Source organism: Equus caballus, chromosome X (genome assembly GCF_041296265.1).
Source record: "Equus caballus isolate H_3958 breed thoroughbred chromosome X, TB-T2T, whole genome shotgun sequence".
Taxonomy (NCBI): Eukaryota; Metazoa; Chordata; class Mammalia; order Perissodactyla; family Equidae; genus Equus; species Equus caballus.
This window is the reverse complement of record NC_091715.1, coordinates 137,567,945-137,640,033: the sequence shown is the minus strand read 5'-3', so window position 1 is coordinate 137,640,033 and position 72,089 is coordinate 137,567,945. Positions and strand designations below refer to the sequence as shown.

The 72,089-nt window shown below is 37.0% G+C and overlaps 1 protein-coding gene and 1 long non-coding RNA gene across 2 annotated transcripts; both read right to left on the bottom strand.

Moving 5' to 3' along the window:
* Positions 1-13,649: 13,649 nt before the first annotated feature.
* Positions 13,650-14,694, bottom strand: LOC138921958 (uncharacterized). The gene is made up of 2 exons (XR_011435007.1): positions 14,332-14,694; positions 13,650-13,698 (listed from the first exon to the last, which is right to left on the bottom strand). It is a non-coding gene; the product is annotated as an uncharacterized lncRNA (long non-coding RNA).
* Positions 14,695-53,368: 38,674 nt separating this feature from the next.
* Positions 53,369-64,237, bottom strand: LOC100056183 (RNA polymerase II elongation factor ELL2-like). The gene is made up of 2 exons (XM_023633720.2): positions 64,129-64,237; positions 53,369-55,304 (listed from the first exon to the last, which is right to left on the bottom strand). Exons 1-2 carry the CDS (start codon positions 64,134-64,136, stop codon positions 53,699-53,701), a joined length of 1,614 nt encoding a protein of 537 aa, XP_023489488.1. The 5' UTR covers positions 64,137-64,237; the 3' UTR covers positions 53,369-53,698.
* Positions 64,238-72,089: the final 7,852 nt, after the last annotated feature.

Sequence of the window (72,089 nt, the reverse complement as noted above, 5' to 3'; positions counted from 1 at the left end):
GTGCTTATATTGGGGGACATTTTACTAGATAACTATCCAGTATTCCTCAAGACTGTGAAGGTCATTAAAAAAAAAGGCAATCTATCATAGAGGTTAAAAATAAATACAACATGGTGCCCTGGATTGGATCCTAGAACAGAAAGAAAACATAAATTTAAAAAACTGGTGAATGACGGTGGGGATGCAAACTCGTGCAGCCACTATGGAAAGTAATATGGAGATTTCTCAAAAAAGAAAAATGGAAATACCATGTGATCCAACTATCCCACTACTGGATATTTATCCAAAGAACATGAAGTTAGCAACTCAAAGAGACTTATGCATTCCTACGTGCATCGCAGCATTATTCACAATAGCCAAGATGTAGAAACAACTCAAGTGCCCATCAATGGATGAATGGATGAAGAAAATGTGGTGTATATATATGTACAATGGAATACTACTCAGTCATAAAAAAAAGACAAAATGGTCAGAGAAAATCCAAGATGGCGCCGTGAGTAGTCCTCTTGGTCTCTCCCCCTTCGAGTCTACAATTATTTGGACACTCATTGCTTAACAAAGGATATCCAGATAGCATCTCAGGACGTCTGAGAAACCCACGTGACTATACATTGGAAGGCAGACGGACTTCCCTCCGGGAGGAGGTGGAGATAGGTGAAAACTCTCCGACCCCGACCGAACAGCCTAGTACCTGCAAGCAGCTTTCTTCCAACGGACGCCCCCAGAAGATCAACACACACCTAGGGCAGGAGTGAGCACACACCAGAGGAGTGACGGTGGAAACAGGTGACCAGAACCCTACCTAAACCCCCCACAATTACTCCTAATCGCAGAGGGAAACTCTAGAGTTACACATCTGAGCCCACGGGGAGAGTCTCGCCCCGACATTGGCAGGGAGATTCCGCATGGTGTCCACGGCACCCGGAGGGTCCCAGAGAGAATCACAGAGGGCATGGCGGCCCCCTGGCTGCCGCTGCCTGCACAGCCAGGCAAGGGATTGCTGGAGATCTGGGAGAGGACTGGGGCTGGGTGAAGCTCCAGAGGCCAGCTCCGCGGCCTGGGGGGGAAGCTCCAGAGTGCTGCCCTGGCAGCAGACAAAACTCTCTGCCTGCCATTAGCGGAGGGGCCACACCCAGCATTCACAACTCCGGGAAAGTCCCGGAGAGAATCCCAGAGGGCGAGGTGACCCCCAGCTGCCGTTGCCCACCCCATGGGGCAAGGGACTGCCGGAGATCTCGGAGAGGACTGGGGCTGGGTGGAGCTCCAGAGGCCAGCACCGCGGCCTGGGGGGGAAGCTCCAGAGTTCCGCCTGGGCAGCAGACAAAACTCTCTGTCTGCCATTGGCGGAGGGGCTACGCCCAGCATTCACAACACCAGGAGGGTCCCGGAGAGGAGAATATCAGGCAGGGCAGCAGCTGACCAGCTACCACTGAAATCAGGATCTCTGGCTATCCCCCAGTCAGGGCAAAGGGCTCCCCGAGTTCCTGGGGAACAGGACTGGGGCTGAGTGGAGTTCCAGCGACCCAGCTCCGTAGCCTAGGGGGAAACCCTACAGGCTCACAGCAGCCTCAGCGAAAGCCTCTGCACAGCACTAGTAGAGAGCATCCATCTGGCAGGCACAAGGCTGGAAGACCCCAGGACAAAAGTAGCATAGCTAAGTGAGCTAACCACTGACTGTAGAAGATGCCAATAGCTCTGCTGCAACCCATAGTGGACAAGTGAGATTTTGTGGGTCCTGACAGTGACGGAGCGGCAAATATAAGTGATCCTACCCCTGGCCGCTGGAAAAGCCCATAACACCGTTGCAGATCCCAAGGAGGGAGCACGTCTAGGTGGGCTGCAACAATAGGCACCAGCAGCCTGAAGCCCCCCCGTGACGGCCCCCACCATGGAAGAGGGAATCCAAAGGACCACTGTGACTATGAGGAGGGGCCCAGGCCCAGTTAGCAACTGTGGATAGGGTTCCTGGTTGGTGCAGTATAAACAGCTGCTCCCCCACCACACCAGCAGAAAGAAGTGGAAGGAGCAACTAATCTCTATCTCTATGTGGAGGCACAAATCTACATCATCAAGCAATATGAAAAGATACATTAAATCTCCAGAACAGAAGGAAAATAACAAATACACAGACAACAAACCCAAAGAAAATGAAATATATAACCTAAATGACAATGACTTCAAAACAGCCATCATTAAAATACTCAATGAGTTAAGAGAGAATTCAGATAGACAACTCAACGAGTTCAGGAGCTATGTCACAAAAGAGTTTGATACGATAAAGAAGAACCAAACAGAAATACTGGAAATGAAGAACACAATAGAGGAGATTAAGAAAAATCTAGATGCACTGAACAGTAGGGCCGATAATATGGAGGAAAGAATTAGCAATTTGGAAGATGGGAATATAGAAATGCTGCAGGCAGAGGAGGAGAGAGAAGTAAGACTAAAAAGAAATGAAGAAACTCTCTGAGAATTATCAGACACAATTAGGAGATGCAAGGTAAGGATTATAGGTATACCAGAGGCAGAAGAGAAGGAGAAAGGGGCAGAAAGCCTATTCTGAGAAATAATGGCTGAGAACTTCCCAAATCTGGGGAGAGAGATGGATCTTCAGGTGACAGAAGCCAATAGATCTCCAAACTTTATCAATGCAAGAAGACCAACTCCACGGCATATAGTAGTGATGCTAGCAAAAGTCAACGACAAGGAGAAAATACTAAGGACAGCCAGGCAAAAGAAACTAACCTACAAAGGAACCCCCATCAGGCTATCAGCAGATTTCTCAGCAGAAACTTTACAGGCTAGAAGAGAGTGGAATGATATATTCAAAAATCTGAAGGACAAAAATCTACAGCCGAGAATTCTCTACCCAGCGAAAATATCCTTCATATACGATGGAGAAATAAAAACTTTCCCAGATAAACAAAAATTAAGGGAGTTCATTGCCACAAAACCTCCTCTTCAGAAAATCCTCAGGAAAACCTTCATTCCTGAAAAATCGAAAAAAGGAAAGGGGCTAAAAAACCAAGAGCAGAGGAGATAAGTAGAAGGACAACAACAGAGAGTAGCAGCTCTTCATCAGAACAGATTAAACCATGGGACGAGAAACAAAGGAAATTGAAGAAAACCAGAAAACAAGATATAAAATGGTAGTGGTAGGCCACCACATCTCAATAATCACTCTAAATGTAAATGGATTGAACTCCCCAATCAAAAGACACAGAGTGGCAGGATGGATCAAAGAACAAGATCCAACAATATGCTGCCTCCAGGAAACACACCTCAGCCCCAAAGACAAACACAGACTCAGAGTGAAGGGATGGAGAACAATACTCCAAGCTAATAATGAACAAAAGAAAGCAGGTGTCGCTATACTAATATCAGACAAGGTAGACTTCAAAGCAAAACAGATAAAGAAAGACAAAGAGGGACAGTATATAATGATAAAAGGGACTCTCCACCAAGAAGACATAACACTTATAAATATATACACACCCAACATAGGAGCACCAAAATTTGTAAAGCAACTCTTAACAGAACTAAAAGAAGACATCAACAGCAATGCAATAATAGTAGGGGACCTCAACACACCATTAACACCAATGGACAGAACATCCAGACAGAAAATCAACAAGGAAATAATAGAATTAAATGAAAAATTAGACCAGATGGACTTAATAGATATATATAGAACACTTCATCCAAAAACAGCAGGTTACACATTCTTCTCAAGTGCACATGGAACATTCTCAAGGATTGACCATATTTTGGGAACCAAAGCAAACATCAATAAATACAAGAGAGTTGAAATAATATCAAGCATCTTTTCTGATCATAATGCTATGAAACTAGAAATCAACTACAAGAAAAAATCAGAGAAAGGTGCAAAAATGTGGAGGCTAATCAACACGCTTCTGAACAAACAATGGATTGTTGAAGAAATTAAAGAAGAAATCAAATATTATCTGGAGACAAATGAAAATGAGAACACGACATACCAAATCATTTGGGATGCAGCAAAAGCAGTCCTAAGAGGGAAATTCATCGCAATACAGGCTCAACTCACTAAACAAGAAAAAGCTCACATAAGCAATTTCAAATGACACCTAACAGAACTAGAAAAAGAAGAACAAACAAAGCCCAGAGTCAGTAGAAGGAGGGAAATAATAAAAATAAGAGCAGAAATAAACGATATTGAAACAAAAAAGACAGTAGAAAGGATCAATGAAACAAAGAGTTGGTTCTTTGAAAAAATTAACAAAATCGACAAACCTTTAGCCAGACTCACCAAGAAAAGAAGAGAGAAATCTCAAATAAATAAAATTAGGAATGAGAGAGGAGAAATCACAACAGATACCAATGAAATACAAGGGATCATAAGAGAATACTATGAAAAACTATATGCCAACAAATTGAACAACCTGGAAGAAATGGACAACTTCCTAGACTCCTACAACCTCCCCAAACTGAATCAGGAAGAAACGGAGAATCTGAATAGGCCAATCACAAGTAAGGAAATAGAAACGGTAATCAAAAACCTCCCCAAAAATAAGAGTCCATGACCAGACGGTTTCTCTGGAGAATTCTACCAAACATTCAAAGAAAATTTAATACCTATTCTTCTCAAACTATTCCAGAAAATTGAGGAAGATTGAGTACTCCCTAACACATTCTATGAAGCCAACATCACTCTGATCCCCAAATCTGACAAGGACAACACAAAGAAGGAGAACTACAGGCTGATATCACTGATGAACATAGATGCAAAAATCCTCAACATAATTCTGGCAAACCGAATACAGCAATACATCAAAAAGATTATACACCATGATCAAGTGGGATTTATACCAGGGACACAGGGATGGTTCAACATCCGCAAGTCAATCAACGTGATACACTACATCAACAAAATGAAAAACAAAAACCACATGATCATCTCAATAGATGCAGAGAAAGCATTCGGCAAGATCCAACACCCATTTATGATAAAAACCCTCAATAAAATGGGTATAGAAGGAAAGTACCTCAACATAATAAAGGCCATATATGACAAACCCACAGCCAACATCATACTCAATGGACCAAAACTGAAAGCCATCCCTCTGAGGACGGGAACAAGACAAGGGTGCCCACTTTCACCACTCCTATTCAACATAGTACTGGAGGTGTTGGCCAGAGCAATTCGGCAGGAAAAAGAAATAAAAGGAATCCAAATAGGTAATGAAGACGTAAAACTCTCACTGTTTGCAGACGACATGATCTTATATATAGAAAACCCCAAAGAATCCATAGAAAAACTATTAGAAATAATCAACAACTACAGCAAAGTAGCAGGGTATAAAATCAACATACATAAATCAGTACACCAACAATGAACTAACAGAAAAAGAACTCAAGAACTCAATCCCATTCACAATCGCAATGAAAAGAATAAAATACCTTGGGATAAACTTAACCAAGGAAGTGAAGGATCTGTACAATGAAAACTACAAGACTTTCTTGAAAGAAATTGACTACGACATAAAGAGATGGAAAGACATTCCATGCACATGGATTGGAAGAATAAACATAGTTAAAATGTCCATACTACCTAAAGCAATCTACAGATTCAATGCTATCACAATCAGAATCCCAAGAACATTCTTCACAGATATTGAACAAACAATCCTAAAATTCTTATGGGGCAACAAAAGACCGCGAATTGATAAAGCAATCCTGAGCAAGAAAAACAAAGCCGGCGGAATCACAATCCCCGATCTCAAAACATACTACAAAGCTACAGTGATCAAAACAGCATGGTACTGGTACAAAAACAGGTCCACAGATCAATGGAACAGAATTGAAAGCCCAGAGATAAAACCACACATCTATGGACAGCTAATCTTCGACAAAGGAGCAGAGGGCCTACAATGGAGAAAAGAAAGTCTCTTCAACAAATGGTGCTGGGAAAACTGGACAGCCACATGCAAAAGATTGAAAATTGACCATTCTTTTTCACCACACACCAAAATAAACTCAAAATGGATCAAAGACCTAAAGATTAGGCCTGAAACAATAAGTCTTCTAGAAGAGAATATAGGCAGTACACTCTTTGACATCAGTTTCAAAAGAATCTTTTCGGACACTATAACTCCTCAGTTGAGGGAAACAATAGAAAGAATAAACAAATGGGACTTCATCTGACTAAAGAGCTTCTTCAAGGCAAGGGAAAACAGGATTGAAACAAAAAAAACAGCTCACTAATTGGGAAAAAATATTTACAAGCCACTTATCCGACAAAGGGTTAATCTCCATAATATACAAAGAACTCGCATGGCTTAACAACAAAAAAACAAACAACAAACAAACTGGCTGTCCAGTTTTCCCAGCACCATTTGTTGAAGAGACTTTCTTTTCTCCATTGTAGGCCCTCTGCTCCTTTGTCGAAGATTAGCTGTCCATAGATGTGTGGTTTTATCTCTGGGCTTTCAATTCTGTTCCATTGATCTGTGGACCTGTTTTTGTACCAGTACCATGCTGTTTTGATCACTGTTTGTTTGTTGGGCAGAGGACATGAACAGACATTTCTCAAAAGAAGATATAAATATGGCCAATAGACACATGAAAAGATGTTCATCATCGCTAATCATCAGGGAAATGCAAATCAAAACTACACTAAGATATCACCTTACACCCGTTAGATTGGCAAAAACATCCAAAACCAAGAGCGACGAATGTTGGAGAGGTTGTGGAGAAAAAGGGACCCTCATACACTGTTGGTGGGAATGCAAACTGGTACAGCCACTATGGAAAACAGTATGGAGATTTCTCAAAAAGTTAAAAATAGAAATACCCTATGACCCAGCCATCCCATTACTGGGTATCTATCCTAAGAACCTGAAATCAGAAATCCCAAGAGTCCCTTGCACCCCATGTTCATCGCAGCATTATTTACAATAGCCAAGACGTGGAACCAACCTACATGCCCAGAAACTGATGATTGGATAAAGAAGATATGGTATATATACACAATGGAATACTACTCAGCCATAAAAAAAGACAAAATTGGCCCATTCGCAGCAACGTGGATGGACCTTGAGGGTATTATGTTAAGCGAAATAAGACAGTCAGAGAAAGACGAACTCTATATGACTCCACTCATAGGTGGAAGTTAACATATTGACAAGGAGATCTGATCCGTGGTTACCAGGGAAAGGGGGGGTGGGGGGAGGGCACAAAGGGGGAAGAGGTGTACCCACAACATGACTAACAATAACGTACAACTGAAATCTCACAAGGTTGTAATCTATCATAACATTAATAATAAAAAAAAAAGACAAAATGGTGTCATTTGTGACAACCTGGATGGATCTTGAGGGTATTATGCTAAATGAAATATGCCAGACAGAGAAAAGCAAACACTGTATGATTTCACTCACACGTGGAAGACAACACATTGATAAGGAGAACAGATTAGTGGTTACCAGAGGGTAAGGGTGTGGGGGGGTGTCAATGGAGTAAAGGGGCACATGTGTATGGTGACAGACAAAAACTAGACTGATGGTGGTGAACACAATGCAATCTATACATAAACTGATATATAATAATGTACAACTGAAATTTACACGATGTTATAAGCCAATATAACATTAATAAAATAATTAAATAAAAAACTGGTGAAATCTAAACAAAGTCTGGAGTTTAGTTAATAGTAATGTGCCAACGTTAGTTTTTTAGTTTTGATAAATGTACCACAATAATGTAAGATATTAACAAAAGAAAAAAACTGGATGAGAGGTTACAGGAACTCTTTGTACTATGTAACGTTTCTGTAAACACAAAAATATTCTAAAATTTAAAAATTTCATACTTCTGATATATTGAAAATACAGTGATGGCAAGGATGCATAGAATCTGGAACACGTGTACATTGCTGAAGGGAATGCAAAATTGTACAACCACTTTGGAAACAGTTTAGCAGTTTCTAACAAAATTAAACATACACTTACCATATGGAATAGCTGTCCTATTTCTATATATTACACAAGAAAAATGATCATTTATGTTCATTCAAAAACATCTAAGGGAAAGTTTAAGACAGCTCTATACATCATCATAAAAAAACTGCAAACAACTCAAGTGTCCTAAAATAGGTGAATGGATAAAAGAACTATGATACATCCTTACAATGGAATATAACCCAGCAATAAACAGGAATCAACTATCAATACACAGAACAATATGGATAAATATCAAATGCATTATTATAAGTGAAAGATGCCAGACTCAAAATGATATATGCTATATGATTCTATTTATATGACTTTCTAGAAAAGGCAAAATTGTAGACTTAGATAGTAGACTAGTGGGTCCCCCTGGAGGAGTGTAGGGGTGGGTTAGCTACAAAAGAGCAGCATGTGGCAATTTTAGAGAGTGATGGAACTGTCCTGTATCATAGTTGTGGTAGTAATTACATGAGTGTATGCATTTGTCAAAACTCATATAACTGTACACCAAAAGGTGTGAATATTACTCTATGTAATTTTAAGTATATAGATGACAAAAATAAATATTGAAAGAAAATGGATGGGATAAGATATAGTGTAAATTCTAACCAAAAAAAACTGGATAATATTGGTATTAGATAAGACTAAAGCCAAAACAAAAGTTACAGTATAAATTAAATATATTTTGGGCCTTAAAGCAAATCTCAATAAATTTACAGAGAATGAAAGCATACAGATAATATTCTCTGACCAAAATGCATTTAGGCTACAAACTAATAACAAGAGTAACTATAAAATTTCCATATGTTTTAAAATTTAAGTGGTGCACATCTAAATAACTCATTAATAAAAAGGAATAATAGCATTTACATAATATTTTACCATAAACGATAGTGTAAATCTGACACATCAAAACTTCTAGAATGCAGCTAAATCAGTAATTAAAGGAAAACTTATAGCTTATATCAGAAAGAAAAAGATGAAAATCAACAATATTATCTAAATATTCATCTTAAAAAATTAGAAAAGAATAGCAAAATAAACCTAGTGAGAATAGAAGAGAAATAATAAAGAAACAGATATCAATGAAAGCAACAGCAAACTTAGATAGAGAAGATCAAACCAAAAGATCCTACTTGGAAATTGCTAAAATGACCAACCTTTGGAAAGACCTACTGGAGAAAAAAAGAAGAGGTACAAATAAATGTTAGGAGTGAAGACAGACTATCATGGTGTGGAAGACATAATATTGGAAAGATACTGCTTCTCCCCCACTTCATCTATGAATACAACCTCACACCATTTAAAGCCTCAGAAGGATTTATCAGTTGAGTTTATCATCAAAAGTCCCATTTAAGAAATATCCGAAAGGTGTAGTTCAAGAATGGAAAAATATAATTCCAAAACTTAATTTTAAGATGAAAGAGGAATAGTGATCAAAGACAATGTTAACCATGTGTGTAAATCTAAACAGAAATTGTTAGTATAAAAAAATGCCCTATTTGGGAGATATAAAAATGGTAGAGCTAAAATATTAAACTTTTTTTATTGTGAAAATGGAAATTTTCACAGAACTTTGACCATGTGCATGTGGATTTGGTTTCCCTGCACCTGGAGAGTGTATGATGGCAAACAATTAACGACTCAGAAAAAAGAATCAGAGCAATTGCTTTTCAGAAAATTACCCACAATCAGCAGAAAAACAGCCAAACAGTGACCATATAACTGTAGTACATAGACTCTGTAAATAGATGCAGGACTCATTGATAGTCTTGTCCCTGAGCTCCACTAAATCTAGCGCATCATGAACTGGCTAGATAAAGCCTTGTTTCAACTAGACAGCCACTTTGCCTTGTGAAATTATGTTGTTTTATTTTTTGCCTTTTGTCGTGCAAGGAGTTCATGACATACACACCTAGCACCACTTGGAACAGAAAGAACATAGAGCCTATGGGGAAAAACTTATAAGTAGATAAATGGTACACAGCATGCAGTACTCCAAACCCTCATTATTCTGTATCTAGAGGGCAGAGAGATGTTGTGTTTGCACCGGGTCTGAAGATCCCAGAGAGAGGGGCCTAGTTAGTTAAAAATTTATTTATTAATCTTTTTTTTTATCTTTTGACTTTTCACCCATTTCTCCCAACCCCAAACCCCCACATCTGGCAACCACCAATCTGTTCTCTGTATCTATGAGCTTGGTTTTGGCTTATTCTTTTTAGATTCCACATGTAAGAGAGATCATATAGTATTTTTCTTTCTCTATATGACTTATTTCACTCAGCATAATGCCCTCAAGTTCCATCCATGTAGTTACAAATGGCAAGATGTCATTCTTTTTTACGGCCGAATAGTATTCCATTGTGTATGTGTGTGCATATATGTATCACAATTTGTTTATCCATTCATCCATCAATGGACACTTAGGTTGTTTCAATATCTTGGCTATTAAAAATAATGCTGCGGGGGCCATCCCCATGGCCGAGGGGTTAAGTTTGCGTGCTCTGCTTCGGAGGCCCAGGTTTTCACTGGTTCAGATCCTGGGCGCAGACATGGCACCGCTCACTCATCAGGCCATCCTGAGGCGGCATCCCACATGCCACAACTAGAAGAACGCACAACTAAAATACACAACTATGTGCAGGGGGAATTTGGGGAGAAAAAGCAGAAAAAACAAAGGATTGGCAACAGTTGTTAGGTTAGGTGCCAATCTTAAAAAAAAAAAGAAAAAAAGTAATGCTGCAATGAACATGGGGATTCATATGTCTTTTCCAGTTAGTTTTTTGTTTTCTTTGGATAAATACTTAGAAGTGGAATTCGAGTATCACATGGTAGTTCTACTTTTTAATTTTTTGAGGAACCTCCATACTGTTTTCCATAGTGGCTGCACAAGTTTACATTCCTACCAACAGTGCACAAGGGTTCCCTTTTCTCCACATCCTCATCAACACTTGTTTCTTGTCTTTCTGATAATAGCCATTCTAACAGGTGTGAGGTGATATCCCATTGTGGTTTAGATTTGTATTTGCCTGATGATTAATGATGTTGAGCATTTTTCCGTGTACCTATTGGCTATTTGTATGTCTTCTTTGGAAAAATGAATATTCAGATCTCCTGCCCATTTTTTTTAATGGGATTCGTTTTTTGTCTTTTTTTATTTTGCTATCGAGTTGCACGGGTTCTTTATATATTTTGGATATTAGCTCCTTATCAGATATACAATTTGAAAATATTTTATTACAGTCAGTAGGTTGCCTTTTCATTTTGTTGATGGTTTCCTTTGCAGTAGAGAAGAGAGAGGGCTATTTTGGATAGCGGGACATGCAGCTGAGCATACTCCAAGAGAGAAAGTAACCCCACTCCCACAGGCTTCATAGTTGTAGGTTGGCCAAACAAAGGCTAGGGAATATCTAAATTCTTTAAGCAATAAGAAATACATCACTGGGTCCACAGGCCCAGCAACAATGCAAGGAAATGTGCATACCAAAGGGTAAAGTCTGCACACTGTGGGCCCTGGGAAGAACCTTGCAGCTGTGAATGCTGACACCAAAGAAGGGCCAAGTTCTAGATCCAGCTGAGCTACTTCCCCATGAGCTTCCAGGACCATTAGAATTTGTATCTCTTCACCTTTCTAAGCCCCACCATTGCCTTTGTTCTGGGAGAAAGTCTTCCCAAGGGCTGCTCCCCCTCCTTCATCCCTAGATGTAAATCCCCAGTGCCTGAACTGTCTTGGAGATACTCTTCAACAGTTAATCTGAAAACCCCATCCCATAGCCTGACCCCTTCGTGTTGTATCAGATTTTCTATGCCTTGCCCTGCAGTCAATGCAGCTTGAAACTCACTATGTCTTAGAGTCTATTATTCTTTTACCACAGCAAGCCAAGATGGGTGATGAACAGAGGTAAAGCATTTGAGGTCCTTATATTGTATTGTTGAGAAGGATGGTAAAGATAATGACTAACTTTAGAACTCAATTGAAGTAGGGCATGTTAAAAATTACAGGTGTAACAATTTATAGAAATATATTGTGTATTTTTGGAACCAGTAGATAGGGAGAAAAAGTGAAATATAGAGAAAAGCAAAATAAAACAACAATTCAAATAAAGAAAGGAAAACAATCAAGGAAACGTAAGATGATAAGACAGAAAATAAAATAGAAAATCCAAATATATTAGTCATCACAATAAGAACAAATGGGAGGATAATGATTTGAACAACAAATTTTGCAAGCTTACTCCTGTACTCCCAAATTAGGAAATTCATTCTTTTCAAGCATACATGAAACATTTATAAAAGTTAACCTCACATTAGGTCATCAACCCCATCAACAAGTTTCAAAGTATTTAGCGTCATGCAGACTATATTTTCTGACTATGATGTATTCCAATCAGAGATGTTATTACAAGATGACATTAAAACATACCCTTGGAAATTTAAAAACACATTCATGTCAAAAATAAATTAGGATGGAAATTAGAAAATAAAAAGATAAAACTGAAAAGACCAAATACAAAATAGCAAAACCTAGTAGATGTAGCTGAAGTGGTTCTTTTATTAAAAATAAAAGTGGCAAGTGAATAAGCTGAAGAAGTTAGAAAAAGAAACATATAATAAATGTAAATCAGAATAATAGAAATATTAAAAAATATACAAAAACTAACATCTGAAAAAGAATAAAGCCAGGAGATCAGTGTGACTGAAGTGAAGAGAAGCGGGAGTGTCATAGAAGATGAAGTGAGACTAGATGATGACCAGGCCTTTTAGGTCATAGCGAAGACTCTGGCTTAAACCTCTGACTGAGCTGGGAAGTCATGTGAGGGTTTCGAACAGCGTAGTGACATGATCTTATTGACATTTTACGTTAAGACTCCTCTAAAGAGAGGCAAAAATATAGTCAGGAAGACCAGTTAAGAGGTTACTACACTAATCTTGGAAGAGTAGGTGGTTTTGGACCAAGTTAATGGCAGTGGGAATAGTTAGAAAGACTCAAATCTGGACTATATTTTAGGGATAGAGCTGGTAAGATTTATTGACAAACAATATATGGGATGTGGCAATGAGGTCAAGAAAGACAGCAAGATATTTTGACCTGAAGACTGAAGTTGTCATTAATTAAGATGGGAAACACTGTAGGAGTGGTTGACATGGAGTGTCAAATGAAGAGCTTGGTTGGGTACATATTAAGTTCAGTTTGTCATCAGATATTAAAATGAAAATATCAAGCAGGCAGTTGAAAATATGGATTAGGATTCAGAAATATATTCTTTCTAACATGGTGAAGCCTTTGCATATAACTTGAGTACAAAGATTAGTGACTTAAAGGGCAAGTTAATTTATAACAACACTTCAGTTATCCTCATCCTATTCTATTTTAGTATACATATTCCAGGATCACAGTGGATCCTCAAACTGAGGGAATATATAGCTTTTGACTCTTGTGACACAGGAGTCAAGAATTAACTTGAGCAGGATAATCAAACATGTTCCCAAAACTGTCTTAAAGCAGTATCTTAAAATTTTACCAATGGAAATATTCTGTGTCCAATTAAGTAGTTTTAATTGATGGTTGAAATGGCACTTCCCAAGCTGGTAATTATTTTTTCAAAATCTGAAATCTTTAAACACATTTTTAAACCAATTTAGCACTCAATGAACTGGTCCAAGTTATAGTTTCATCATAACTTCTTTTTATTTAGATTCCATAGTTGTTTTCCTGCAAGAGAAGATTAAATATGACAGTTTTAAAACAGTTTTTCAAGTTAAAAAACAAAAACAAACACCATTAACCAGTACAGGGCCTAACTTTTCAATGTTTTCTAATATTTACTCTTAATCATCTTCCTCTCTTTAACCACTTTTCTAGGGATAGTCAATGAAAAGCTGCCCTGCCCATTATCACCCCCTCCCATCTTGAAAAGATTTAGCCTTAACAATTTTTCTCTTTTGGAGCCTGGTGGTACAACTTCAAAATATTATCAGAACTTGCCCTTAAGGCTTGGCTGTCCTTGCAGCACTAAAAATCCTCCTAATTTTCTCCACTTTCCCTTGAGGGTGGAATTACTTGTAAAAGGGTCAGGATATATTTGTAGACATCCTAAACTTTCCATGTGACTTTAAATGCAAGTTTTTAATTACCTGAAGCTTCCTCCAACTCTGCACCCAGTCCATTTTCTTTCTTAGATTCTGACTTCCCCCCATAATTCAACTAAAGCCAGGTGGTAAAATCTGTTTCCTTATTCCTTTCATGAAGATAATCCTACTTCTATCCATCTGGGCACTGCCTCCCTGTAACCTCTGTGAAATATAATACTTTCTTGGCTCATTAATAACACAAGTAGATACTGACCTCTGCGCTTTGCCCCTTGGAAAGATTTCATCCAATTTTGTCTATATTTGGCATTTTCCAATGCGGTCACATTCTCTTTACTGAAAGCTAGGAAGGCTTGGTCTTCTATGAAAACAGGAAAGAATAACACAGTTTTAGGAAGTAGACTAACAGAAACAGGAACAAGAGAATCCAACTGATCATAATAATGATAAGCAGTCGTTCTGCTGTGTCATAATCCATACTCTTCGCAGTGAGTAGAACTGTAACTAGAAGTTCCACTTGAATTTCACTCTGGTTTTTACCCTTAGTGAAAGCTTACAAGAAATGTCTAGGGCTTCATACCACATTACCACTTATCACAGGCCCACAGCTTTGTCCATTATCATGTCATAAACATAAAGGGCAACAGTAACCAGGGCAACCTGGGGTGGCACATGCAGAGTTTATCCGTGATCAAAACCTCTTTTCTGCTTAGTCTCCAACCATGATCCTTGTGCACTTAACTTCTATGGTCACATAAATATGGAACTATAAAGTATCTTCTTCCTTGTCTTGCCTGCCTCTTCATACCTTGCTGACCAAGATATGTATTTTTTAGTAAAGTCCTAGTTGCCTCGTTCCACTGATTTGGTATATTTTTTTTTACTAACACACAGAACATATTCAAGCATATTCAACCTCATGATTATACCACTCTACTACCAACAAGATCTTCTCACTACATGTAATGCATATAATTACTGAATCTATTCATTTTCCTTTCCTAGTAAAATAATTTTCCCTTCTCTTCAATACTATAGACAGGGACTAGGGTTAGGCAATATATATTGTGCTACATTTTACAGCAACAACATTAACTGGTCAGTCTGTATATTCATTTAATCAGTAGCCAACCCACATAAGTGTATTCCAATACAGCCCAAATTTAGCCATATTTTTCAAATCAATATGAAAAACTTGAGTAAACTTCTCCCTAAAATTCAGATCCAGTATATTTCTATTAAGAGTTATGAGGGGAGATACAGACCCTTATTCATTGGTCTTTGGGCAAAGAAAAACAATAATTATCATAGAGGCTTGATGAGTGACCAAATTAAAGTAAGAGCCATGAGAGATTAGAGAAGGAGGAAGATGAAAGCTATTTTGGTGAAAGAATCAACAAGCCTAGAAGTATGGGTGATTTGCATGTGAGGGGGAGAAGAGAAAGAAGAGTTAAATGTGATATCCAGGTTTCTGTCTGGTGTCATGAGGTACACTGGGGACTATGATCTCTCAGTCCCCAAACAGTTCTCAAAACCAATTATGATCAGTATGCTTCCCTGGCCCCAAATTCTGATTTTCAGCAGTCTAATGTCTATTTGTGTTGACTAAGTAATCTACTGAAATCCTGTTGCCATGCATGTCTCAGCCTGCTTGATCACAAAATGGATCCCCATCTATAGGTAAGCTCAGAACCTCAACACTGCCAATAATCTGCCTGCTCTCTAACTTCCTGTTTCTGGTGATGTCACTTACTTAAGACATTCTCATACTCCAGACACTTCTGGTCAACCATAAAATGCCTTGGACTCAAGTACTGAGTAACTTGTTATTAATGGCCAGCCTCAGAAAACACGAAAGGGGGGAAAAATGACATATCCAGGATCTCCATCTTCAGGAGTTTGTGACTACTAATAGGGCTTTGTGTAACTACCAAATTAAAAAAAATGATAATAACAACAACACTTCCCAGTAAGTTATGTCCCTTGTCAGTGCAGCTATAAGTAAGCAGGTCGGCCTTGGCTCAACTAAACAAGGAAGAAAATCACCTCTTCAAGACAGCCTGTCTTTTATCACTATGTCAGGAAACATTTAAGTGTTGAGCAACAAAAAAATAACTACTTTTATATTCAAATCATCTACCCAGTAGTTCACTGCAAAAAATTGCTATGTTAAACCACTTCTCACATACTCTCTAGACATGCTTTATCCAATTCCACAGCTACATGCTGACCAAAGAAGCATATAGAATTATCAGTGTTAAATGGGATGATGTTCTATTGTATGTAGCTTGTAAAACAATCTAACCCTTTGCTGTTAATACAGTAGCTGCTAGTGACATAACTAACTATTGAGCGCTTGAATTGTGGCCAGTCTATATTGAGATGTGCCATAATGTAAAATACACAACATATTTTGAAGATAAATTATGAAAAAAGCATGTAAAATATCTCATATTTTTTATACTGAGTACATGTTTTAAATGACACTATTTTGGATATGTTGGTTTAGGTAAAATATATTATTAAATAATTTCACTCATTTCCTTGTACTTTTTTAAATGTAGTTTCTAGAAAATTTAGAATTACAAATGAGGCTCACATTATATTTCTATCGGACATTCCTGCTCTATACTAGTTTAGAGCATATGTCAGATAACAGTTTTGAAATGTCCTTTAACTGTCCGTTGTCTCCTTCAATATCATTTTTTTCAAACTACATTACCGTGAAATATAGTTGGCCAATTTCAGTATGTTCTAAGTAAGTCCTCATTTAACTAGGGTATTTGTTTGAACTTAAACAAAATTTTGTTATATTTTCTCAAATTTCAAAACATGATATAGGTAACTTTTATTAGATTCCAGTTGGCCTCATTAGTGATTATCAACAGGCAAGAAGATAGGTAACTGGTGGAAACACCAGAGGCGATTCTCCATCTTTTCATTCAGTGCTTTGTTTTTCCTCCTTTTCAATTAGCACAGGCAATCTTCTTGATATAGTACCAGTGCAACATGGCTACATATCCTAAGTGATGTTGTGAATTCAGACTGTGAGATTTCTCTTGAAGATTAAATTACCTTTGAAATTCTCCAGCTGAAGCAGCACGATTTGACCTGTTCTTGGATTTGAATCCTTAGTGATGTCATTTCTTCTCAGGAAAAATACATCTAAATGGTTCTGTGGTACTCTCTGAGCTCTGCTTAAGCCCAATATCAACAAAGATGATGAATGAATTTTTTTTAACCTGCCCTGCCATTCATCCAGCTGGTTTGAGGAACTACAGACAGAAAGGGATTAGAATTGCTGGTGGCCTCTTCCTTGATATCAGGCAGAGCAAATTGTCTCAGAGCCTGGAGTTCTTTTTTTAATCTGGGATTTTCCTTCAATTTGTTAAAGTTTTTGGTTAAAGATCTTCTATCAGATTCACAAAATTTATAGATACCTTGGCTAGGTCCATCACTCCTATACATTCCTCTCCTCTGATTTCCTCTGATGCATCCCAATCTGCTAGGTGAAGACTGGATCTGCAATATACTGAGTAGCTTGAGGAAAATGAAAAGTCCCACTAATTATCTAGCCATTTGATTCACTTAACTATTACTAGTTACTCATCCATCTAGAAACTCATAGACAAAGGATAAAAAATGTTCAGTTTTCATGTATTCATTTGGCTTCATCTAGATCCAGTCATTGCGTAAGCTCTAACTTATCATAAGGTTATTATGAATTTACCCCTTTTTAATAGAAGGAAAATTAAAACAGTAACAGCATTTATATCTTCTAACTTAACACAATTCCATATCAGTATTAGAATTTGCATGTCCAACTGAAAGCGAAACATACACTTTGGAATCAGATTAGGTAGCCCTAAATGCCCCGTGGAGTTATTCCAGGAGAATCTGGTACATGTAGTTTCTGAATAATGCATATTAAATATGAATAGTTACAAGACTTTGGGCAGTATGTAGTATGCTTGGGGATAAATGCAAGTAAGATAATATTTGGAAGACATGGTGGTTATACCTAAGATTAGAATAAAGCAAAAATGGATTTGACGTCAAAACATTCCAATAATAGACACTTGGAAATCTTAGTCTCTCTGGTTTTCATCCAAAATCATGGACATGTTTTTTTCTTATATGTTTGCAATGATTGAGGTCCCTTTACTTCAGTAGTTCTCAAATTTATTATAACCACAGGATCTTTTACTCCAGGGTCAGCAAACTTTTTCTGTAAACGGCAGACTGTAATGGATAAATATTTTTGACTTCGTTGGCCACATGATCTCTATTGCAACTACTCACCTCTGCCGTTGTAGTAGGAAAGCAATCATAGTCAATATGTAAGCTAATGGGTATGACTGTGCTCCAGTGAAACATTATTTACAAAAACAGGTGATGGGCTGAATGTAGACTGTAGGTGATAGTTTTTCAACCCCTGTTTTGTTCCAGTGAAATCTCAGATCAAATCTCAATAGATTGTAATAGTTATGAATTGATGTTCAAAAACACACGTAGATAAGAAATGACACATTATTTTCCTCTAATCATCTTCCATGTAAAAACTTCTATAACATCATTTGGCAGCAAATGTTATCTGGGTAATTCTTAGAGCCCATCCCTCCGCTAACCTAGAATCATATGTAGCAGCAAGACAAGGCAGAGGGTTGGGATAAGTGGGCCCCATGGTTCCTATGTTATTAGTTTATACTTGTTACCACTACAACCTCCACTCACAGGCCTCTTCAGTTCTGACTCTGTGCTACTTGCTGCCATGCTTGAAGCACAGATATTGGTCGACATACTGGAACCTCCATAGGAGCATGATGCAGACATTACTTACAGTATTTGGGGTGCTTCAAGGGTTCTTTTTAATGCATTTTTAAGCCACTTTATTGAGTTACTCACCTGTAAAAGGCTGTACATATTTAATGCATGCAACTCAATGAATTTGGGGATAAGTATACACCCATAAAACATCACTGACATAATGGTCACAAACATACCCATCCCCTCCCAAAGTTTCCTCCTGCCCCTTTTATTGGTGTTATGTGTGTGTGTGTGTGTGTGTGTGTGTGTGTGTGTGTGGTAAGAACGCAACATAAGATCTACCCTCTTAGCAAATTTTAAGTACACAATACAGTTTTGTTAGCTATAGACACTATGCCGTATAGTAGATCTCCAGAACTTATTTATCTTGCATAACTGAAACTTTGTACCATTTGACCATCCCTCCCCACTTCCCCTTTCCCCTAGCCCTGCCTTCAAGGGTTCTGAGCCTAGAGTTTGACTGCATGCAGGACAAACAGACCTTTGTGCTTTCTCCAACTTGTAGGAATCTTTCCTTTCTGCTATGTTATTTTCAATATCATTCTCTTCAGTGTACCTTCTTTTCCCCAGGAAAGTTCTGCAGATGGATCAAGGTTGTAGTTGAGCAAAGAACCAGGGCTTCAGCTTGTTTCTGCTTAAATCCTTGTGGAAACCTGCTTGAAAAGAAAATCCAATATGTAGGAGAGACAAAATAATGTAATTTTTTAAAGACTTAATTTTTTTAAGAGCAGTTTTAGGTTCACAATAATATTGAGAGGGAGTTACGGAGATTTCCCATATACTCCATGTCCCACGCATAGCCTCCCCCATTATCAACACCACTTACTAGAATTGTACATTTGTTTTACCAAAGATGAACCAACACTGATACACCATAATTACCCAAAGTCCATGGTTATCTTAGGGTTTATTGTTGGTATTGTGCATTCTATGGGTTAGAACAAATGTGTAATGACATGTATCCACCATCATAATATCATAAGAGCATTTTCACTGCTCTAAAAATCCTCTGTGCTCTATCTTGAAATCACTGATCTTTTATTGTTTCCATAATTTTGCCGTTTCCAGAATGTCATATAGTTGGAATCATATGGTATATAGCTGTTTCAAATTGGCTTCTTTCACTTCATAATATGCATTTAAGGTTCCTCTGTGTCTTTTCATGGCTTGGTAGCTCATTTTGTTTTAGTGCTGAATAATATTCCATTATCCGGACATAGCATAGTTTATTTATCCGTTTACCTGCTGAAGGACATCTTGGTTGTTTCCAAGTTTTGGCAAATAAGAATAAAGCTGCTATAAACATCCACGTGCAGGTTTTTGTTAAATAACTCCTCTGAGTAAATACCAAGGAGCACGATTGCTGGATTGTATGGTAAGAATATGTTTAGTTTTGCAAGAAACTGCCAAACTGTCTTTAAAGCGGCTATACCTTTTTTTTAAATTTTTAAAACTTCCACTGTTTATTAGTTTGTCACTTAAAGAGTAATGCCTATTCATTGTCAAAAAAAATCTTGAACAGTGCAGAAAGATGTGGAATGAAAATTGAACACCCTTTGTCCCCTCATTTTCTCATTTCCTCACTACTTGTAACCCCCCTTTTTTTATAGTGCAGTAACATTGGTTTATAACATTATATAAATTTCAGGTGTACATCATTATATATTTTGATTTCTGTGTAGATTATGTCATGTTCACCACCAAAAGACTAATTACAATTAATTACCACACACACGTGCCTATTCACCCCTTTTGCCCTCCTCCCTCCCCCCTTCCCCTCCGGTAACCACTAATCCAATCTCTGTTTCTGTGTGTTTGTCTGTCATTGTGGAAAGTGGATGGTGATTCAGGCCTACCTCAACAAACAAGAAAAATCCAAAATAAACAATCTAACAGTGCACCTAAAGGAACTGGAAAAAGAAGAACAAACCCCAAAATAAGATAGAAGGAAGGAAATAATAAAAATCAGAGCAGAAATAAATGAAATAGAGACTGAAAAATCAATAGAAAAATTCAATGAAACCAAGAGCTGATTCTTTGAAAAGATAAACAAAATTGACAAACCTTTAGCTAGACTCACCAAGAAAAAAGAGAGAAGGCTCAAATAAATAAAACCAGAAATGAAAGACGAGAAATTGCAACGGACACCTCAGAAATACAGAAGATTATAAGAGTGTACTATGAAAAGCTATATGCCAACAAATTGGATAATCTAGAAGAAATGGACAAATTCTTAGAATCATACAGCCTTCCAAAACAGAATCAAGAAGAAACAGAGAATTTACATAGACCAATCACCAGTAAGGAAATAGAAACGGTAATCAAAAACCTCCCCAAAAATAAGAGTCCAGGACCAGACGGCTTCTCTGGTGAATTCTACCAAACATTCAAAGAAGACTTAAGACCTATCCTTCTCAAACTCCTCCAAAAAATTGAAGAGGAGGGGAGGCTTCCTAACTCCTTCTATGAAGCCAACATTACGCTGATTCCAAAACCAGACAAGGACATTACGAAAAAAGAGAATTACAGGCCAATATCACTGATGAACATCGATGCAAATATCCTCAACAAAATACTAGCGAATGGAATACAATAATACATTAAAAGGATAATACACCATGGCTGTGCCATTTTGCATTCCTACCAGCAGTGAATGGGAGTTCCTGTTGCTCTACAATCCCGCCCCCATTTGGCATTGTGAGTAATTTGGATTTTGGCCATTCTAATAGGTATGTAGTGGTGTCTCATGGTTGTTTCAATGTTTTAATAAGTTATCTTGTACAATATACAATATGGAAATGGAGTTGCGGCAGTTGAAGTGTCCAGAAGATGTTTAGAACACTGATCTCTCAGCCAGTGCTGTTCACACAGAGGTTCCCAGATGTATTATCAATTGGTGCATATCAAATTACCGCAAACTTAGTGGTCTAAAACAGCACCCGTTTCTTAGTTCACAGTTCTGTAGGTCAGATGTCCAGGTACAGAATGGCTGGGTTCTCCACTCAGGGTCTCACAAGGCTATAATGAAGGTATCGGCAAGGTTGCATTTCTTTTTGGATGCTCTGCTGAAGAATTCACTTCCAAACTTTTTCAGGTTGTTGGAAGAATTTAGTTCCTTGCAACTGTAGGGCTAAAGTCCCTGTTTTCTTGCTGGGTATAAGCTGGAGGCTTCTCTTAACATCTGGAGGCTGCCTGTGGTTTCTTGCCATGTGTTCCCCATAGGCAGTTCACAATAACACTGTTGCTTTCGTCCAGGCCAGCAACAGCATGTGCCTCTGACAGCTGGCCTTCTGATCTCTGAGACCCAGATATAAGGGGCTAATGTAATTAGGTGAGGCCCACGCAGACTACCTCCTTTTCTTAAAGTTAACTGCGCCATATAACATAACCTAAATACAGGAGTGGTATCCTATCATATTCAAAGCCCCAGGGATTACACAGGTCATGTATATTAAGGGATGGGAATCTAGGAAGATACCTTAGAATTCTGCCCATCATACTAGGGCTATACCAGGAACCCTAGCGTTCCTCTGATCTCAGTTTAAAAATCTTTATTTGTTCATAGTTTCTTTTTAGCAAGCATACTAATTTGTCAGGGATAATAAATGTCACTTTTCTCTCAAGTCTACTTTGCTCACCTTCAGTTGTCATTATGATTTATTAATCCTCAAGAGCAGCAAGTTAAGGTAGAAAACACATTCTTCCATAATTCCTGAAAGTTTAAATTTCTTCTTACTTTACTGAAATCAGCATCTTTTCTATTCTGTTATATTTCTCATCACTAGAAATAGTCACAGCAAATTGAATATCCTGAATGTGTTTAAAATTACTCTAGAATTTAGGTGTTCTCCTTTCTGTAGGTAGAATAAATACAGTCCATTAAAACATAATGTATGTTAAAGTTGCACTTTCTCTTTCCATTCAATTTTCTTTCTCTGCCTCATTTATTCATTCATTTAAATTTTTCTGGCCTAAAGATATAGATTCCTGAGATAGAGAGCAAGTGGATAATAACACAGGGATAATGTGTACAGTAAAGGAAGACTCAAGAATGGAAATCTGGGATGCAACCAGCATTTAAGAGGAGACTGAAGGAAAGAGACTCCACACAAGCTCATGCTAAGCAGTGGCCAGGAATAAGTGAAAGAAGTCAAATATTGAGAGCATCATTGCAACATAGAGGTCAAGTAAGTGAGGCACTATCTACCAGGAGTCACAACTAGAAGGTCAGTAGTGTCTTCAAAGAATCTGTCAGAGTTCAGTCATGGAAACAGTAGCTACTTAGGTATTCTGAGTAAAAGGTGCTCTTTTACAGGGAATTGGAGACTTACACAAACGACTTTGGGAAGCTGGGAGGAAAAAAGACCAAGAGGTCCATAGCTGAATTTCAGGTAATCTGGAAGAGTAGGTGTTACAGTGACCCTGCCACAAATAACTTCAGCTGCCTTCAGCCCTGAAGAAGATGATCAGTAGGCTGCCAATATCTAAACCTCTGCCCACATATGCCACCAGAGAATACGGCTTCTTTTCCTCATCTACCTCCCAAATCTCATGTGAGTGGCTCAAAGAAGGAGAATATTATCCGGAATCACAGAGGCAAGTGATTCTGGAAAAAGCAGTTTCTGGGTGATGCAGAGAAGAATGAGAGGGGATGGCCAAGTCGCCCAGTGGCAAAAGACATTGCAGTAAACTCAACATGAGTAGATTACTAACATTTTTTAGTATCTTATATATGCTGACACGCCATCCGATACTTTATATGTTTTATCTCCTTTAATGTGAGGTAGGTACCATTATTCCCGTTGCACAGATAGGAAATCTGAGACCCAGTGGGTCAAGGTTGCTCAAGGTTACATGGTTAATACATGCAAGAATGGCAATAGGAATCTAGGTCTGTCTTCAAAACCCTGCATATTGCAACTGATTACTCACATTATATCCAATCAGATAAAAGACAACTGACAAAGTTGTATAAAATGATGAAAATTTCCACTATGGAAATTTTAATATGCACAATGGTTGAAGATATCTTGAACTATAACATGCACTCCATTTTGTATATTTATATTCTTGATCTCTACAAGCTTGAACATTAAATCCTTGTAAATGACAAGTGTAGTCTGACAGATCTTACCTCTTCTGCCTACCCCACAGCTCTGACCAGTGCAGTCATGTGACTTCCCCAGATGGGTAGACCCTCTAATGTTACCCCAATCCCTGCTTTACTGTAAAATCTCAGATCTCAGTAAACTTCTCAAGAAAGGGGCTTTCATCATGGTACATATTTTGGTATAGCTTGTTATCTAACGAGCCGGCAAAAAACAGATTGATTTCAGTCTTGAAAAATCTGTATTGCTACCTTACCAAAATAAATACATGTCTAGTTTGTTCAATTAGGTGAAATATATAGATTGGAATACATTGTGTATCTGCAACAAGCCCACATTATATTAATTAGACAGTTGGTCCATGATCCCTTATTGGATTTTCTTCCTCATAGTATTAATACACAAACACAATGTTATTTTTGCTGCTGTCATTCTCAAAGCATCAAATTATTTGCATATCATGATTATTTTGATTATTTAATGACTCACTTTTTAATGTATTTTTAATGGAACAGGAAAATTTTCATCCCAATTTAAATTATGGAAATGACAGGTAAAACTGTCTCTTAGTCAGGTTGTGATATTGTTTTTCATAAAAACTGCTTCATTTTCACAAGATTTGAAGTATGGTTATGTTTAGATTTGTCACTAGCTCTTTCAAAGTATCTATGTCTATTGAATTTCACCGTGTAACTTTAAGGAATATTTAAATTCTCTTAATTTATATAGGAGATTAAGTTGGAAAATAATTCAAACTGAATTTTAAGGATTGGATAGATTATTGGGATCAGAAAACTCCTTGAATTAAAAAATTGAGTTGACATTGAATTAGACCTATTGGCAGAAACTCCACAGATGAGGTGAGAAACCGAAGAGTTATAAATTTAACCACAAGATACTGTTAATCTATAGAAAAATAAATAATCATACAGAAGCCCAATAAACCATAAACTACATTAGATTTCACTTGGGAATTACAAGTGATTTTACTTCATTTAAGTGTCAAACTGATTTTGTTAATTTTTACTTAATTCTGCTTTGTAGGTATGGCAAATCTTCAATATCTCCTTTATTCTGGCTAATCCAGCATGTCTTTGCTGCCTAAGAAATCTGACAGCTCTGTAGAGAAAAAAAGTGTGTATCAAATTCCTAATGAATGCAATTTACATTATAAGGAGAAACAATCATATTCAGCATGTTCTTTCTATGGAAATGACTTGGGAATTCTTTACAAAGATTCAGTGAGTCCTAAAATATGCAATGTATCACTATCTAGGCTTGTAAAGGAAGAAAAGAGTTCCTGGTTATTCTGTAGCCTCAGCTCCAATAAAATCCCAAATTTTATTTGGTCCTAAATTTTAGAATTCCTATAAGTGCTAGTAACCTTTAACTATCTTTCTATGTATTCGTACTTTTATATGTATATATATATATATATAAAACCTCATTGGAAAGATATTGCACATATATGATGATTGAATTTCATTTATGAGAATCCTTGACATTCTATTGCTTTGTTTTGACATGAATTATCATCTTGACTAAGTCTTCAATCAAAGGATGACAATTTGCATCTTGCATCCTCTCCATCAAAAATAATTGTGTGACATTTTAATTTTATTTCATTAGTTTGCTAATTTCTCTAATGTCATGTACAATCCCTATTATGTTATTCCTACTTGAGTTCTTCATTCGCAATTACTCTAACAAGATTCTCATATAAATGTAACTGTATCAGAATCACAGCCCACTCTCCCCATATAATTTCAACAACAGTTATTCATAGGCTATGTAAACAAATTTCCTTTAGACAAAATCTGCAAAGTCAGTCTTTACTTTTCATGAATTGTATGAGGCTATCCATCTAAATAGAACTTAAAGACTTAATTCAGTATTGTCATTTCTGAACATGCCAGGCAGTTTCTCATATCCAGGTTTTTGACTTGTCTTTTCACTCTACATAGGAAGTTCTTATCCTAGATAGCTTAACAGACTACTCCGTCACCTCTTTGAAATCTTTGCTTAAATGTAAACTTCTCAGTGAGGCCTACAAGGGCATATGTATTTAATATTCCAACTCCCCCATGTCTAAAATCTCAATATACCTTATTCTGCTCTGTTTTTTTTCCTCTAAAATATACACCCAGAAAGGCAATTCTGTTTGCCCACATAATTCATCAATGCATCATTGGCACCTGAAACAATGTCTGACACAGAATATTTGCTCCATAAATATTTGTTATAAAATGATTGATTTCTGCACTGAAAGTGGGGCCTGAGATGTCTATGAATACAAAAATCCACATAACTTTTAATAAGTCCTTATAATCAACAATGCTTATAATTCTCAATTACATAAGATCTGTAACTTAGTCATCTATTTTATTCTAGGTAAATAAAAATTTAACTCTGTGATATTTTTATGTGATTCTCCCAGCTTAATCATTATCCCTCCATCTCCATTAGTCACCAATTACTTTTGATTTACCTTACAAGCAATTTCCTTTAGAAATTTAAACCATGTAAGTCCTAAGAAAACAATTCATTAAACCTGAGAAAGACATCAAATGTTATTATGGATACTAATCATTTTCCTTTTATTTCCATGAGTGTAACACATTCTTGATAATATGACAATCCCTTTCATACCTAATATATAATGCAAATGCACAGGTCTGCCATAATGCCCAACAAAGGGAACCTGAAAATCTTCTCATGACAGAAATCTAGAAATACTAAACAGAATATGACAATTTTGTAAACATGCATAGCTGAATTTATAAGAAATAAATGGAAATCTCCTGTGATAAAAATGAATAGCGGATTGAAAAAAACAGAAGGAGCTGAGACATCCAAGAAAACAGATACCATTATTTAAAATAAAGGTAATTTGGTCTAGCCTGGTGGCATATTGGTTAAGTTGGCATACTCCGCTTCAGTGGCCCAGGGTTCATGAGTTTGGATCCCATGCATGGACCTACACAATGCTCATCAAGCTGTGCTGTGGCAGCACACCACATTCAAAATAGAGGAAGATTGGCACAGGTGTTAGCTCAGGGACAATCTTCCTCACCAAAAAGAAAAAAAGGTAACTTAATGAAGAAATTGCTTACCTAGGGATGAAAGAGCATAAAGACAAGTATGATAGAGTAAGGAAACCAAGAGAGTAGCTACAACAAGAACCACATGCATCCTAATTTTATGGCAGAGGTAACAGAGGTATCAAGAGAAGTGAGTTGACTGAGTTCTTGTAGTTAGTGAATGATGGAAATATAATGCATAACAGGTAGTTTGGCTACAGAATCTGTGTTCTTACCCATCGTGATATAGAATTTCACCGAGGAATAACAGGCAGATATAAAAACCAACACAACTAATCTTTTAAAGTTGAAAAAATATAATAATTAAAATTAAAAACTCATCAAACATAGGTAAACATAAAATTTTGAACTGGAAGCTACATATGATTTAGTTACCCAGAACACATAATAGTGGGAAAACAAGTAAACTGAGAAGTTAAGAGATATGGAAGAGACAATCATAAAATAAACATACTTCCAATCAAATCCCAGAAACAGAATAGAAAGAATGAATGATTTTTTTCCCCTGGATTTAAGAAATAAATGATTTTCTGGAAGGAAGAAACAAAATATTTAATCCCAGTAGGATAAATAAAAATGATTCCACATTTAACATAATATAGCACACAAAATACAAATAGAATAACTGAAAAGCAACTGGAAAAAATAGTTCATCTAGAAAGGAATGATAAACCAGTAGCAGCCTTCTCAATGGCACTAACAGTATCAGAACAGTGATTGATAATAGAAACTAAATCTTTAATGTGGTGAGGGAAAATAGCTGGCTTCCTAAAATTCTACAACCAGCTAAGATATCGTTCAAGAACGAGGATGAAAAGAATATTTTCAGGAAAGTGCCCCTCACGCACACACACACTTCTCTTGTTGATTATATATTTAGCATTATAAAATATCCTTCTTTCTCTTACTTAACGTCTTGGAGGTTTAAATTAACTGAGTTTACTGTTAAGATATTGACACCTGATTTTTTTGTTTCTATCTACCCGGTATAATTTGCTCATCATTTAAATGTTAACCTTTTGGATTACAATTTTTTTTGATTGGCGCCTGAGGTAACAATTGTTGCCAATCTTTTTTTCTTGCTTTTTTGCCTGAAATCCCCCCACTACATAGTTGTATATTTTCAGTTGTGGGTCCTTCTAGTTGTGGCACGTGGGACACTGCTTCAGCATGGCCTGAGGAGCCGTGCCATGTCCGTGCCCAGGATCCGAACCAGGAAAACCCTGGGCCGCTGAAGGGGAGCGCACGAACTTAACCATTCGGCCACGGTGCCGGCCCCTCAGATTAAATTTTTTTATAAAATATCTCTCTTATGTATATTATAGAGTTAGATAGTTTTCATGAAATACTGTAATGTTTTTTTTTTTTTGCTCTTAACAAGTGAATTAAGCCCAATTAAATTTAATCATGTGACAGGTATGTTTGTTATTTGTTCTGTCACTTGTCTGTGCATCTTATTATGTAGCCTCATTTTCTTTAACTGTAGTCTTCCAATAGTTAGGAAGTTATGTATTATTTTAAGGGTTATCTTTATAATTAAATGTTTATGTAACACCTTTATCATAACATGTTATTGAGAAAGAAGACTAAATATAAAGATATCACTTCGGCTTAGAGGATTGTTAATTCATTAATTTAATAAGAACTCAATAAAACTACACACAGGTTCTTTTTGGTAACTAGGCAAGCCAATTGTAATGCTCATATAGAAAAATAAAACAGCAAAGATGTACAGTAAAATCCTGAAAAGAGAGATCAGTGAAGGGAAATTAACTCTACCAGATAATGAACAATTAGATAAAGCCTAATGATGAAAAATAATATAGACAGCATACAAACAGAAAAATGTAACAGAATAGAAGTTCCAGAAATACACAAATATATATATGGGAGTGGCATCACATATCAGTTTGGAAAAGGACTTTTATGAGAAAACAATGAGAACATAAAATAAATAAAAGAAAGATGGCAAATTTCTTTACAAGCTTAGTATGGAGAAAATCTAATGGCTCTGAATCCAGAAGCCATCAAAGATTGATGAAGTAGACTATTAAAAATCCCATTAACTTCTGCATAGAAAAAATATTATCAATATCAAATGATAATGACATATTTAGAAATAACTTGAAAATCGCATTGCATACAAAGGCCTTATCTCCCTAGAATAGTTTAAAAGAGACTGATAATCCAATAAAAATGAACAAAGTGTATGAACAAATAGGTTACAGAAATTACAAAATGACATTAAACGTATAAAAGGTGGTTAGTGTCACTCAAAATAAGATAAATTAGAACCTGAAATTTTGTTGAGATAACATATTTCACCTATCAGATTGGCAAATAGTCTAAAAGTTTGACAAATAGGTTGGCAAGGCTGGGGGAAACATGAATTCCCATGTATTGCTGATGGAAATGCAAAATGCTAAAATTCCCCTGAAGGGCAATTTGTTAATATCTATTAAATTTACAAATGCATTTACCCTCTGATGAAGCAATCTTTCCTCTGGGAATTTATTCTAAAGCTATACATGCATGAATTAAACATCAGAAAAGTATAAGTTTATTCACCGCTGCGTTATTACAATGTAGAAAATAAGAAACAATCCAAGTGTCCATCCATAGGGAATAATTAAATGAATTGTGGTACAATCACACAATAAAGTACTCCTCAGCAATTCAAAGAAAGAATGAGAGAGCTCTCTACATACCTATATGGAAAGATCTTCAGTATACAATGTGAGATTAAAAAAAAAAAAAGCAATGTCTAATAGTATAGTATGTAGAGTGTATGCTACCTTTTTACATAATAGAAAGCAGGAAAAATAAGAACATATATTCATATTTGCTTATTTTCGCCTAATAAAAGTCTAGAAGGATAGACAGAAAACTGATAAAATAGTGACATATGTGTGTGTATAGGAGAGGAATGAGACTTTTTATCAAATTACCTTTATATTGTTTTGTTAAGTGTATGAATACACTACCTATCAAAAGTCAAACTTCCAAAAAAAATTAAAAAGGTATAAACATACAATAAAAAGAGAGAGAATACAACAAAATTTTGAAAGTTGGAAAGCATATAGGATGGGAATAGCTGATTTAAGATATCAGTAGTGCAGAAAGCCAAGAAGCTAGCTTATTTGAGCCACAGAATCCCAGAATGATTCAGAATTGAAAGTAAGAGTAAATGGAGGAAACTGAAAACTAGAAAATTAACTAAAAGCCAGAAAAAAAAAACAATGGGTCCACATACCTATCCCACAAAAAGTAAGTGATTAAGTAATCTTTCCTCTGGGAAATTTGGCAGAAGAGTACACTCTCTGGAGATGTTAAAGCAAAGAAACTCTGTAACACCAGGCATAGCTGATAGTTGTAGTTGAAATCTTTTTCTAATTTATTCAAAGAGTGAAAGACCGAAATAAGCTAGATGAGGGGCCAGCCTGACGGCACAGCAGTTAAGTTTGTGCCCTCCACTCTGGCAGCCCAGGGTTCACCGATTTGGATCCTGGGCCTAGACCTAGCACTGCTCATCAAGCCATGCTGTGGCAGGAGGCCCACATATAAAGAGAGGGAGATGGGCATGGATGTCAGCTCAGGGCCGGTCTTCCTCAGCAAAAGAAGAGGAGGCTTGGCAGTGGATGTTAGCTCAGAGCTAATGTTCCTCGAAAAAAATAAGCTAGATGATGTCAAAGAAGAAAGAGGACCTTCCCCACTGAAATTCAAGATGACTTAGAAAACTATAGTCATTTATTTGTATATTTATTTATAATTTTATTTATTTATTTTTAATTGCATTAACATTGGATTATAACATTATATAGCTTTTGGATGTCCATCATAATATATTTCAAATTCTGTGTAGATTACATCGTGGTCACAACCCAAAAACTAATTATAGTCCATCCCCTCACATGTGAACCTAAAACTATAGTCATTTAAAATGAGATAGTCATTTGGACTGTGGAATGAAATAATGAAGGTAGAAAAAGATCTGCATGTACACTTGGAAATTTGTGTACTACTGTATTCTTCCAATCAATAGTAAAAGTAAGGACCATTCATAATGAGTTTTAGATAACTGCTTATCCCTACAGGAGAAAACAAAATTAGATCACTACTTCACATCATATATGAAGATACATTCTAAATAAAGATAAATATGAAAATTATAACTGTAAAATTTGTTGAATAAAATATAGAAGAACATATTTATTGCTTCACAATAGAGAAAAATTTCTTAAAATATATACTAAAAACAAAAACTATGAAAGGAAATATTTGTATATGACACTACATTAAAACAAAAGACTTCTGTTTATCAATGGATGCCATTAAAAAGTGACAAATCAGGGCCAGCCCGTGGCTGAGTGGTTAAGTTCCTGCATTCTGCTTCGATGACCCAGGGTTTTGCTGGTTCAGATCCTGGGTACAGACATGGCACCACTCATCAAGCCATGCTGAGGCGGCATCCCACATAGCACAACCTGAAGGACCTACAACTAGAATATGCAACTATGTACTGGGAGGTTTTGGGGAGAAGAAAAAGAATTTAAAAAAAGATTGGCAACAGATGTTAGCTCAGGTTCAGGTGCTAACTTTAAAAAAAAAAAAGGAAAATAGTGACAAATCATAGATCAGATTATATTTGAAAATGATACAAACCATAGATTACTATCTAAAATATTCAAAGAATTCCAAAAATAAATAAGAAAGAACTAAACATCCCATTAAAATCAGGTCTAAGTGTGTGACTAAGAAAGTCACAGAAAAATCCTGGTCATTGAAACGAAAATATGTTCAAAGCCTTATTATATCAGAAATATACAAAGTGAAACAATTTAAGATGCAATTTCATACCCATTAGAGTGGCAAAGATTATAGGGTCTCACAATAATAATATAAGGTACAAATGTGAGGAAACAAGAATTCATATTTTAATGAGGCTGTAGATTGGTACAACTCTAGAGTTTGCTGAAAGATAGTTATAGTGAAGAAGCACACATCCACCTTCCAGCAATTACAGTCCAGAATAAATGGCACAGAGAAACTTTTGCACATATATATAAGACATTTTCACTCCACATTTGTCTGAGTATCCAAAGAGAGGGAACAATCTAAAAGTTCTATCAAGAAAGGAATGAGTAAATTAACTGTGATATTGGTATATATTGAATCATACATGGCACTGGAAATAAATGAACTAGATTTACGTGAATCAACATGGATAATTCTTAAATTCTTAAATCATATTGTTGAAAAATAACAGGTTACAGAATGATCTGTAAAGTAATGTAGTTTTTGTTAGCCTTATGTTTTTATTAAGCTTATTAGGTTTTATCAAGCTTATGTAAGTTTTTAAATAACACAAAATAATACCACATACTGTTTATAAGCATACATAAATATAAGTAAAATCTTAAAACGGCATGGGAATGATTTATGACTTCTTTGTGGGGAGAAGAGGAAAAATTATTTGGGTTAGTGCTTCAATTTCTTTTAAAAATCTGATACAAATAAGGGGAAACTTTAATATTTGTTAAATCTGAATGGGGGTCATATTTCTTTTTTACTTTTGTGTGCATCTGAAATATTTTCTAAGTTAAAATTTAAAAATAAAGACAAAATTAAAATGGGAACCATTTGTACAGCGTATAATGTCTAGATGTGGATCTACCAGTGATTAAGCACTCTTATGTCATCAGAGTCCAATTTAGATTATTGCTACTCTTGGACACTAGTACTGTGTATATATGACCCTGCAACATGCAGTCAATTCAATTGACTTAGTTCAAGATTAGTTAACATAGGAGGAAAAATAAACACAAAATGAGGCATAAGTTGAAGAATTGACTGCTTGTTGAGTTGAGTTGTTTATTCAGTCAAAATTTTTAAATGGCTGTCATAGGGCAGGATTTTGAAGATTTTAATAAGCTATAAGTAACAATTCATAAGCAGCCTCATTAGAATAGCTTTGAAATAACTTTCCATTAGAATAAAGGGCTTATTAATGGTCATTTTTATAAGGTCAAAGGGATAAAAAAATTGGGCTGATTTTCCCCCATCTAAAATACTGCTTTATAAAATGGTTTAACTTTTAGCATAACAAAGGAGACTTAATTGAAAAGAAGACAGATGCAGGCAAATGCAGACTGATCCCATACAATGAACAAGTACCCTTGCAAATGCAAAGGAATTCAGGATCCTGAAAATTAGGTCTTAGTAAACTTCAGCCAATGAAACATCCTGGTAACAGGGGAACGATCAGGAAGAGAACAATAGCTGTATTGTTTCCCTTTGCATTGATAATATTAACCCTGTGTGACAGACTGGGAAAGATTCAGCAGGGGCTGTTTTTTCCAGTGAGTTACATTCCCAGAGGCCAACTAAAGGTGCCTCTGACAGGGAAGCTGATACTTACAAATGACCATTGCTTTTCAGAGATTCTCTATTTCTGTGGACATTCATTCATTCAATCACTGGGGAAAAAACCCACATTTATTGGTTGCCAACTTTTGCTAATAAGTCAGAAACATTCCCTTATCATTAGTCATCTGTTGCTCCATAACAAATAACATCAAATCTTAGTGGCTTAAAACAATGATAAGTTGTATTGTCTGTGATAAGATTTCTGTGTCAGAAAATCCAGTAGTACTTTGCTGGGCAATTATGGTTCCATGTTTTTCAATAAGATGTCAGTCAGAGCTTTGATCATCTGAAGGCTTGACTGTGGCTGGGAGATAAGCTGTCAGGGTTGCTTACTTACATGGCTGGCAAGATGGTGCTGGCTGAGAGCAGGAGTGTGCTGTTTCTCCCTACATAGGCCTCTCCATAGGGCTACTTGAGTGTTCTTCTAACATGGCAGCTGGATTTCCCCATAGTAAGTGTTAAGAGACCAATGTAGAAGCTACATTGCTTTTTATTACAGCCTTTGAAGTCATAAACTGCCACTTCTGCCATATTCTACTGGTTACAGAGTCAGCCCTGATTCACTATGGGAGAGGACAACAAGTGGCATAAATACAAGAGACAAGGATCACTGGGAGCCAAATTGAAGGTCAGTTTCTATACCTTCTTTCCAAACAGCTCATATCATGTAATTCCAATACAGTATAATAAGTGCTATGGCACACAAATTTTAATACTTAGATTTGATTATCCCTAGAGAAAACTGAACTTTCTCAATTATCCTTCTGCAAAGACAGAAGATACAACACAGAGATAAAACTAAAATCACTGAACTTATCCTAATTTTGCTTTAGGATAAAGCCAACAAATCTTAAGAGTTGTTGTTTATAATTGTTTTCATCATTTTGGCAAGAAAGAAGTTAAATTTTTAATATCAGTCTTAGAAAAGATGACATTTGAGGTTGACACTGAAAAAGTCAAACAGAATGCTTGAGGCAAGCCTATATATCAAAACTGGCAGATTGAAACAGAAAATATGCTTGAAATCAGATTTTAAACATAACCTGGTTTTTAGTTTTGTTGGCTGAAAATAGTATTGCAATTTAAAATAGGTTTTATATTTGCTCTTTAGAAGATTAAGTTCATGGATGTTGAGAAAACTATTATTATTATCCCCAAATGCTGTACTATTTGAATATCAAGTTTTGAGCTCAAAGTATAACCATTTCCCACATAGGTTTCTTCTAATTGGACCAAACTGTACAAATGGACAAAGGAAGAAAAGGGACCATGATTTCACCTGTTTTTCCCTCTTTTGGTTAACAAGAGGACTTATAGTGCTGAGAATGACAAATCTCAAGGATGTTACCTAGTTAGGTAAAGAGAGTTCAAATGGGAAGCAGATGGTGATTATTGAGGGATAAGTGCTTGAATACATTTTGAAGAACTTAGAAAGGAAGACCATGAAAATTAAAAGCCAAAATGCCAGAGCTTTGCACCAAATACAGTGAAGATGCTTTTAGTGCTTCATAGTCCTTTGTAATAAAGAAAGTTTTAATATCAAAACCAAATTAAGGTTCTGATCTAACAACCTAACCTCTTGCTATTCAGTTTTTGTATCTGCTGTTTTCAACTGCTGGAGTCTCTATCTCCAGAGAGCTATCAAGTAGTCTCTACCTCTGACTTTCGGTATGCAATCACTTATCTTTCCATAGAAAGCGGTGGTATGCTGAGCTTAGAACATAGGCATGCAAAGCTTTGCCATTTGGCTATAGCCATAGCCCTAACATGCTGTTTACAGAAACCTGCTAACTTGTTATGAGAATCGCCTTCCTCTTTGCTTCTTTCTTTCCAATTTGGATTGAGATCTTATCTTGTGACCTATATTTCCTTACTTTGTACATATGCTAATATCCTATTTGGTTTGGTTCTCCTAATACTCATCTTTGCTTTTGGAAAGTAACTTTCTTCACTGCTTGACCAATTCCTGTTGACACAAAATACTAGGACTTAAAATCATGTCTTTACTCGCTATACTTGTCATTTTTTAGTTTGTTTTCAGCTGTCTATCATCTGAACACACTGCAAAGCAAAGCCCAGTTTCCCTTGGTTCCTATCTATACCTCGAGCCTGCTTCCCCATCCCTCAGGTCAATTCTGTGAGATAACATATCCTTTCAGTACCCTTGACCTTTTGCTTAAGTCGACTAGAGTTGGTCTCTGTTGTTTGCAACCAAGAACACGAACTAATAGTGAGATCACTACAGTGAGTGCAATGCATGCTGCAGATATCCCAGGATATGGGGAAAGCGAGGATTAATTATCTTGCTTAGTGTGGTTTGAATGCAGTGAAAGATCCCATTGATATTTGTGGATAATCATCCAGTATCCCGTGGCGTACAATGACGAAACAGATTATTAAATTAGGCATCTAGGTACCTAGAATGCAGTGATCATTGAAGGTGAAACTTTGGGGGAATGGTTGTCACTTTTTATGAAAATATGCAGAAATTCAAGGACCATGGAGTGGAGGTGGCTGCTTCCAACAGCTCTGAATACCTTATGGAAAAAGAACAGGATTCTCAAATTCCTAAATTGTAGGATCAAGACAGGGATTTATAGGACCATGATGATGCTAAATGAACCTATGTCTCTTGCATTTATAGGGTTGAGTAAGAAGAAAACCAAATACTTAGTGTAACCCTCTGAGTTGCTAAATCACAGTTTCAGTTAATTCCACTGTTTCGCCAGTTCTCTGTTGGGAAAGTTACGGCATTGAACAGGAACAAGCTGGATACAGATAATAGGAAGGGTAATAACAGCAGATACAGAAGTCTCAGAGTATTCCCAAACCCAAACTCCCACAGCCAAAATACCCCTGCCTCCTTCAATGAATATAAGTATCTTCTCTATCCTCTTGCTTGGGATGCTATCATTGGGGAGTTACCTCCTGAGAATAAGCCAGTGATCACCTTACCTCTAACACTATCCATCATTGTCTCTCAGTCTAATAATAAAGCCAGATCACAGTATTCTCTGGGGAGACAGATTAAAAAGCTTAATGCTAGAGCAGAAGTCATATACAACATAGATTACAATACTTTTCTTATTTGTATGCACATAGATCTAGAGATTAATTATGGAGATGGTTTCTGAATATGATCAACCAAGAGAAGAAAAGCATTTATATGTTGGGTTAAAATTATCAATATAGGTGTTCTTTGCAGACAGGCTAGCAGAAAGTTAAGATTGCTTCTGTTTGCCCAGTTGGCTGACTAAAACTTCTCAGTATTGGTAATCATGCTAAATATAATTGAAATGCTACAAATTCCTGGGTATAATGTAGAGGAATAAACCCAAGAAGAAAGATTTGGTTTGTGTGCTCTTCACATGCATACCTCCTCTATATCCCCAGAGGGAGCTCAGAAGGCATTCCTTTTACCACAACCTTGAAAAAATATATTCATAATAGCATCTTTATAAAGATCTTTATGAGACTGCTATTTCTTGCAGTATATTAGATAACAAAATAACTCCAGTATAGAACGAACAAATAGGCCAGGTAAAATATCAAACACAACTTCCTAATGCATATCTGAGCTCACAAGTTACTAATGAAGAATCAAACTGAAGAAGCTGAGAACCAGCACGTTAAACTGATGCTAAAGCTGCGTCTGTTATTGCTTTCTGCAGGTGTTTGCCTATCTGAGTAACCAGGAGGCTTTTTATAAACCATCAAAGTGAAGAGAAGGATTCAAGCCTTGAACCTCATAATCAAGGAATTAAGGCTAAAATCCTCTGTATAAATTTGGGATTCTCAAAAGGCTGCACCCGCAGTGAAAAGATGGACTGGGGGAAAACCCATGAGATGGTAAAGGAAGATAAAGGAATTTCTGTCTCATGTTGGAGTCTAGGTGAAAAAGAAAAGTCTCCTCTGAAAAGTCATAACATTAGTGCAATCCTTACACAGGTACAGGGGCTTTCCCTGTGCCCTCCTTAATACGGAGGAGGGGGCGTGGAGAGGAAAGCAAGAAATTAACATCCAGCCGTCTCAGTTGAGTAGCATCTTGGTGTTCTTGGAAGAAACAAATACTAACCTTCTCTGGAGAGATGGGCCTTCAACTCAGGCTTTCTAGGATCTCCAAAGAAACAGCTGGATTCTACATAAGTTTACAATCCCCAAATGCGTAATAGACCAGAAAATAATCTACCTTCAACGAGAATCAGGAGACACTATAAACTCTACAGTTACATAGACCAGAATTTGTACTTAATGGAATAATATAATACAAAATATAAAATTTAGTGTATTCATATTTAAATGAATAAAAGATAAAATGAAATAAATGAAAGAGAAAAAAGATATTTTTTAAAAGATTATTGGGATTTATAAAAGAGTGAATTAGAACTTCTAACATTTAAAAGAAAAAACCCTAATAATTAAAAAGTTATTAAAAGGGGGCTGGCCCTGTGGCCGAGTGGTTAAGTTCGCGCGCTCCACTGCAGGTGGCCCACTGTTTCGTTGGTTCGAATCCTGGGTGCGGACATGGCACTGCTCATCAAACCACGCTGAGGCAGCATCCCACATGCCACAACTGGAAGGACCCACAACGAAGAATATACAACTATGTACTCGGGGGCTTTGGGGAGAAAAAGGAAAAAATAAAATCTTTAAAAGAAAAGTTATTAAAAGTATTTCGTTTTGTAGAAACTGCAGGCTAGGTTATTCAGTCCCATACTCCAGCAACTAAAGAAGCTGGATCTATACACACAGACCATATCATCGGCCACCACATCTCGTTTTTTTCCAGTTTTGAGATGATATTGACATATAAGATATGTAAGTTCAAGGCATACAATGTGATAATTTGATACACATATATATTGCAAAATGAAATGTCCCACAGCTTCTTAAAAGTATCAAATAACTAATGAGAAATTACAAAATTAACAGGAAAAAAATGAGAACTCTGAAAATAAAAGGACATAAAAACTCGATTTATCCTAAAGGCACTTAGTGATTTTGGAAAACTTAATTTGAACTTTTATTTTCAGGACATCACTGGTTTAAATAAAACATAGGCCAAAAAGAAATAATAGCAACAATTATAAAATAGTTCAAACTGAATGTTAATAAAAATACTGCATGTTAAAACTTGGTGGAGGGGGCTGGCCCCGTGGCCGAGTGGTTAAGTTCGCGCGCTCCACAGCCGGTGGCCCAGGGTGTCGTTGGTTCGAATCCTGGGCGCGGACATGGCACTGCTCATCAAACCACACTGAGGCAGCGTCCCACATGCCACAACTAGAAGGACCCACAACGAAGAATATACAACTACGTACCAGGGGGCTTTGGGGAGAAAAAGGAAAAAAATAAAATCTTTAAAACTTCGTGGATACAGTTAAAGCATTATTATAATGAAATTTATTGTTTTGAATTCATATATTAGGAAAAAATTACTTCAAAGTGGCATGTTGCAATAGGTTAAGTACAGAAACAGATATGCAAACTCAACTGACTGCTCTTAATCTAGATATTAAAAGAGATTTGCAAAATGTAAAACAATGCCACTCTTTCCACTATATTCTTTTTTGAAAATACAGTTGATTTTCATTAAAATATGTTTTTATGATACCATGTAATGGGTTTCTTGCTATTTTCAAATGAAAAAATATATATTTCTCAACTTTATAATACAGTATATATGAGTATACATATATACATGTATATGTACATGTATGTGTGTAGATATGTATGTGTATGTATATATGTGTATATATATTTATTTATGTATGTATGTATAAAACAAAAGCACTTTTGGAACCTCAGTTACTTTTAAGCATTTAAAGAGGTCCTGAGACCAATGTTTGAGACTTGCTACCCTAGAAGAGACTCTTTAACAAAGGGTGCTTATTAAACTGTTTCTATAGCAACAATATTTATAATAGTCCTACCAGAAAAATGCATATGCACACATTACAAAAATTGATACATTTTGTCACGTTGTTCTCCAGAAACCTTATACAAATTTACATTTCCCCCAGCAATGTATAAAAGGGCCCATTTTCTTATATCCATGCCAACACTGGATATTATGATTCTTCTTTATATTTTCTGATGTTTCAAGTGTGATAGCTGCTTTAAATTTTATTCCAGTGATAACTAATGAGGTTGAAGATTTTGCATATTCTTCCTGGTTATTTGTGTTTCTCCCTTTCTAAATTGTTTGGTCATGTCATTTTCCATTACCCCAGTCAGAGTGTGATATGAGATTGCATAAAAAATTATTGAGAACAAATAACTCATGGATGCAGAATTATGATTTTAAGAGGATTAACCTCAAACACTTAGCCCACCACACACGGAGAACCGCAGAAATGTCACAATTATCAGGTGTTACTCATCAGGTGCTATTATCAGGTGTTATTTAGGGTTAAATAGCCTTCAAACAAAGCAAATTTAAATTGGTTATAAAACATGTAAATGTAAAAATAATTATTAAAGAAGAGACATACATTGGAAAATATAATTATTTGAAAATAATAAGGGTCCTGATATCTATATTATATTAATATGGTCTAAGAAACCTAGAGGTTGATGAGAGAAAAGCACGCTATATTCTTTTTATTCTGTGTAGGAAGAAAAATTAAACAAATAATTCTACAAATAGGATGCCTTGAAAACATAGCAGCTGGAATCTCTGTTGAGCTCTTTAGCCTCCCAGTTACTAATCTCTGCTGGGTTCCTTGGAGTCTCATCCTGTTTCTGTGCAGTTCTGAACTGAGACAACCATATCTTTTAGGAGAAACACAGATTAGTAGTTTAAGTATAAGATAGTATAAATAAAACTTCTTTGACAATGATAAAAAGTTACACAAATAAGTTATTGTCTATTGGTAATAATGATTTGTTTTTTCAGAATAATCAGAAAACATCTCTCAGAAATATCACCAATCAGTATTGGGTTTTTTTTCAAAGGCTTTGTGTAACTCCACAGGAAACAGATCACAGGCTTCAGAATTTATATCCCATCTCTGCAGCTACATGATACTGGACAGGTTACTTAACTTTCTGAGCTTCAGTTTTGACATCCAAAATAATTGCACAGTTTCATTATGAAAAATAAATGGTATAATATATGCACGCAGGAGTAAAGGGAAAATTATTATCAACTTAAGAAATCTAATATTAATTTCTAAAAACCTAACTTTGTATCACTGGGCAATTTAGGTACTAATTCATTTTTATGGAGGTTTTTACCTTGCTAATTAATATTTGAATATTGCCATATGTGACATTTTCTTATATTTGTAAATGATCGCCATTTTTGAAACTCTTAAGAAACTAAAACATTATCTCATGTCCTTAAAGATTGAGAATTTGTAGGAGGGTGTTAGAAAAAGGATGCCTAATAACTGATTAATTCCAATTCAAATTAAATAGAGCGTATAAGCAGAGCCAACTTAATAGTAGGAAACAATGTTTTTCATATCTATTTTTTGAAATGCCATTTGTGGAATATAATAAGAGACCAATCACAATTTGTTTGGCCACCTCATCATTTTGGTAACTGAAAATCTATTCATTTAAAATGTGAAAGGCTGACATTTTCATTCAATAGTTTGAAATGTTAATGTTATTAATCTGGGAGCAAATAATTTCCTATTTAAATAGATCGATTTTGTTCAGGAGAAATTCGTAATCTCTAATGACGTGGTAAGTCATTTAGAAATAATTTGAATAGCTGTGGAACCAAAGGGTCTGTCACTAAAAGAGATCAGGCTATAGTTTCAGAAAAAGGCTTAGTAGAAAATATATGTCCGTTAGTGAACATTTATTGTCCTTGGTTATAAATAATACCTATTTATGCTAATAATATGATTCTGAGTAAATAGAAACAAGCGTGGCAAGGAAAATGGTAAAGATGAGTATGCTTGACTGACCTTCCAACAAAATTTCTCCTTCCCCCAGAAATCGCAACTATTCTTGGCAAGAAGCTCCTGAATTGTTAGAATATGAGAAGGAAAAACACGAAGCAGTCTTTATAAGAGATGCATACTTAATCTGATGACGCAGCTTTTAAACAAATACTTTACCAGCCATGACATTTGTTTGGCTTATCTGATTTTCTGTTATAATTGCCTCCAACTCTCATAAAATACCATAAAGGTATCATGCTTAAGCACAAAGGAAACACAAGCCATTGTTTCTTATGTTACAACAACCATCCCCCAACACACACACACACACACACACACACACACACACCCTATATAACTCATACAACTAGGCTCTCTAGCACCAGGAACAGAGGCAGAGACAGCAGGTGAACTGACTTACTCAGGACAGAATTGCCCATACATAAATATAAGAATGACCTGTGGCACTATTTGAGACGTACTAAAACTAAAAAAAAAAACAAAAAACAAACAAACAAACAAAAAAATTCATTGTTTATCGGAAATTCAAATTTAACAGACCATCCTGTTTTCTTTTTTGTTTCTTGTTGTTGCTGCTGTTGGTGCTTTTATTTTGCTTTTTGGCTAAATCTGCCAACCTTAATTTGGGAACTTTAGTTCTATTCTGTGGTTGGCTCTGCTGCTTGTTAACACTATGATCTTGGTTCAATCACTTGCCCTCAGATTTTCAAATTCTTCAGCTAAAATAATGATTCCCAGTTTCCATTTTTATATTTCTACTTTGAGGAAAATTCCCACACTTAATGAACCACTCCAGGTCAGTCAGAGATGACTGCCAAGCAATCAATTGATTCTCGAAACAAATGTTACAATTTGATAACTGAGATTAAAGTTGGCCATAGTGGCTTCAGTTATTTAGAGGAGGATGATGATATCACATTAATAGTCAATATTCTGTCTTTGTAACGACCTTTAAAATTTCCAAGCCCCTCTCAACTATCTAAAAAATATTTTAATTATATTCTCATTCTTTCTTCCTTAAATCTCCTTGCTTTGAATATCATATTATCAGACTAAACCACTCCCGGCTGCAGCCATTTACAGACTTCAGTGTCCTCTCAATCACTTCTTGGAGATTTTATCTCTCGGCTTACTGACACCCTCTCCAATACTACTCCAGCCATAATTCTTGGCAATTTTGTTCTCCATATGGATGATGCTTTGAACGCCCTAAAATTTCACTTCTTTGACTTCCTCTTCTGTGCTATACCTTCAAAATATCCAGAATTTAATCATTTCCTCCACTTCTTCCACTAATTCTATCCTCAACCAGGATGCCACTATTTTTGTCTGGATTATTCTGGTAGCCTCCCAACTGCTGTCCCTCTTTTGATTCTTGTCCCTTATAGTATATTCTAAGCACAACAGCCAGAGTAATCCTTATAAAACTAAGTAGATCATAACATTCCTCCACATAAAAGCTTCTAGTGTCTCTTCATCTGACTCAGAAAAATCGAAGTCCTTACAATGGCTATAATTATGGCCCTACATCATCTAGATTTGTAATCTCTTCCACAACTCAACCACTTACTCACTTTGTTTCAGAAACACTGGTGTCCCTGATGTTAATCAAGCATTTCAGAAACTTACTTCTCTTTTGTGGATGTTGCGATTGCCCTTCCCTATGCTTGAGAATGCTGTTTCTCCAGATACCTGTATAACATACTCCCTTGCCTCCTTTAAGTCTTGTTCAAATGCCAGCTTCTCAGTGAGGTTTCTCTGACCACTCTATTTAAAATTGAAATTCTCTCCCCTCAACTGGCACTCCCCATCCTCCCCTACCCCACTTCATTTTTCTCCATAGAACCATATATTTGTAATATAATATTAATACATTGTGGGTAAGTTAAAAAAACAGTAGGAGGAAGAAAATCTTAAAGAGAAGCTGTTATCCTTACCATATAGACATATCCTGGTTGTTGTTGTAGGTGTCGTGCAGTAAATTCCAACTGCTAGTGACCCTGTGGACTGCAGAGGGGAACCCTGCCCAGTCTTTTTGCACCATCCTCTCACCTTCCAGTGCTCTATCAGACAATGCTCCACTGCTATTCATAGGGTTTTCATGGCCAATTTTTTTCAGAAGTGGGTGGCCAGGTCACTCTTTCTAGTCTGTCTAGTCTGGCAGCTCCACTGAAATCTGTCCACTGTGGGTGATCCTGCTGGTATCTGAAATACCAGTGGCATAGCTTTCAGCATCACAGAAACACACAGCCATCACAGTATGACAATCAACAGACGGGTTGTGTGGTTCCCTAACTGGGAAATGAACGCAGAGCGCAACAGTGAGAGTGTAGAATCCTAACCATTGCATCACTAGGGCTGGCTGAACGTATTCTTACCCCACTAACATTGCTTTCAGACATTCTACAAAAATGGGTTACACCATAAATATTGTATTATACCTACTTTTCGGTTGATATATATTAAAAATATTTCATTTGAACAAATATTAATTTACCGCATCATTTAGTCCTTTTAAATTGTGGTAGATCATGTCTCAGCTTATAGTTGCCCTTTACAGAGTCATGGTCTCATCCCCTAGACACACAAGTCCTCTGTCAAACTGGTGTTTATATCATTAGAATATTTGTGTGCATTTTGTGAAGCTATTCAACTATTAATATAGATGAAATTTATCATTTGAAGGTATTCATGAAGTGGTCATTGAATTTGACTTCCGCGTACTGAAATGAGTGTCTGCTGTAATGCTTAATTTTGTCAGACGTACATTGCTGAATATAGTCATCATTAATGAGACACACACACACTACACTTTAGTAATTGTAAATAATCAGGGCTCTTTTCAATGAATCACTCACATTTGTCGACTTGGCCTTTTACTATTTACATATTTTTATTATGCTAATGTGGGACAATATAACACAGCAATGCAATGGACCAAACACCAGAGAAGGTTTTCTCTTGGCAAGCTGAGGATGCTAACCTGATACTATCTACCCTCACTCAAAATGCCAGTTCATGTGTAATGTATTGTCGCTGAATATGACTAACACCAGAGTAGAAGTTAGGAGGCCTGGACTCCATTTCTAACTCTTGCCCCTATCTTGCTGTGTGACTTAGGCCAATGGTTCTCAACTGGAGCCTATTTTGTCCCCCAGAGTACATGTCTGGCAATGTCTGGAGACATTTTTCATAGTCAAGACTTGGGGTTTGCTACTGCGATCTAACGAATAGAGGCCAGAGATGCTGCTCAACATTCCGCAGTGTGCAGGACAGCCCCACTCATAGGACAAGGAATTAGCCAGCTCAAAATGACAATAGCACTGAGATTAAGAAGTCCTAAATTAAGCAAATCACTTTATTTCTCTAGGTTTTGGTTTCCTCATCTCTAAAAGATTTTAATCATGTCTCAAAGACTCTCCACCAATAAGCTTAACATAGGAAACTGCACTCATAGAAGAGTACCAAGGCATTCAATACAGTTCAAAATGTTTTAGAAACAGCGTTTATTTTCAAATCCATTTCAGAAGAATCTGATACAGAGAGAGGGTAAATGACTTGCTTGAGAAAATCTGGCAAAGGAATAAAATGCTGGTCTCTGGGGTCCCCAGTCAACCGGACCGTCAACCTCATCACATAGCTTCCAAAAAGCAACGTGACATTGTAAGAAATGCCTGGCTGGAAATATTTGCTCAAGTTCTGGTCACAAACTAGAACAAAACCTGTCTCTATTCTTTTATCTGTATAGAGTGGCTGAAGTTTTTCTTCTCATTTTTGGTTGCCTTCAGAGACCTCAGGCACTTGAGTACATCAAATAGTCCACTTGATTTTCTTCTGTATTGCTAACTCAAGTGTTTCTCTATAAATCCCAACCCACACCATTAAATAATTGATTTCATAGATCTACCTTTTGAGTTTTACAGATCAATATCAAAAGTTTCATGCCCTATGGAGAACTCTTAAGGAAAAAGATAACATTGTATAGCATATTTTATTCATCTAGTACAGACTTGATTAATCTCTTATTAGAGAATTAACCATATATATAAAATCTTATAAATTGTAGTCATTTTAAAAGTACTTCAAGAGGAATAAATCCAAATACATTGGCTCTTCCCACTACACCATCAGAAGCCCAGTGCAGACACAATTAACAACACTTACCTGTTCAAAATGTTTCTACTGTTTATATATGCTTCTGCTGTGAGAAACAGATGAAAGGGTTTCAGAAGTCTGTCGTATCCAAGTAACCAACTTTCTCTGATGGCTTCATGGGAAGCATTGATTACCAATTATTATGTCTGTATTGGGGCTCAATCACCCTTATCAAAGGATGGTGCAGCCATGAGATTCATGACAGTGATCTCAAATTTTTCCTGAGCTAGCTGTGCCAGATATTGGGTTTCAATTTGAAAATCACTCATTATTTGACAAAAAGTGTCACTGGAATAGGTAGGCGAGATCATCACTATTTCTCTTCTATTTTATTTTTTAGTGGAGTTTAATTTGAGATGTTGTGAAAAGCAAAGGCAGAAACACACTTTTCAGGTTCAACACCTTTAATGAGTGAGGAAAGCAAATTTTGTATCAAGTAAGCACCTAATTAGGCAAATAGCAGACAAGGACATAGATCTGAGAAGGGTGATTTTAAGTCAGGTTTTGAGAGGAGGACAAACAATCCATTGAAGGGACAGCTTTTTGGACTAGCAAAGAGAAGTCACTCTGAGCCTCAGCTATACCTGGGAAAGACTCATGTTTTCCCAAGAGAAAATAGGAAAAAATTCATTGACTTTATGATCAATAATTACTCCAAGTGAAATTAAAAAGTAATGAACTATCTTCTAAATTCTAATGTTACATTTTTCACAGAAAGCATTGACTTAAGACTAAAAAGAGCATGATTACTGCTCAAATGTTTTAAGGCTTGCAAAACAGGAGAAGCAATATGTTTGAGCAATGTTATAAGTAACTCAGTTTAAGGGGCAAGAAATGAAAATGAAAATAGCAAATATGTGACTAGCAACCCACAGAGTATAATAGGTACATATCCTGCTAATATCTCAAAATTATTTTGTGTAAATTAGATAGTTAACAATACTTTTTCATTTTACGCTCAGGCCTCAGGACTCCAGAAACATTACTTCATCCCAAGAATATAACACCACTATCAATGACAAAAATAATTCAAATTGATGACAGTAAAAACTGTCGAGATGATAGTGCCAAAATTTATGAGCAATTTCTTAATCAAAAGAATGAAGTGAAAGTTTGATGAAACTTATAAGATAAACAGAGGAGAGTCATCATTCACTTAAACTAATTACCACTGTGTAAATAAAACCAGCACACACATTCTGGGCATCAAATAAATTTCAGTTGGGCCATCAAAATTATCTACTCCGAGAAACACCTCCTAATCTACCAGAGGAAAAATGAACAGTTAAATATTCCACGTGTTTATATCCTTCAAACGGAGCTGATAAAGTCACAAACCATTCCATATTCTTACTACCTAAGGATTCAGTCCACCTAAGAACAATCATTTATCACCAACTAAATTACTAAAAGTTTCGTGTGGAATTCAGATATTTCCTCTCTTTTTAATTAAGTTAAATATAGTGAAAACCTCTCGAACTGAAATCAATGTATTTTTTTTTTAAAGATTGGCACCTGAGTTAACAACTGTTGCCAATCATCTTTTTTTTTTTTTCTGCTTTATCTCCCCAACCGCCCCCACCCCAGACATAGTTGTATATCTTAGTTGCAGGTCCTTCTAGTTGTGGCATGTTGGGTGCCGCCTCAACGTGACCTAAAGAGCGGTGCCATGTCCATGCCCAAGATCCGAACCCTGGGCCACCACAGTGGAATGCACGAACTTAACCACTCGGCCACGGAGCCGGCCCCCTAATGTGTGGTTTTGATTTGTGTTGGGGAAACATCAGGAATCCCAATATAGTTGTGTGGGATCCCCATAGTTTTGCATCTTCATGCTACTCTGTGGGGAGTTGAACTTAACTGCCTTGACCTCTCTGTATCATTTGAAACTGTGGATTACCTTCTTTTCTGGCTCCTAGCCATTGAACTTTCCATTCTCCTTCTGTGGCCATTCTGCTGGCTTCTGTTCCTCCACCTATACCCTAAATGTCAGTACCTTCCCCGGGACAGGACAAGTCATTGACTCTATTTTCTATATTGTCTTCCTTAGCAATTATATTCTCTTATCTCATAGCTTCAACTACCACTACTATTAATGGTATATCCCTCATGCTACTGCACACAGATAATGCATCTATACTAGCTCTTCTGTCTAATGTGGTCATTGCTACATTGTCAGAGCCACACATCTCTGTTAAATGTCTCACTTGAGAAAACTCAGCAAAGGAAAATAGAATGCTGGTCCCCTGAGTCACCAATCAACTGGACTGTCAACCTTATCATACTGCTTCTAAGAGGCGATGTGACACTGTAAGAAAATGCCTGGCTGGTATGCTTTGCTTTGGTTTCGGTCATGAACTAAAACAAGACCTGTTTTTATTCTTTTATCTGTATAGCCTAGGGGAAGCTTCCCTCCACAAATTTACATTGACTTCAGAGACCTCATGCACCCGAATTCATCAAACAGTCCATTTGATATCTTTTCCATGTTGCTAAATCAAGTGTTTCTCTATGGATTCCAAACCATAGTAAATATTCCTTGTTCTACAGATAACTTTGAAGCTAATCCTGCTGCCCGCTGATTTGTAATACACACGTGCCCACTTTTGTTGCTCACATCTAACAGGGAAAAGCAATCATAACAAGATGAGCTCTCTTTTATCGAGTGCTTGCTTTACGCTAGGCACAATAACCCTGCGAGTGAGTATTATTATTAGCAAAGTACAGATAGGAAAACCAATCTCCAGACCTATCAAGTAACTACTCCAAAATAACACAGAGAGTGGAAGAGTCCGGATTCAATCCCAGTTATGAATTCAAATCCTAACATCCTGCCACAATGGTATAGAAGGTAACAAGTCTTTGTTGCTAACCGTTTTGATTATCTGCTCATTTGGAATCTCTGTCAGTAGCCTGCCTGCTTGGACTTCCTCATATAGAAGTTTTAAATTAGATAGAACTGGGTTTGAATCTTATGTCTTGTTACCTAGTTGCACCACTTTGGTCAAAATACTATAACTCCACAAGCCATAATTTTCTCCTCTGTAAATTGGTATAATAATACCTATCTCACAGTGTTGGGGTGAGAATTAAGAAAGAAAATTATGGTAAAGAACTGAGTGTAGTGCCTGGAATTTGCTCCATGAAAGGCAACTCTTATGATTTGTGTTCCCCACCCTTGTCCCCCTGCATCATCAGCCCCTCCTTTGTCATAGCAATATACTTAATTATCTCTTTACTTACTCTGTGAAATCTCCCTGAAGGCAGGGACTATATTGTTAACCAATTTTCTCAAGCATCCAACCTACTGCTTGGCACGAGTGTATGCTGATACAATTTTCCTCACGGCTGCCGTAGAACACTTGGAGTGGACATGAAGACACTACCTGTATTTGTTCAGAATTTCAGGCTATACCTACCCCTCAACACATTTGTTGGCTTCCCGGTCCTTTAGCTAATGGAACTTTTAGTGTTGTTAAACACTGAAACCTCCAACAGTCCCTCCTGGCAGGACTTTCCTGACTAGTTATAGCCCCTGAAACCCAGTACAGGAAGATATGCCTCCCTACCGAACAAGACAATTTCTATGTGAGGAAATTCTCAATCAGAGCAGCTATGAAATGTGAGAAGTATGCAGAGATTGTAGAGGTCGGGCACTGTTGGGTACAGCTTCTTGAGTTGAATTTGAAAAGTCTGAGTGACATCAGGCTAAAATCTCATCTTGGGAAAAGAAGATCAAAGCATATGGCTTGTCAAGCAAAATAAGCTACCTTGCCCTTTTGGAAACAGCACAGAGGTTTTAAGAAGCACGTAAGATCATTTTTAAGGTCACTTCTGGGAATTTAAATACAAATGCTAATAAAGGAATATGTAGCCCAGAGGAATTCATATGACTTTTGATGAGTAAAAATCATTCAGAAAGATATTTTTAAATGGAAGCAATTAGCAAATAAAAATATTATTTTCATTCTAAAAGTGAGGAGGAGGTTTAATCAATCATGTGCTAATAAAGAATTTAATGATATTGCTATATACTGATTTAGAAAAGAACACTGAGTCAAAATGTTTGCTTTTTCAAAGACCATCTCCTGTGATATGACTTTTTGAGGACTGATTTTGGGAGACATTCTGACTATGTACAAATTGATATTTTATAGAGCAGGTGTTGTCCAGACAGTATTTTATACGAAAACATTTATTTCTTTATGCAGTGATGAGAGGAAAGATCTAATGAACTATGGTTAAAGAGGTAATACTAAAAAGGGGTTATCTGAAAAGAATTATGTCTGAGTTTCTTAAAGATGATGATGGTTGTGGCAGACAGAATCTAAGATGGCCCCCAGTGATCCCACCTCCTGATATTTACGTCCTTGTTTTATCCACTCCCTTTGAGTGGGAGTGGAATTTATGAATTGCTTTTAACAAAGAGAATATGGGAAAGGTGACAGGATGTCACTTCCATGGTTATGTTATATAAAATTATAACTTCCATCTTGCTGGCAGACTCTTTCCCTTGCTGGCTTTAATGAAGCCAGCTGCCATGTTGTGAGCTACCCCATGGAGATGCCGACGTGGCAAGGAACTGAGGTCTGTATCCAGCCAATATCTTGGAAGCAAATGAGCCTTCAGTGCAAAGCTCGAAAGGAATTGACCTAATCTTACTGACAACTCTATAAGTGAGATTGGAAGTGGATCCCTCTTTAGTCGAGCCTGAGATGAGACCCCAGCCTTGGTCAACATCTTGAATGCAGCCTCATGAGAAACCCTGAAGCACAGGAACCAGCTAAACTATACCAGGCTTTCTGACCCACAGAAACTGTGAGACAATAAGTGAATATCTGTCATTTTGAGCTGCTTAGTTTGTGGTAATATTCCACAACAACAGATTAACAATAGTAATTAATTGCAATTTCCTTTCAGTAAGTGTCCATTACACATCAAGCACTCTGCTATGTGATAACAGTATGGTAGGTAGGTAGCCATCTATCTAGATGATAGATAGATTCATTCTTGCTAGATTCTCAAATTAACTCTGTGAGCCTGAGAGTATTATGATTCTCATACAGATGAAAATCTTGAGGCACAGAAAATTTAATTTCTTATCTGAGGTTGCATCACTGCTTGCGTCCAAAGTTCATATGAATGATGTCTTCTCTATGCTACATTAGTCAATATCTAGCATTAAAAGAATAAATTGAATTAATTAAAAAGTAAGGTAGACAAGAATGAACTAAGGACTAAACTGGAAAAAATAGGAGAATTCTATAAATCAGGTAAAATTATATCTATCAATTTTCTTGTGCAGAATCTAATATTTTTTCATATGGGTATTGGACTCTCTTATTCAATGTCAGTTTAATTTGCTTTGCTTTTCAAAAAGCAGTATTTGTGAGAGTAACAGAAATAAAATCAGAAAACCAGCCAGTGATTTAAATACTATTTCTTTGGTATGATATTATCTTTGAACATTTTCTAGTTGCACTTTTATTCTAACATCTCCATCTGCCATCTTATGTCTATAAACCTCTAGTCTGAATTACTACAATATTACTTATAAAGAAACAGCTTTCTTCTGACCAATCATGGGGCCTATCACAAAGGAAAGAGATAAGGAGAGTTAGAAGGTAGGCGAGTAGAAAATATACAGACTGAAATATGGAGAAAAAATATAGAAATTACAGGAGTGATCATAGGAGACATAAGGAAAATGAAAAGCAAATGAAAAAACAGGCGAGAAGCAATATTTACAGAAATATTAGCAGAGAATTTTCCAAGCCTAAAGGGCTGCATCAAAACACAGTTTCAAGAAGCATTCTGAACTCCAAGCAGGATAAATAATAAAAATCACGACTAGGTGTATCTCAATAACACTGCTGAAAACTAAAGACAAGAAGAAAAACCTAAAACAGACATAAAGACACATGACCATCAAAAGAGGAACAATAAGATTGACAGCTAATCCCTCAACAAGAACGCAAAAGCCAAACAAAATGGAGTTATATTTTTATACTGCCAAAGAAATTAACCATCAACTTAGAATTCTGCATTTGGTTAACATGTCCTTCAAAAGTAAAGATCAATTAAAGCATGTGCACACTAAAAAGCTGAGAGGCTTCAATGCCAGCACAACCACATAAAAGAATAATGGGAGCTTCTCAAGACAAAAGAAATCATCTCGGAAATAAGAAAATGGAGGAAAGCCTGAAAAGCAATGGAAAATGCATGTAAATCTAAATAAACATTGATCAAATAAAAATAATAATAAATTCCTGTGGGGTTTAAAATATAGAGAGAATGAAAACACATGAAAATAAGAGCACACATGATTGAAAGGGATAAACCTGTAAAAAATGTTCACTGCACCATTACATTAACCAAAAATGAGAAACAACACAATCTCTAATAACAAGAGAATGGATAACTGAAGTATGCTGAGGTTGTATGATGACCCAACAGATAAGTGAGAAAATGAATAAGCTACAGCTTTACACTTCAGCATAAATAAATCCTGGAAGCATAACGGTGACTGCAAAAAACAAGATGATGACTACATACAACACGACGTAATTTTCATAAAGATTAAAATACTGAAACGTAGACTGTTTAAGGCTGCTTATAATATCAGAAGTATCAAAAGGAAAAACAAGGGAAAGATAAAAGTTAATTTGGGAAGTGTTTCCCACTTTTGGAGAGCAGGGGCACAGGATAGATGAGAGAACAAGGGCAGCTGCAATGGCATTGGGAATGTTCTAATTCCTAAGTTGCTTGGCAAGTTCATAAGTGTTCATTTTATTATTTGGCTTCCAAGTGTACGTAACTGCTATTCTTTGGTATGTACCAATTTTCTTCTGGATGGTGGAGACAAATATTTACTGAAGACAATATTCAAATTTTGGAAAACATTTAAAAACTTAGATTTCTAAACATATTGCTTCCTATTTCAAATGGCAGTACTTTGAAAAGATAACACAATTTGAATTGTTAGTTCAAAATCTTTGCATGTTCGACCACATAACTTGTGTTCCCTAAGATAAAAACAAGTAGCAATTTCAAGCAAGGTCAACAAATAAATACAAACGTGTACTATTTGATGAATCACAGTATTTTGTGCAAATTTCAAAACTTCTAAGCTTTAAGGATGAATTTGCATTAAAGGTTAAAAAAAGAGGACATATTTATTCAAAAGTATTTCCTATTGCTCATTATAGGTTATTTTTTTTAATCTTTTTTAAAGATTGGCACCTGAGCTAACAACTGTTGACAATCTTCTTTTTTTTCTGTTTTTTCTCCCCAAGTACTCCCAGTATATAGTTATATATTTTAGTTGTGAGTCCTTCTAGATGTGGCAGCCTCAGCGTGGCCTGATGAGCGGTGCCATGTCCACGCCCAGGATCCGAACAAGCACAACCCTGGGCCGTGGAAGTGGAGCGCACTAACTTAACCACTCCGCCACAGGGCCGGCCCCTGTTATTTTTTAAATATGCACAATTTTGATTCAAAGACACTGGATCCTCAATAGTTTTTAAAAAGGGAGTGAAAACACAAATTTGGGGATGAAATAGCTTCAAAAGTACAGAAAAGCAAAGTAAAATGAAATGAAAGGTAAATGATAATATAAACAAACATAAACATAACAATCAAAAGTAAACAGAAAAAGAAAGAAAAATTAAAATTACATTAAAATAATAATACTACATGTTTCAACAAAGAAGTTTCATCCCTTCAGAATCTTAGCACAAGTAACTTGGACTTTTAAAGAATTAAGCTTATAATTATTTATTCTGGTCCTCGCACTATTCTTGTGCTATGACTCTAGTTACTTCCAGTCATAATCACTTATTAATCTTTTAATGTGAGACAGCTTGTTATAAAGATACTGGTATCTATATTTTTCCGCATAGTAACTGGGATTCGTCTGTTTCATCTTCTGATATTCTAGTGAGAATTTTTTATCAATGTCTTGATATTCTTTTGAGCCTGGAGAAAAGTGCTTCCTTTTTGAATTTAAGTTAGTAAACATGCTGGATAAATTCCGCATCTTGGCATACAAGGCCTGATATTCAGCATATTCTGCTCTAAATTCCTGCTCATTACTGCTTATGTTGCTCAGAGGAAACTATAGTGACATAGTCAGTCAAATAATCTGGGAGCCTAGATGTTGAACAAGTCTTCCCAGAGGCAGTGCAAAGCTTTTCAACTTCTTCCCCGGAATTCAGCTTTGCACCTTTACCGCATCTTTCAGGATCTGTTTTCTGTTTCTCGGTGATCTCAATACTGTACTCTTGGCTCTTTGCTTTGCATTTCACAATTTCATATTTGAACTTATCAGGCATCAAATAATTTTTCCCCATGAGCTTCGAATACTTAATTGGAATTGTTATCGAGGCTATCATTTTCAAAGTATGTTTACCCTGCTGGCTCTCGAAGATTCTACTGTTTTGACTAAAACTGTCACCATCTGGATCTGGGGTTCCAGGTCCTTCTGCAGTGCTGCGAGAACTGCGGTTGGAACGTACACGCCGAGGAGCATGTGAAACAGGAAGACGGGCTGTGGGCAATGGTGGAGGGATGGGGTTGGCAGGAGCTTCAGAGAGTGGTGGGAGACCAACAGCAGATTTTTCACTGGTGTTATTCAAACGACCGTTTGATGTTGACTGTACTGTAGTTGTCAGGTGAGATATTCTGACTTTCTTTTTCTTTAAAGGATCAATAACAGCAGAATTGAAAAGCCATTTCTGAGGAGATGATGTTTCATTTGTACTAGAACCTATAGAAGATTCTGAGTGATTAATGTCAGTAGCATTCTGAAATGGATCTACTCTTTGGGAAAGCACCAACTCCAATGACTGCTTGTCCAGTTCACTGTATCCAGGCCAGTCTCTTTGGAGTTCTTTAAATACATAATCCTTTAAGGTATATGAAAAATCCTGAGTATTCAGATTGGCTACTTGGTTTAGGATATTTTCAAGGGAGTTCTCGTCATTTTGTTCCACACCATCTTTCCGAAGTCGAAAAAGCAGTTCTGTTTTCTTGTAGTCCTTCAATGCCAGTAAGTGAATCACCCTGTCCCTATATGGCCGCAAGCGGACACTGTTGGGAACTCGTGATTTTCGAATTGTGTATGCAGGGTTAAGGGGCGCTGTTCTTTTTCTCTCAGGCACTGGATCTGGAATGGCTTGAGGTGCTTTCCGAATTGGCATTCTTTTCTTTCCACATGGCTTTCCAATTTTTTTCCATTTGTTGCAGGATTCCTCTTCTGCCTGGGTTCTTACTGGTGTTATCTGAGAAGCATTGGTTGTTCTACACTGCGTCATTTTATCTCGCCTCAAGTGCAGCCAACTGAGCTGTGAGGGACTATAGCCTGAGACAGTTTGTTGAGTATGGTCTTGATGGTTGTCTTTACTCACATTTGACAATTGAAAGTTAAAGTTGGATACATCAGTTGGTGAATTGTTTGGGGGGATTTTGATAGGCCCTTGGAGTCCTTGGAACTGACGAGAAGTTTGAGGGGGTACTGTGTTCTCGTGGTATGGATTAGAGTCAATTGCCTGAATGGCTGGCTTGGTAAGCTGCATGGGAAGTAAAGTGACATTGTCCTGCCTCGGCTCTATGCCATCTGCCTCTCCCACTGCCACCTCTCCTTGGTGCACCACTTCCTCTCCTGCTCTGCCTTGAGAGGCTGCTGTATAGTCATATCTGGAAAGATCAAAGTTTAAACAGTAAAATACTTTAGAAAACAATGACTCTCTTTGGCAAAAATTGTGTTTCTTATTGCTATTGTTTGTGAAATGTAATTCTAAAAGATTTTTTCCTACTGGAACAAAGGCAAGAAGTGCCTGGTTGAGATAGAACCTAGGTTGGTAAAGTCGATTATAAAAATCTAATCACTTTCCAGTGTTCTTCCTTTCACATTTTTAGTTTCTCTTCAGGAGGAACTCTTAACTCTAACTGGAAAGTGCTAAGTTCTTCTCTGAGCTCAGTGCGTAGAAGTCATCTCCTCCCAGTAAGTTCAACACCAGGTAGAGGTGCTTGGTTGGGGGCGTTAACAGGCACTGCAAACTCAAGGAAACTGGAGAGGAAGGCTTCCACTTCGCGGAGTTAGCATGAAGTTCTCCTTACATTTACTCTGACAGGCAAGGGGGCTGTTGAGACCTTCTTGCAATTGGAGCCTAACCTATCAATAGGGGCTCTCATTTGGTAGCTAAACAACTTATTTTGTATTAATAGTGGGTAAAAGCAAACATTTTAGAGGTGCTTGTTCCTCTTTCTCAACTTTTTAACCATCGCCAATGAGTGGAAGGAATTTTCATTTCCTTAGCTTGCCACTTATGCCCATTATTCTGTTTCTTTGCACTTCTCACTTAGAGGATCCTCAGGAAATCACAATTATCCAGGTAAAATCGCCCATGCTGAAAGAAAGCTTGCAGCTAGGTATGCTAAAGGTGTACAATTGAATCACAGAATGTACACAGATTACGAGAAACCAGTTCCAACTAGTTTCACCCCAGAAGATAATAGGCACAATTCTCCCTCGTTACCCACTTCACACTCTCAGTCAATGTTATTCTCAGCTTTGCCTACCTTAACTGATGGCATCACCTTCTACCTTATCACACAACTAGAAAACCTCAGAGTAATCTTCTACTACTCCCTCAAACATACTTCTCATTAATTTCCCTCCAAAACTTCTAGTCAGCCATCAAATTTCCCATTCATATAATAGATGGTTATTGAGTAGCTATCATGTGCCAGACAGTGTTCTAGATGCTTGGGAATATTGTAATGAACAAAACAGAAACAAACAAAAATCCTTGTTCTCACGATGCCTACATTCTTTTCAAGTTTTCCTGCATAACATCTTAAATCCCCCACTTTCTCTCTCATACCACAGCCATTGTCCAAATTTAGGCCGAGAACATCTTAGCCAATGCTATATACTCTCTTACTAGATTGATTTATTGCCTCCAGTCTTTTCTTGTTCTGAACCATCTTCCAAATTATCGACAATAATTCTAATCAACTTTGCTTTAAAACAAGTGATGGGGGAGCCAGCCCTTGGCCAAGTGGTTAAGTTCCCGCACTCCGCTTCAGCAGCCCAAGGTTTTGCCAGTTTGGATCCCGGGCAGGGACATAGTACTGCTCATTAGGCCATGTTGAGGCGGTGTCCCACATGCCACAACTAGAGGGACTACAACAACAATATAGAACTATGTACTGGGAGGCTTTGGGGAGAAGAAGAGGAGAAAAAAAAGATTGGCAACAGATCATATCCCAGAACCAATCTTTAAGGGGGAAAAAAAAAAGTGATGGTTCCCATTACTTAAAGAATAAAACTAATGAAGAGGTACTCAACATCACTAATCATCAGGGAAATGCAACTCACAACCGTAATGAGATATCAACTCATTGAATTAGAATGTTAGAATGACTATCATCAAAAAGACAAGAGATAACAAGAGTTAGTGAGGATGCAGAGAATAAGGAACACTTGTGCCCTTTTGGTGGCAGTGTAAATTGGTGCAACCACTATGGAAACCAGTGTGGAGGTTCCTCAATCAATTAAAAATAGGACTACCATATGATCCAGCAATCCCACTTCCAGGTATATATCCAAAGGAAATGAAATCAGGATCTCAAAAAGATAGCTCTACTCCCATGTTCATTGCAGCATTATTCACGATAGCCAAGACATGGAAACAACCTAAGTGCCCATCAGTGAATAAATTGATAACGATGATGTGGTGTATATATGCAATGGAATATTATTTATCCATGAGAAAGAAAGACATCCTGCCATTTGTAACGACATGGATGACACTAGAGGGCATTATGCTAAGTGTAATAAGTCAAACAGAGGAAAACAAAATACTGTATGATATCACTTACATGTTGATTCTTAAAAAAAAAAAACTCATAGAAACAAAGTCTAGAATGGTGGTTACCAGGAGCTGAAGGGTGGGGGAAAAGGGAGATGTTGGTCAAAGAACACAAATTTCCAGTTATAAAATGAATAAGTTCTCAGGATCTGATGCAAATCATAGTGATTATAGTTAATAATGCTGTTTATATAACTGAAAATTGCTAAGAGAGTAGACCTTAAATGTTCTCATCACAAAAATATGGCAATTAGGTGACGTGATGCAGGTGTTAGCTAATGCTACGTTGGTAATTATTTTGCAGTATATAAGTGTGTCAAATCAACACTTTGTATACCTTAAACTTATACATTGTTAAATATCAATTAGATCTCAATAAAGCTGGGAAAAAGAGAAAAAAATGAAACTCTTTGGTGTGGCATACCAGGCCCTTCTTACTCTGTCCCTAACCTACCCTAAAGCTTGTGCCATGTATCTAAATGCTACATTGATGTGTTTACTATTCTCTGAACTTGCCCACAATCTTGTTCCTGTGTTAGCCTTTCACTTGATATTTCTTCTGCCCACTAATGTTCTTCCCCTAGATCCTTCCTTACATTGTTCCTTTACTTTATTTAGAAAGTCCTTTCATGACCATTTTGTCTAAAAGAGTGACCTACGCACACACCCACTCCAGTGCTGTCTTTCCACTATCTTACTTTTCCTTATAGAATATTTACTACTTGAAATTATATTACATATATTTGTCTGTTTAATTTAAGTCACTGTCACCAGAATAGAAGTTTAATGAGGGCTTGGATTCTGTCAGTCTTTTGCACTGCTGTATCTCCAATGCCTGGAGCAGTGCCTGGCACACACATTAAGGCCTCAACGTATATGTGTTGAACAGATGAATACATCAACGCTCTCTACTTTTAAATCTCAAGTGTGTTGGGTTCAAACAGTGAAATTTCTAATTTCTTAGAAACCCACCTCAAATGTGACATCATATATAAGATCTCCCTCTGGTCAAAACTAATACTTTACTTCATTATGATTATCTCTATGAAAAACACCACGCATTGCATGATATATTACTTATGTGTTTGTCTCCTCCACTAGACTCTGACATCTACCTCTACCTCTATGCCAACTGCATTCTACTCAAATTTGTATGACCCTTTCTTTTTGTCTCCAGTACCTCGCTCTAGAAGTAGCAAGTGCATAGCAGAAGGCACGCTCTAAATGTTTGTCAAAAGAATGAATAATACTACCTTTGGACTTCTCCGGGTGAAGATACTTTACTGTCACGTCAAGGAGTCACGTTAAGTCTGTTAATGTCAGAGAGATGTTCTGTTCCTCTTTAAGATTTTTTTTCATGTTCCTGTTAACTTCACGGTATATTTGTTTTTAAAAAAGTGAAGTCACTGTTGCAGAGAGAATGTAAAATACTTCCTCCGAAAACCAATAAACCGCTAAACTATATTCCACAATCTAATGTTCCAATGTATGCACAAGTGCTCTGTTTGATTCTTCCTGAAGACCTGTAGTAGACAGGAGGAAATAATGTATCCATTGGTATCTTTAACTCTGCAACCTTTGAGAGAATAAATAAAGTATTTCTAGGGTAGTCCTATTCCCAGTGGAAAGGACAACAAAAAAATTATTACTTACCAAGAGACTGGGAAGAGGGGCACTTTATGACAAAAAGTAAGAAACGGTATTGATAGACATAAAAAAAATACTTGAAAACACAAAGCAAGATTTCCTGACTTCTGAAAAGAAAACTGAATGTTGTAAAGATGCCAAATATTTTCATATTACTACATGCATTTAGAGCAATTACAATAAAAACTTGAGCAAGATTTTTTTCCTTAAATCTGTCAAAACTATTCTAAAATTTAACTGTAAGAAAAGCTAAAACAATTTCACAAAAGGAGACTAACAGCACGGAGTTATCCCTTCCTGATAACACAAAGCTATGATAATTAACAGAGTGAGGAACTAGCATAATAAGAGATTGAAAATGAACAGATATTTGAGACACTGAGTCCAGAAATTTAGTAGATCAGGGGGCTGGCCCGGTTGCACAGTGGTTAGGTTCATGTGCTCTGCTTCAGTGGCCCAGTGTTCTCGGGTTTGGATCCCAGGCACAGACCTACACATAGCCCATCAAACCATGCTGTGGCAACATCCCACATGCCAAAAATGGAGGAATATTGACATAGATGTTAGCTCAGGGACAATCTTCCTCAAGCAAAAAGAGGAAGATTGGCAACAGATATTAGCTCTGGGCCATTATTCCTCACCAAAAAAAAAAAATTCTCTCAGTAGATGATAAAAAGACAATCAGTAATCATGTATAAGGGGTAGATCTTTACAGCAACACTGCTTAAGACAAGTTGTCAACCTTTTTGCAAAACTATCATGTTAGAATCTCCCTTCATAACATATTATAGAATGAATTCCAGATATATCAAAGAATTCAAAAATGAAATCATAAGACAACAAAAGACCTGAAACTTAAGAGTAATGGCAATAATCACAGAGAAAAACATGAGTATAATTTCTTGCATACACAATAATTATACGAAGAGCACTCAAATTTTATCTCATCAAGTCCAAAAACTGGTATCAAAATAAGGAAAGCTTGAGGAATCATGCTAGATTTCTCTGTTTGGAGGCATACAGGATAGGAACACAGTTGTGTCCTAATTAGCACTGCTGAAAAGTTATTTCTTTTCATGGGCTTTAAGAAAAAGTTAGTAGATGAAATTATTGAATACTATCCTAACTCTCTGATTAAGTAGGGGGCAATAATAAATTACACTCTAACAAAATTGAATTTCTTTTCTACATCGTCTAACATGCCACCTTGTTACTACTATGAAATAGATGGTTAGTTCACAAGGCACTATGTGATTGGGTGAGAATAACAAATAAAATAACTACACAACTAATATATTGTGAGAGATCATTGTACTGTTGCTGTCCTGTTTTGGCAAGCCAATTATCATTCTACCTGGCTCTCTAGCAAATACTGAAGCAGTTAAAATGACAAGACATTATCAGTCAATCTCAAAGTGACATACTTGTACCTTTTTTCTTACTATACTTTGATAATGCTTCTAAACATGTCACTGACCGCTGTGGTCACTCCGCTCAACCTAATGAGGCCACCACACTCTGACCTGTGTGTAATCCTCTGTGAGAGAGCAGGAGGCATGTGGAGCTTGCCTGCTCATTTATACCAGGTATCTTGGATCTCACGGATATCCATTCTATAGCCTGTTTGCTGGGTTTGTAGTAAACAAAGTAGTAACCAGTTAAATCCAATTCAAATCATTCTTAGGAGAGAAATAATAAAAATCAGAGCAGAAATAAATACTATTGAAACGAAAAAGGCAGTAGAAAGGATCAATGAAACAAAGAGCTGATTTTTTGAGAAGATAAATAAAATTGACAAACCACTAGCCAGACGTACAGAGAAAAAAAGGGAGAAAGCTCAAATAAACAAAATCAGAAATGAGCGAGGAGAAATAACAACAGACGCTGCAGAAATACAACAGATTATAAGAGAATACTACAAAAAACTATATGCCAACAGAATGGATAACCTAGAGGAAATGGATAAATTCTTGGACTCCTACAATCTCCCAAAGCTCACTCAAGAAGAGGCAGACAATTTGAACAGACCAATCACAAGGAAAGAGATTGAAACAGCAATAAAAAACATCCCAAAGAATAAAACCCCAGGACCAGATGGCTTTCCTGGGGAATTCTACCAAACTTTCAGAGAGGATTTAATGCCTATCCTTTTCAAGCTATTCCAAAAAATTAGGGAAGATGGAACACTTCCTAACACATTCTATGAGGCCAACAACACCCTGATACCAAAACCTGACAAAGGCTCCATGAAAAAAGAGAATTACAGGCCAATATCACTGATGAACATAGATGCAAAAATTCTAAACAAAATTTTGGCAACCAGAATTCAGCAATTCATCAAAAGGATCATACATCATGATCAGGTGGGATTCATACCAGGGACACAGGGATGGTTCAACATCCGCAAATCAATCAACATGATACACCACATCAACAAACTGAGGAATAAAAACCACGTGATCATCTCAATAGATGCAGAGAAGGCATTTGACAAGATCCAACAGCCATTTATGATAAAAACTCTGAACAAAATGGGCATAGAAGGAAACTACCTCAACATAATAAAGGCCATATATGACAAACCCATAGCCAACATCATACTCAATTGGCAAAAACTGAACGCCATCCCCCTGAAAACAGGAACAAGACAAGGATGCCCTCTATCACCACTCTTATTTAACATAATACTGGAGGTCCTGGCCAGAGCAATCAGGCAAGAAAAAGGAATAAAAGGAATCCAAATAGGGAGGGAAGAAGTGAAACTCTCACTGTTTGCAGACGACATGATCTTATATATAGAAAACCCCAAAGAATCCATTGGAAAACTGTTAGAAGTAATCAACAACTACAGCAAAGTTGCAGGGTATAAAATCAATTTGCATAAATCAGTAGCATTTCTATACTCCAGTAATGAACCAACAGAAAAAGAACTCAAGAACACAATACCATTCACAATTGCAACAAAAAGAATAAAATACCTTGGGATAAATTTAACTAAGGAAGTGAAGGACCTATATAATGAAAATTACAAGGCCTTTCTGAGAGAATTGGATGACGACATAAGGAGATGGAAAGACATTCCATGTACAGGGATTGGAAGAATAAACATAGTTAAAATGTCCGTTTTTTTTTTTTTTAAAGATTTTTTTTTCATTTTTTCCTTTTTCTCCCCAAAGCCCCCCGGTACATAGTTGTATCTTCTTCATTGTGGGTCCTTCTAGTTGTGGCATGTGGGACGCTGCCTCAGCGTGGTTTGATGAGCAGTGCCATGTCCGTGCCCAGGATTCGAACCAACGAAACACTGGGCCGCCTGCAGCGGAGCGTGCGAACTTAACCACTCGGCCACGGGGCCAGCCCCCCCCCCAAAAAAAAATGTCCGTTCTACCTAAAGCAATCTACAGATTCAACGCCATCCCAATCAGAATCCCAATGACATTCTTTACAGAACTAGAACAAAGAATCCTAAAATTCATATGGGGCAACAAAAGACCCCGAATTTCTAAACCAATCCTGAGAAAAAAGAACAAAACGGGAGGCATCACAATCCCTGACTTCAAAACATACTACAAAGCTACAGTAATCAAAACAGCATGGTACTGGTACAAAAACAGGTGCACAGATCAATGGAACAGAATTGAAAGCCCAGAAATAAAACCACACATCTATGGACAGCTTATCATTGACAAAGGAGCTGAGGGCATACAATGGAGAAAAGAAAGTCTTTTCAACAAATGGTGCTGGGAAAACTGGACAGCCACATGTAAAAGAATGAAAATTGACCATTCTTTTACACCATTCACCAAAATAAACTCAAAATGGATCAAAGACCTAAAGGTGAGACCTGAAACCATAAGGCTTCTGGAAGAAAACGTAGGCAGTGCACTCTTTGAACATCAGTATTAAAAGGATCTTTTTGGACACCATGCCTTCTCAGAGAAGGGAAATAATAGAATAAACAAATGGGACTTCATCAGACTAAAGAGCTTCTTCAAGGCAAATGAAAACAGGATTGAAACAAAAAAACAACCCACTAACTGGGAAAAAATATTTGCAAGTCATATATCTGACAAAGGCTTAATATCCATAATATATAAAGAACTCTCGCAACTCAACAACAAAACATCAAACAACCCAATCAAAAAATGGGCAGGAGACATGAACAGACATTTCTCCAAAGAAGATATACTGATGGCCAATAGGCACATGAAAAGATGCTCATCATCGCTGATCATCAGGGAAATGCAAATCAAAACTACACTAAGATATCACCTTACACCCGTTAGCATGACAAAAATATCTAAAACTAATAGTAACAAATGTTGGAGAGGTTGTGGAGAAAAAGAAACCCTCATACACTGCTGGTGGGAATGCAAACTGGTGCAGCCACTATGGAAATCAGTATGGAGATTCCTCAAAAAATTAAAAATAGAACTGCCATACGATCCAGCTATCCCACTACTGGGTATTTATCCAAAGAGCTTGAAGTCAGCAATTCCAAAAGTCCTATGCACCCCAATGTTTACTGCAGCATTATTTACAATAGCCAAGACATGGAAGCAACCTAAGTGCCCAGCAACAGACGAATGGATAAAGAAGATGTGGTACATATATACAATGGAATACTACTCAGCCACAAAACAGAGCAAAATCATTCCATTTGCAATAACATGGATGGACCTTGAGGGAATTATGTTAAGTGAAATAAGCCAGCGAGAGAAGGATAATCTGTGTATGACTCCACTCATATGAGGAATTTAAAATTATGGACTAAGAACAGTTTAGTGGATACCAGGGGAAAGGTGGGGTGGGGGGTGGGCACAAAGGGTGAAGTGGTGCACCTACAACACGACTGACAAACATTAATGTACAACTGAAATTTCACAAGATTGTAACCTATCATTAACTCAATAAAAAATAATCCAATTCAAACCATTCTTGCCAGTTATCAAACCTCTCGAGGTCTGGCCTAGTTTAGGACTAATTCTACCATTTCTCACCTATCCATTGTTTTGGGTCATCTTCCAAATTATAAGCTCCAACACAGCTCTATGCTTCCCTCTTCACACTGCTCTGCACTTCCTTTGCTATGTAACCATTCACATTCCTAACCTTCTAGAACTTCTACATCACAATTAGCAATCACCTCTAACATTCTCCACCTCCAACCTTAAAGTGAAACTTGGCGGGCCGGCCCCGGTGGCCGAATGGTTAAATTCGCATGCTCCACTGTGGTGCCCAAGGATTTTGCTGGTTTGGATCCTGGGCGGGGACGTGGCACTGCTCGTCAGGCCACATCGAGGCAGCATCCCACATGCCACAACTAGAAGGACCTGCAACTGGGATGTGCAACTCTGTACAGGGGGGATTTGGGGAGATAAAGCAGAAAAAAGAAAAGATTGGTAACAGTTGTTAGCTCAGCTGCCAATCTTAAAAAGAAGAAAAGAAACTTGGCTTTCCCCAAGGATGCTGCTTTATCTATAGCCCTCTCAGAATGAACCCACTTATTTTCTCTGACTCTCTGTACGTCAGGGTTAGGAAGTGAGAACATTTTCTTTTTTTGCTTTAAAGTGATATCATGAGAACAATGAATTATTCATTCATTCATAAAGTTATCCCCTCCTCTGAGGTACAAACCATCTGGTAATAACCTTTATACCATCAAATTCCTAACCCTGCTCTACTCGGTAGTTCATCTCACATTACTCTTCCCTCAGTTCTACAGGCTTCAGGCCTACTGACCTTTCTTTCATCGCTAAAATGCACCAGTCTCATTCCTGCCTTGAAGGTTTTGTATATGCTGGTCCCACGGTGGCAATGTTCTCCCTTACCAATCTGCTTCCTATGCCTTCACACACAACTCTGTCTGTCTATGAAGCTCCTAGCCATCTTCCTGGTCCCAGTTTAAATACCCTTAATAGACCATCTATTAGTCAGGGATTCAGATAAAACCAAATGGCATGTCCAAACTAGGATAATTAAAGGTGGGTTTAACCAAGACACTACAAAGATATGAACACATGTAGAGAAACTTCAAGAGACTGTGGTATCCTAGGGTGGCTAACATACTTAGAGCAGGAGTAAGGAGGGAGAGAATTGTATAGCAAGCAAGATGGAGAAGTTCAGTGACAGATGGTCAAGGGACAAAACCAGCCCACGACAGCCATGCAGGGCCAGAGCTAGAGGAATAAATATCTCCACTTTTTTCCCCTCTTTTCCTCTAACCTACTAGAGTATCCCCATTGGCCAAATGCAACCAGAAGTCAGAGAACATTGAGTATTCTACACAGATTACGTAACAGAGAGCAGACCTTTGTTGATACTCCAGAACAAGTCAGTTTATCCTATTAAACACCCTTGTTGCACTCTGTATTTATTTTCTTTTTAGACAATTAAACCTATACCTAGTCTCTTTACAGTCCTCTTCCTTAGATTTTAAATTCTTGGAAGAAAGAGTGTGGCTTCTACATATTTTGTAATATACAGCTGAATGTTATCACTCACAAGCACACATTTGTGACAACATTCACATTTCTTTTGGTACATATATGCCAGTAGTCAATGGCAAAGTCCTCCACAACACCCTAGAGCATGCTAACAGTAATGGCTTTGACAGGCATTACTTCCACTAAAATTTGAAAGCACAGACTTTCATGTATTACACTCATGCTTCTGTGTATCCGTATGCACTGATTATAGATGGTTCTTACTCCTCAAATGACTTTGTAATGCTTCTAGTGTTTTGATTCAGAATTTCATAGTCTTATGGAATAATCTTTTCCACATACTCAAATTTCTTATCTCAAATTTTTACAGTAATCTGCAGCACTGCTGTGATCTGTTTGCCCGAGAATACAATGAAACAGAAGGTAAGTCGACAAAGGCAATTGGAAATGCCCGAATTAAAGCAGCATGTGGAGTATGATTAATTCAGTACTTTCCTTATATAGAAACCATTTCAAGGGAAGATTCTATTCCCATCTTCCTACCGCTCTGAAATTCCTTTGTACTTAATGCTGAGGTCATTGTTCCTTCCAGAGCCATGTTGTAACTTTTGTTCTAACTGTCCTGCTAAGTAGAGTGAGAAAACTCCAATATTGAGACCCCCCAGAAACCAGAGTTAGTAGCCATTCTCCTATATTCTGATTGTTCTCCTCAACAGTAGTGACCATTCAACTTTTGATTTCTTTTTTTTTTTTTTTTTTTTGAGGAAGATTGGCCCTGAGCTAACTACTGCCAAATCCTCCTCTTTTTGCTGAGGAAGCCTGGCCCTGAGCTAACGTCCATACCCATCTCCCTCTACTTTATATGTGGGTCGCCTACCACAGCATGGCATGCCAACCAGTGCTGTGTCCCCACCTGAGATCCAAACCAGCGAACCCTGGGCCGCTCAGAAGCTGAACGTGCGAATTTAACCGCTGCGCCACCGGGCTGGCCCCCAACTTTTGATTTCTAAGTAGTAGTTTTGCTTTCCACTCAGAACAGAATATTATAAATACAAATATTGTTCAAAGCAGTGATTATTGTTCTAAAAATGCCTCCTTGCTAAGTGAAAACCATTAGGACTGAGCTTTCTGCAAATGTGTAATAATGCTAAGCAAACCTGCCTGGCACATTATCAAATGGCATTTTAGGCAAGTGTAGGCACTTGTGCTGTCCAGTAATGCCCAGCATGCATAGGGCCAATTGGGTGTTTCTTAGATCAATACAGTAACACTGTGTTCTATCATTATTTTTAGCAACCAAGACTGCACATTCGAAAAGGACAATATTCTAAATAGTCTCAATTTGGTTAGCATAACCTTTGTGTATAATTTAATCTGTTTGGGACTTTTGGCTCACAGTCACTTTAATATCATTATATTTCCTATATTATACTCCTTTTTATGAGCTTTCATGAATTAAAAAAATACCTTTAAATAAATATTTTGTACATCATTATATTTCGATCATTATATGTTGACCTCTGTATAGACTGCATTGTGTTCACAACCAAAAGTCTAGTTGCCATTCACCACCATACCTATGTGCCCCTGTACCCCTTTTTCCCTTCCCCTGCCCCTTCCCCTTTGGTAACCACCAATCTGTTCTCCATATCTACGTGTTTGTTTATTTGTTTATCTTCCACATGTGAGTGAACTCATATGGTAATTGTCTTTCTTCATCTTATTTATTTTCACTTAACATAATACCCTCAAGGTCTATCCATGTTGTCACAAACGGCAAGATTTCATCTTTCTGTGGCTGAGTCATATTCCATTGTACACCTAAAACTTTTATAAAATAATAAACCAATGTGACCTCAATAAAAAAATACATATTTCGATGTTCTTTATTATTGATGTTTTCAATTTGAAATTACATCTTGACCAGGATAATAAAAGTATTAAAGAGGGAAAAACGCATTCATATAATTTTGAAGAGTGCCCATATTTTAAAATTAATGTTAAACTGATATTTTTGTCCATTGAATTGATCCCTTATGTTGGTAGTGTTTTAGACACAGTTAGACGGAGTCAACATATTAGATAGAATGCTCTATAAGCAACCTCAAAGGATAAGGATGTCTCTCTATGACCTTAGCATAAACTGGACAACAAAATTCTGACCAGGATTACCAAAAGAAAGCAATTATGGAGTATCATCATTTAGATCATAGTTTGATTAATTCTGTAGGTGAATATTAAACCACAAATTTCCTTCCTCTTTCCTTGTACTCACAGAGACAGAACTTGAAAGGACTTCAGCTCATTTTACCCAACCCCTTCCATTTATAGTCAAAGAAACTGAAGCCCAGAAAGAAGAAGTGACACACCCTAGGTTACAGTATTTGCCAGATCTCAAGCCATCCTATTCCTTTCCCAGTGTTCTTTCCACTATACCAATGTCCACATTTAGGGTAAGGATGAAATCAAATAACCCAATAGATAGAGAGGAAAGGGATAGTCACAGAATTTGGATGAGAAACTCAAGGTTGTAGTTAGTTTAGAGTGTTCAGCTTGAAAGGAAGTCATTTCAGTTCATCTTCCCAACTCCTCACCCTGCATCTCAAGCCCAGAGTGGCATGAATGAAACTTTAACTATGATACACGGACCCTGTTTGCATAGATCCATGAGTAATGAATTCTAGTGCTATTGACTTTGCTGTATGTGGGGATAGCATAAAGAATCACAAAACACTGGATCAACCAAACATTTATGTTACATCCAATTCTGCCAATATCAGAAGATCATAGCCATAACTGTCCAGAGATGAATTGGAATCACGGAAAATTTGGCCCCGATATGTCGCTAAACAATGTAAATACACTTTTTCATACTCAGCTCTTAACTTTGATGAGAAGTTTTGATGATCTCTTTTGGGGAGATCTGAAACTTAATTCTGCCACCAGCAATTTCCATAAACTAAACAAATCTCAAGGAAATTACTTAGGAAACACTGGAGAGATTAAGGACAGAGCACTAATGAAAAATTAATCGATTTTCACTTCACTAATTTGTGAAGTCAAAAGACAGTTGTTAGAAGCCTCAGGTTTCAAACTGAACCAGATATCATGAGAGAAACTTAAAGTAACATCCATGGAAAAGCTCATTGAGGCTGAGTTTCATATAAAATGTGCAATTAAATATTTTATATATAAAATGGAATAGAAATATACTGATATGTGCATGTAATTATTGACTTCTATTATTAACCCCATTTTATTTTCAGAGTTACTATTTATATTATGAGAATAAAACATGATATACCAGAAAGATCTCAGCTATTCAATTAAGACAGTCTTGGCTTTAAATTTTGACTTCCCTACATATTATGAAATCAATTCACTTCCTGGAACTAAAAATTCCTCATGTATAAAATAGAGATACTAACATTACCTCACGGATAGCATTTTTGCATTGAATTTTTCAATAAATTTTAACTGAGTCATGTTTACAGGCTAGAATAAAATCACCCTAACATCATCTCAGTCACCAAAATAAAAAAGGTATTGGAAATTCCAAATATACAAAGTACATTGTCATTTCTCTATACTTGCCAATCAGAATGTTTTATTCCTTTACAAAAGAAACCTCTCCATTTAAGGTGTCCATGGACAGTGACTTACCCTTAGCGGCTATTCTCAAAGGGTGGTCTACAGATTTCTGGGGGTCCCCAAGACTCTTTCATGGGGGTTATGAGGTCAAAACTATGTCCTCAATAATAGTAAGGCATTATTTGTCTTACTCGCCATGTGGACATTTGCACTCATGGTGTAAAAGCAGCTGTGGATAAACTGCTCATGCCTGAGCATGAGTCAAGGCACTGGTTCCAAAAAAGTCAGCTTCAATTAAGAAAATTCTTGAAGAAACAAGAGAAATCATTAACTAAATCTTGACCATGAGTTCATGAATTTTTAATATTCTGTGTAACACATGGTAGTACACATAAAACACTTCTACTCTATATGGAAGTAGGATGGTTGTCTTAAGGTAGAGCACTGTGTGATTTTTTAGTAATAAGCTGAATTAGCCATTGTTTTCATGGCACACCATTTTTACTTGATAATAACAACTGATAGAAAAACTATGCATTTGTCAGATGTGGTCATTTAGCAAAGTTTCTTGAAAATGAACAAAATGAGCCTGTCACTTCGAGGAAAACAACTACCAATGATAAAATTCAAGGTCCTTAATGAAAATTAAAATTTTTGAAAGCTTGCATCCACCACAGTAAGCTTGAAAGCTTCCTAACACTTAAACTCTCTTCTGATGAAACTGGTAAAATTAAAAAATATGATTTTATAACCATTATCTAAGTATTTGCCTAATGGAAATGAAAACACAGATTCATAGAATGTTGATATGAGATTTATTCATAATCACCCCAAACTGGAAACAACCCAAATGCCCAAGTGGGTACAAGTGCCCATAAATTATTGTACATCAATACAATAGCATACTCAGCAATAAAAAGGAACTTGTGGTAGGCAGGAAACATGACCCTCTAAAGATGTCCATGTTGCAGCCGGCCTTGTAGCGTAGCGGTTAAGTTCACACGTTCTGCTTTGGCGGCCCGGGGTTCGCCGGTTTGGATCCCGGTGCGGACATGGCACTGCTTGGCAAGCCATGCTGTGGTAGGCGTCCCACATATAAAGTAGAGGAAGATGGGCACGGATGTTAGCTCAGGGCCAGTCTTCCTCAGTAAAAAGAGGAGGATTGGCAGCAGATGTTAGCTCAGGGCTAATCTTCCTCAAAAAAAAAAAAAAGGAAAAAACGTATTAAAGATGTCCATGTCTGGGGCCGGCCCAGTGGTGCAGCGGTTAAGTTCACACGTTCCACTTTGGCGGCCCGGGGTTCGCTGGTTCGGATCCCAGGTGTGGACATGGCACCGCTTGGCAAGCCATGCTGTGGTAGGCATCCCACATATAAAAAGTAGAGGAAGATGTGTATGGATGTTAGCTCAAGGCCAGTCTTCCTCAGAAAAAAGAGGAGGATTGGCAGCAGTTAGCTCAGGGCTAATCTTCCTCAAAAAAAAAAAAAAAAAATGAAAAGATGTCCACGTCCTAATCCCTGAGCCCTGTGAATATGTTACCTCACATCATAAAAAGAACTGGCACATGTGATTAAGGTTAAGGGCCTTGAGATAGGGAAATGATTCAAGATTATCCAGGTGGGCCAATCTAATCTCATGGGTCTTTAAAAGCAGAATATATTTCCTGGCAGTAACCAGAGAGAACTGTGATAATGTAAGAAATGTCAGACAGATTCAATGTTGCTTGCTTTGAAGATAGACAAACAGAACCACAAGTCAAGAAATGGAGATGGCTTCTAGAAGCTGGAAAAGGCATGGAAATGACTTATCCCCTAGAACTTCCAGAAAGGAGTAGAGAGAGTCCTGCTGACAGCTTGATTTTAGCCCAGTAAGATCTGTGTCAGACTTCTGGGATAGAAAATTAGTGGTTACTGAAGACGGGGAGTGGAGGGGAAGTTAACTACAAAGAAGCATCAGAAGAAACTTTTTGGGGCAATGAAAATGTTCTGCATCTATCTTTTAGTGGTGGTTATGTGAATGCTTGCATTTCTCAGAACTCTCAGAACTGTTCACTACAAAGGATGTAGTTAAGTGAACGTATATAATGCCTTAAGAAACCTGATTTCAAAATGTTTTTTCAGTTTGAATTTCCCATTCAGTAACTATCAAGAGATAAACACATAAACAAAAGCTCTTGGGAGTCCTCAATAATTTTAAGAGAGTAGAAGGTCCTTGAGCCCTAAAATTTTTGGAACCTCTGATCTAGTAGCTTCCCTAAACTAGACCATTGTTGTTTTTTTTAATTGACGTCATAATGGTTTATAACACTGTGCAATTTCAGGTGCACATTATTATTTATCAATTTCTGCATAGACTGCATTGTGCTCACCACCAATAATCTAATTTTTATCTGTCACCATATATATGTGCCCCTTTACCCCTTTTGCCCTCCCCCAACCCCCTTCCCCTCTGGTAACCACTCATCTGTTCTCTTTATCCATGCATATGTTTATCTTCCACATATGAGTGAAATCATGCGGCGTTTGTCTTTCACTGTCTGGTTTATTTCACTCACATCATACCCTCAATGTCCACCCATGTTGTTGCAAATGAGACGATTTTGTCTTTTTTAACAGCTGAGTAGTAAGTATTCCATTGTGCATAGGTATATATATATATATATATATATATATATATATATATATATATACACCAGAGCTTTATACATTTTTATACATTCATCAGCTGATGGGTGCTTGGGTTGCTGCCACATCTTGGATATTGTGAATAATGCTGCATTGAGAACAAGAGTAAATAAATCTCTTTGCATTGTTGATTTCATGTTCTTCGGATAAATACCCAGTAGTGGGATAGCTGGATCATACAGTATTTCTATTTTTAATTTTTGAGAAATCTCCAAACTGTTTTCCCTAGTGGCTTCACCAG